The sequence below is a fragment of the Ipomoea nil genome, unplaced genomic scaffold (genome assembly GCF_001879475.1).
Source record: "Ipomoea nil cultivar Tokyo-kokei standard unplaced genomic scaffold, Asagao_1.1 scaffold0642, whole genome shotgun sequence".
In the NCBI taxonomy this organism is placed as follows: domain Eukaryota; kingdom Viridiplantae; phylum Streptophyta; class Magnoliopsida; order Solanales; family Convolvulaceae; genus Ipomoea; species Ipomoea nil.
The window spans coordinates 1,285,778-1,357,866 of record NW_017617070.1 but is presented as its reverse complement, the minus strand read 5'-3'; the positions used below and the strand labels follow the sequence as shown (position 1 = coordinate 1,357,866).

Sequence of the window (72,089 nt, the reverse complement as noted above, 5' to 3'; positions counted from 1 at the left end):
AAGACACGGTCTTCAGACTCATTGATGAGAGGTGAATCTTGTGACACCCCAAAAATCCACATTCAATCCATTGATTAATTGAGTAATTAATCCTATTTTATTTGAGGAATTAATTCCTAAAATCCTTATTTTTAATACTCAAGGACTAGTGTTTGACTAGTCAACCTTAAAGTTGTGTTGTACCTTGAGCTTTGAGGGGAGTTCCCTTGTTCCTTACACTTTCTAAAGGTTAGTAAGGGTATCCTTGACTTTTCATCGAGAGTTAGTATTGTAACCTAACCTAGAAGACTTCTTCATTTCATTCCTTACAATTCCTAGAAACTAGTTCTACCTTCTCTCTAGAAAAGAAGTGTAGCTTATTCTCCAAGCTAAGTTGAGACCCTTGTCAAGATTCCAAGATTTGCTACCAAGATTCAACCTTTCACCTATTTGGGCATCTAGGAGGGTAAGATCTAAGTCCATCTTGTGTTTTTGGTTTCATCTTAGTTGTCTTTTTCTTAAAGGTAGGATCTTTATGATCTTTTGGTTTAATCTTGAAGTGGGTTTGGAAAGTAAGCCTTGTGGGGAGCTTGTTGTGGTGTAAAGTGAAGTCTTTTGGTCTACAAGAGGTAACCCATGCTCTACAAAACCTATTTTGCTTACCTATATGTGATTTCTTGGATTGTACATGTGTTTTGCTATGAAATGTGAGGGTTTATGCATTTGTCTTGTGATATTGCATATCTTGAGCTTGTGTTTAGGGTTCCTTTGTGCCATTGCTTGGCATTTTCCATGGTTCAAGTCATTTTGTTGTGTTGGGTGAGATTTGGCATGTTTTGGACTTGAATTTGTATTTGGAGAAGAAAATCCCCGAAGGGATTTGTTGTGGTACAAGTGTGTACCCGCGGGCGAAACGGCGGGCGGGGCACCACCGGCCGGCCTACCCGCGGGTACATGGCCTTGTGGGATGATGTTCCCGTGGGCGGGACCACGGGTGGGGCACTACCCGTGGGTCCACCCGCGGGTACATGGTTGGTGTTGTGACGGGATTTGTTCCCCGTGATTTGTTTGACTCGGTATTTGGTCTTTTAACTTCCCGATGTTCTTTGTGGAACTATTTGAGCGTCTTCTTGATGTTTCGTATGTCTAGAACTATATGGTAGGTATCCATGTAGAACTTTGGTGTCTTGAATCGTGCTAAGTGTTCAACATTGTGTTTCGTTGGACCAAGAGGTGTCTTGTGTGTTCCTCGGAACTATCTTGAGTTTCTCCGTTGTTAAGCATGCTAGGTTATTGTCTTAATGCTAGCGTGTGTGTGGTTTGTACCTTCCGTTTGGTTGATGATAACTTGTGTTATCCATCGTTGATGTTGTTGGGCTGTGACCCGTTCCTTGATTGAGTATGTTTCATATCTTCGTTGTGATCCGATTATTGATTCCTGTTGTGGTGTGATGCGTGTGTGGCTTTACCTGGATTGCACGACTAGTGGTATGGGACACTAGTTACCAAGGTATTGCAGCGGTCCTCGTGGTGGCCGTGACGTGATTATGGAGTTGTGGCCTTTGTGTAAGGTTCACATTTTGGGGGATAACATGTGTTATCCGGGCATGTGTTGCCGTGTACGGTACCTTGTGTACTATGAATTGGTGGTCTCGTTGGTGGTCGTTGGTGGGAGACGACGGCCCCGGGGGAATAAGGTTGGACTTGGTTGTACAGGGGTCCTGGAGGTAATGGTTGGAAGAAGATATAAGGTTGGGGGTAGCCATAAGGTTGGAACAGGGCATAAGGAAGGCATATCAACTCGTGATGGGTGATGTCACGAGGGCTTGTGTAGCCGTTGTTGTGAGTTCTCTTTCTTGTGATGTGTGTAGTCACAAAGGCATGTGTTGCCATCGGTCTTGTCTTTATCCTTTGTGTTGTGGTTAACCTTTGTGGTTTGGGATGTGTTCCTGTGTTATCTTTGAGAGCGATGAGTCTTGTGTTGACTGTCGATCTTGGTTTTTGACTTATATACTTATGTATTCCGTTTTGAAAATGGCTTTACAACTTATATCTATCTATGCATGATATTTCACATGTATTGGTGGGTTACCAACATTATTCGCTGACCGGGCGTCGTCCCAATGTTTATCTTTGTATCTTTCAGGTGATGTCTAGACGAGCGCGATGTTAGTGGCCGGTAGTCTAGTATCTTTACCTTTGTTTTGTGACCTGTGTGCCGTTGTAGCGTTAGATTGTGACCTTTTGGGATAGACGTATACACTTGCAGATTGATCGCCGTAGCGTTTACCGTGTTTGGTAGACGTGGCGTAACACCCCATTTGGATTTCTTTTATCCAGTTCTCGTTTTATCTTCCGCTGTGCTAGTTTTGCTGTATGATCTGCATGTGTTAAGGCTTTTTATCTAGCTTGTTTGGGGGAGGGGGGGGGGGTGTTACAAATCTGCATCAATAATTTGTTTGAAAAGAGCACACTGTTCAGATTTTGTGGTGAAGATGGTAAAAGGATTTGTATTCGGGTTATAGTTGGAGCTTTGGAGAGATGACAATGGTGAGGGAGCAAGGTAGAAGATGATGGGGTCTGTTCTCGCGGGAAAATAATGAGATGGGAAGAGGTGGCGGATGGGATTGGTTAAGGGTGAGGTGATGGGATGGACATAATTAAAGGCTACATAATAGGCTTTTGAGTTTGAGTTTAGTTAGGAAAAAAATTCTGATAAGATTTAACTAGTTAGTCTCCTTTTCCTTTTGCAATTCACAAAAAAAATCAAGCACCCAAAAAAAACTTAAACGTAGTAAACTGACCTTAAGGTATTATATGTGTACTTATACGGAAGAAGCACACACGAAGCTTTTAAAAAAATATAAGCTTGTTAATGAATCCTCCAGATTTTATGTTTTTCAGTGGGAAAATAATCCAAGGCCGAAAAATGGACGCATAATCTGTAATTGTATTCTGCAAAAAAATTAACACAGTTATGAAAATAAGATAATAGTTTTATTTGTGATACCTGATCTTGGTCGAAGAGATTAGGTCATGGGATTGCAGACTCCAAGAGCTACTCTAAGTATTTCAAATCTTGACTTCTCCAACGGTTTTGTAAATAGGTCAGCTAGATTTTTGTCGGTGGAAATATATTCTAAAATTATTTCTTTTTCTTCGACTAGTTCATGAATAAAGTGATGACAAATATCAATGTGCTTTGTCCTGGAATGTTGAACCGGATTTTTGGAGATGTTGATTGCGCTGGTGTTATCACAGAAAAGTATCATATTTTTTTTTTTATCTATACCATAGTCGAATAACATTTCACGCATCCAAAGTAGCTGTGTATAACAGCTACCTGCAGCTATGTACTCAGCTTCGGCCGTGCTGAGTGAGATGAAATTCTGCTTTTTACTGAGCCAGGCTACTAGATTTTTTTCGTTAAAGAAACACCCGCCAGACGTACTTTTTCTGTCGTCGGCGTTTCCGGCCCAATCAGCATCGCTGAACCCTGCAAGACTTAAATTAGTGTCATTTGAATACCAAATACCGTAACTAATCGTACCTTTAACGTATTTTGTAATACGTTTTACTGCCTTCAAATCTGACTCTTTTGGGTTCGCTTGGTAATGTGCACACATCTCGACACTTACCATAATGTCCGGTCTACTAGCAGTCAAGTACAATACTGCCTATCATACTTCTGTACATGGTAGAGTCTTTTAGAGACTCCTTTTTCATCTTTGAACAACTTTGTTGTCGTTGAGATAGGTGTTCGAGCATCTTTGGCCGATTCAAGACCAAATTTCGATAGGAGATTTTTCGCATATTTTTCTTGTGATTTTGAAGATTCATTCTTTTGAATGATTTACTTGTAGTCCAAGAAAATAAGTCAGCTCACCAATCATACTCATTTCAAATTCTTGTTGCATGACTTTGACTAGTTGGTCCCTTTCACTTGTCTGTGTGGATCCAAAAACAATGTCATCAACATAAACCTGTGCAATTGTTATGTGTTTACCTGATCGTTTTATGAACAAGGTTTTGTCTGATCCTCCTTATTTGTAATTGTTCTAAAGAAGGTATTGAGCAAGTCTTTCATACCAGGCTCTCGGGGCCTGTTTTAGTCCATATAGAGCTTTTTGTAGCTTGTATACATAGTCCAGATGCTGTGGGTCTACAAAGCCTTTTGGTTGAGCAACATATGTATCTTCCACGAGATAGCCATTTAAAAAGGCCATTTTAACGTCCATTTGAAAGAGCTTAATTTTTAGAGCGCAGGCAATATCGAGAAGTATAGCCGGATTGATTCTAGACGAGCGACATGGGCAAATGTTTCGTCGTAGTCGATCCCCTCAATTTGTGAGTAACCTTGGGCTACAAGGCGAGCTTTATTTCTAGCTACGGTTGTGTCGGTTTTGTTACGAAAAATCCATTTGGTACCTACAACATTAACATTATCAGGTTTAGGAATTAGTGTCCATACCTCGTTTCTTTCGAATTGCCCCAGTTCTTCTTGCATGGCCTTAATCCAGTATTCATCTATCAGAGCTTCTTTGATATTCTTTGGTTCGATATGTGAAGTATAACATGCATAACTGGCCAGTTGAAGATATTCGAGTTAAGGTTTCCCTCTAGTTTTCACGCCTGAACTGGGATCTCCAATGATATTTTGTATTGGATGATTTTTCTAGATACGAGTTGGGATGTCAATGTCATCTTGGTCAGTATCTGAATCTGATTCTGGTTCTGGGTCATGTTGAGTAGGTGGGGGTGATGGCGTTAGTGACTCTGGATCTGGTTCAGAATGTAACACCCCGGGTTACGGCCTTCAATCCCGGATTAATTATTTAATTAATCCCGTTAATAATAATTAAATATGATTTAATTATGTTAGGTTTACCTTTAATTAATTAGTAAGGTCCACCATGAACCATGGACCCTTGCCCGAATAAGAATCTTAAGCCTGTTAGGAATAAAGGAAGTAGGCCTTTTACTATTCAGATTATGATTAGGATCCTCTTTAATTAATATGGTCCACTATGGACCATGGACCCTTATCTCTAAAACAAGCCCTAGCCCTATAAGGAATAGAATTAGTAAATCCATACCATTCAGGCCCTAACTAGGAGTCTTAAATATATAAATAGGGAACTTAGGAGGCACCTAGAATCCCCACCACAATAATCTCTCACCACCCAAAGAGTTCCAAGAATCCCCTTAGGAGAAATCAAGAAATCAAGAAAGCTTAAAGAAAGATCCTTCATAGCCAAGGAATTAATTAAGGCTAAGAAGTAACCCATGTCTCAACAAAACCTATTTTCATAGCTATGATTCCCCCTTAGGGTTTCCCCCATATTATTGTGTATTGTCAAGATATGATGATGATTATTGGTGTTTGACGTGATGATCTCATGAGGGATCTTGACAGTCTTGATATTGGGAGATTCTTGATGTTTATATGGAGTTCTTGATGATTATGTGTTGTTCTTGATAATTGTGTGATGCTCTTGATGTTTATATGTTATTCTTACCGAATCTTGCAATTAGAAGACGAACCGTATTCTTGTTGATATAAAAGTGATTAGAACCCTAGGTTGTATCATATGATCTTATTCTTGGATTATCGGGTGGGGAAATCGCATGTTTGGGTGTTGATTATATTTAGAAAAGCATGATAGGTTATGTGCCGTTCGTTTCTTGTATTTGATTCGTTAATTGTCTACGTGTTGTCGTTAATTGCATTGTAAAGTGTCTAAGCATGGTTTCGGGTTCCACAACGGTTCCCAGGGCGTAAAGTGTGTGAAAAGAGTCAGTGGGGGGTAGGGGACCCGCCACCTACCCACGGCCGTGAAACACCGCCTGGCAGCGGGTAGCCGGCGGGCGGGCAGCTGCCCGCCGGCGACCCGCTGCCCGGAACAGTAAATCCGGCGGGCAGCCGGCGGGTGGCCCCCCACCCACCGGCTACCCGCTGGAAACTTCTCCAATTCGGGATCCCGGCTTCTCCGTTTGATGTTCCCCCGATCCCCGTGGTGTCCCAACGGACTCCGTTCATCGTGCCTATGTCTAGTTTGATATTTCGGGTGCCGTTCGTAGGTTTACGAGTCTATTATATTGCATGCTAGTTGAATTGGTATCCCGTTGACCTAGGTGGTAGAAGTATGAACCCCTTAGGACTATTCCTAGTATGTGATGGGTCACGCATAGGTTTTGTTATACGTTTTCTCCCCCTTCCCAATGTGTAATGTGGGTTGCATGTGCTTGCTATGTGTTATGTGTGTGTGTTACCCCAATTCGGTTGTGATCGGATTGGTTATCCTGAGCTGCGGTTCAGAAGCTGGCTGCGGTCAGATTGATACTCTTGGGCTGCGGTCCACCGTTTGGTTGCGATCAAACGTTTCTATACGAGCTGCGGTTCGTCCTTTTTCCTGGCTGCGGTCAGATGACATTCTCTTGGGCTGCGGTCCACTGTTTGGTTTCGATCAAACACTATGATGAGCTGCGGTTCATCGGTCGGTTGCGATCGACCCCTCCGTGTTGCGATACGGGGCAGGGTGCTGCGGGGCCGTGTCAGAGCTATATGCGCTGACCCTCATGTATGGGCATGCGATTGGTCCTGTGGCGCCAACAAAGTGTGTTATGTGTTGTGACATGGACGAGTTTTGATTACGAGTGTCTTGGGGGATGTGACTATGGGATTTATATTGGGGATTGTTCATGTTGGGTTATGATCATTGTTTATGCTTTGCCTTATCTGCCTTATCTGTTGTGAACTGCATATGCTCGTTATAACTGTTGCTTGTGTCTGGCCTTATCTGTCGAGTCATTCCTGGTTTTAAAGCTAGAGTTCGTAGGATATATCTTCATGCTCAAAATGGTTTTCGTATATCTATATATATCTCTATATATATTGTATTTCAACGCGTTGGAGTGGGTTACCAGCATCTCTCGCTGAACAGACATATTTGGCTTTCAGGCACAGAAGATTAAGTCACTGGAGTGCGCTAGAACTTGGAAGTAGATAGTTTCCCTTTTGGCCTGCGTGCCACGTTTACGTATTTACGCTTTGAGGATATTAGTTAGTTAGCCTGTGCACTTGGGTTCTCTAGCCCAGGTGTGGCATAACACCCCGAACGCTTGTATTTATATCTTGGGATTTAATAAGATTCTACCTTTATTATAAGTTTTAAATTTCTTGAAAATCTAGGGTGTTACAGTTGGTATCAGAGCTTAAGTTTGACCCTAGGATAAGACTCTTAAGACCGGACTTTAGGACACTAGGCTTGAACTCTAGGTACTTAGGAACATAGGATCCAGGAATCTTAGGACGCGCAGTGAGATTGTGAAACCTACACATAACCTCCCCTCACTTCATCCCTCTCTAACTTAAAGGAACCTCCCCCTACGCTTACCACACCAGGTTAGGGTGCGAATAGATAAGTTTACTTCCACAACTGGGTAACGTACACTTACCCGATAAATCGCCTCGTCCTAACTCCCGTCAAAAGAAAAGGAAGATTTGGATGACTACTAAGAAGAGGCGTTACAGTCAGGACTGCTAAAAGGGACGGACTGCAATACGCACCAACCCAGGGTAACCACGATGACCCCTGAGTCAGACAAATGACATGCACCTTCCGACAAGTTGCCTTATCTCGGCAAACCCGGGTTGCGGCTACAACAAACAGGAAGGAGAACTAGGACACCTATTAAAGTAGCGAAGGAACGACACCATTAGTCGAATCCTTGGGTGCAAGGTAAATATATCGCGACACCTTGCGACCCCACCACCCCAATTTAAAATATCATCCGCCCTGAAACCCCAGCATCTTGGTACCCCTATTTTGTTGAAAACTCCCACCCGAATCCTTAATTACCTTAAGAGCAAATTCGCAACCGTCATGACCTTGCTCACCCTTTGTTGCGCTTAACCCAAACCCTCGGAAACCCTAAATTGTTATTGCCCTTACTCTAAGTTCATATCCCCACTCCGTTTGGAAACCCTGTTAAAAACCGTAGAGCAGCATAAGGCCCTTACCCTGCCCAGGGGCGTGAAGAACCGACATTCATTGATTCAATATTAAAATAAGTTGTTAGATAGGAATCGGCGAAGTAGGTGGAGGTTACGAATACGTATCACCCCACCCTTACACGAAAACCGTGAAGGCTTCACGAGAAACCATAGCCTGTACGTACGCCACCGAAGAACGCCATGCGTTGACAAGAGCGGGCAAACAAATACGTTCAATGTGTCAGGGGCCCTCGCTACAGAAAACATCGTCAAATAGGTGCAACAGGCCGAACCTCAAGGAGGACATAAAGCCTTGCTAAGAATTTCATCCACCAAGGAAGGGATGAAACCCAATAGGACAAGAAAGACTAACCCGAAACCCACTTACCCTTAAGAACCCTCGGCAAGGATTAGGAGTCAAGACCTAGGGGTTTGACCCACTAAACCGACTGGGTCCAGACTTCTGGACATCCGAGGGGAACGTGCACGGAAACCATCACGAGAATTCCCCTGGAAGCCATAGAGATGAAGGGGACTTCGACACGGGAAGAGAAGATCAAACGAAAATCTTAGAATCAAACAAAGCCAAGGAAAAGGGATCACCAGTTCGACTGCACGCCACAACCAAGCCCCAAACAGGCGTAATCACTCGAAGCCAAGAGTCCTTAGCCCCTTTCCCTCCCCTTGCCAATCAAGTACCATTTCGTTAAAGAATCTGTCCTATCACTCCAAACCTCGCTCTTGATCCCTCATTACAGACAAACCCGTACAAGGTGGCAACCTTCCTTCCTGTATTATGACCTTGAGACATCGACCCTATCCGCCCCTCGACTTTGAAACCTAGCCCTTGCACTTCTTACACCCCTTTAAACCCAGACCAAGAAAACATAGATATATATATGTATGTATATCTACCTCTAGAACTCGTGCTTAAGGATCAATGAACATTGTACGATGGGTCATCCTATGTATCCAAGTCCCTTTTATTGTGCACAAGGGCATGGGACTTGTCAGGACATGAATCTGTGCATTTTTGGGGTCTTTCCCGAAGGAATTGACTATTCCTAGTCACTTTCCCGCGGGTCCCCAACGGGTCCTTGACGGGACCTTGGCGGGTCCTTGACGGGACCTTGGCCGGTCCTTGGCAGGAGCTTGGCAGGCGGACGACCTCCCACCTCGCGCCCACTGGTACAATGTGCTGATTTCTTAACCCCTCATTTTATTGATTTGTGGCGCACTTGTGTGCCTCGATTGAGGAATGTGAGTCTTGGGTAAGGAACCATGGACCACCCAAACATAGTGTCCTACGTAAAAGACCTTGACGCACGAGACACCATCGGGAAATCACAATCAATTACATTGCACGAGTAATTGAAATCGGATCCTACGATACAACTGACTAGGGATGTTTGGCGTAAAGGATTGCGCAAACCAAGGAGGCGAGTTGGGAACTCGTACTAAGAACCCACGAAACCTTAAAAGTCAAAATGCTAAGGAGGGACCGGGACTCCTCCAAACCATGGACATCGTTCAAGCAAATCAGATGACTCCTTACAAGTTGTATGGAATCAAGAACTACGTAGCCCATGGTGCTAAGCAAAAGGGTGAAGAACACATTCGCGCCAAGACTTCAAGGGTCATTAAGGACCCACAAGGAAATGAGGTGACTCGTAAAGTCGCCGATTCATCCCACAACGAGATTTGGTAACCGACTGCGCTTTAAAAGAAAAAGGTCACGCAAGGACACCTTCATCATTAAAAATAACACAAACAAGGCACAACAATGCCGAACCTCGGGTAAGACATGAAGTCTTACTAAAAATTTCATCCACTAAAGAGGAGATGAAATTCAATAAGAAGAGAAATTCAACCCAAAGTCCATCGACTCCAAGAGACTTTGGGAAGAATTTGGGAAGTGCGCCCTAAGAGATTGGCTTGGTTGACCCAACTCGGTTAAGACCTTGGGCGCATTAAAGAAGTAAGTGTTGAATCACCACGGGAAATTCCCTCAAGAAAGAAGAGAAGGATGAAACCTTAGCCTGGGAAGCAAGGTCTAACAAGGATCTTAAAGTCAAGCAAGCACCAACACCAAGGAAGGAGGATCATCAACTCGTCGGCGCATCGTGATCAAAGCATCTAACCAGATTATTCACTTGGGATCGAGAAACCTTAACCCATCCTAGCCGAATTCCTTTCCCTCCCTCGAAAAATCGGCCCCTTCCTTATTTCAAAACCCTTTCTACCCTTCAGACCCCATTCTCAATCCCATGTTTTAACGATTCCATACAAGTGGCAACCTCACAACCTAAGTTGCAACCTCGAAAACTTGATCCTAATTCCTGATTTCACCGTGTACTCAAGTTTGAAACCCACTCTCTTAGCCCTGTAAACCTAATCGTTCCCAAAAACCCAACACACATAGGTGTGTAATTATACAATTTCCCCGTGGAATACCTTCTCTATAGGACCACGGTTCTTCTCTTGACTCGTTAACCCTGCAATGATTTCCAAGCTTCGGGGACGAAGCTTCTCGTAAGGGGGGGAGAGTGTAACACCCCGTGTTACGGCCTTCAATCCCGGATTAATTATTTAATTAATCCCATTAATAATAATTAAATATGATTTAATTATGTTAGGTTTACCTTTAATTAATTAGTAAGGTCCACCATGAACCATGGACCCTTGCCCGAATAAGAATCTTAAGCCTGTTAGGAATAAAGGAAGTAGGCCTTTTACTATTCAGATTATGATTAGGATCCTCTTTAATTAATATAGTCCACTATGGACCATGGACCCTTATCCCTAAAACAAGCCCTAGCCCTATAAGGAATAGAATTAGTAAACCCATACCATTCAGGCCCTAACTAGGAGTCTTAAATATATAAATAGGGAACTTAGGAGGCACCTATAATCCCCACCACAATAATCTCTCACCACCCAAAGAGTTCCAAGAATCCCCTTAGGAGAAATCAAGAAATCAAGAAAGCTTAAAGAAAGATCCTTCATAGCCAAGGAATTAATTAAGGCTAAGAAGTAACCCATGTCTCAACAAAACCTATTTTCATAGCTATGATTCCCCCATAGGGTTTCCCCCATATTATTGTGTATTGTCAAGATATGATGATGATTATTGGTGTTTGACGTGATGATCCCATGAGGGATCTTGATAGTCTTGATATTGGGAGATTCTTGATGTTTATATGGAGTTCTTGATGATTATGTGTTGTTCTTGATAATTGTGTGATGCTCTTGATGTTTATATGTTATTCTTACCGAATCTTGCAATTAGAAGACGAATCGTATTCTTGTTGATATAAAAGTGATTAGAACCCTAGGTTGTATCATATGATCTTATTCTTGGATTATAGGGTGGGGAAATCGCATGTTTGGGTGTTGATTATATTTAGAAAAGCAGGATAGGTTATGTGCCGTTCGTTTCTTGTATTTGATTCGTTAATTGTCTACGTGTTGTCGTTAATTGCGTTGTAAAGTGTCTAAGCATGGTTTCGGGTTCCACAACGGTTCCCGGGGCGTAAAGTGTGTGAAAAGAGTCAGTGGGGGGTAGGGGACCCGCCACCTACCCACGGCCGTGAAACACCGCCCGGCAGCGGGTAGCCGGCGGGCGGGCAGCTGCCCGCCGGCGACCCGCTGCCCGGAACAGTAAATCCGGCGTGCAGCCGGCGGGTGGCCCCCCACCCACCGGCTACCCGCTGGAAACTTCCCCAATTCGGGATCCCGGCTTCCCCGTTTGATGTTCCCCCGATCCCCGTGGTGTCCCAACGGACTCCGTTCATCGTGCCTATGTCTAGTTTGATATTTCGGGTGCCGTTCGTAGGTTTACGAGTCTATTATATTGCATGCTAGTTGAATTAGTATCCCGTTGACCTAGGTGGTAGAAGTATGAACCCCTTAGGACTATTCCTAGTATGTGATGGGTCACGCATAGGTTTTGTTATACGTTTTCTCCCCCTTCCCAATGTGTAATGTGGGTTGCATGTGCTTGCTATGTGTTATGTGTGTGTGTTACCCCAATTCGGTTGCGATCGGATTGGTTATCCTGAGCTGCGGTTCAGAAGCTGGCTGCGGTCAGATTGATACTCTTGGGCTGCGGTCCACCGTTTGGTTGCGATCAAACGTTTCTATACGAGCTGTGGTTCGTCCTTTTTCCTGGCTGCGGTCAGATGACAATCTCTTGGGCTGCGGTCCACTGTTTGGTTGCGATCAAACACTATGATGAGCTGTGGTTCATCGGTCGGTTGCGATCGACCCCTCCGTGTTGCGATACGGGGCAGGGTGCTGCGGGGCCGTGTCAGAGCTATATGCGCTGACCCTCATGTATGGGCATGCGATTGGTCCTGTGGCGCCAACAAAGTGTGTTATGTGTTGTGACATGGACGAGTTGTGATTACGAGTGTCTTGGGGGATGTGACTATGGGATTTATATTGGGGATTGTTCATGTTGGGTTATGATCATTGTTTATGCTTTGCCTTATCTGCCTTATCTGTTGTGAACTGCATATGCTCGTTATAACTGTTGCTTGTGTTTGGCCTTATCTGTCGAGTCATTCCCGGTTTTAAAGCTAGAGTTCGTAGGATATATCTTCATGCTCAAAATGGTTTTCGTATATCTATATATATCTCTATATGTATTGTATTTCAACGCGTTGGAGTGGGTTACCAGCATCTCTCGCTGAACAGATATATTTGGCTTTCAGGCACAGAAGATTAAGTCACTGGAGTGCGCTAGAACTTAGAAGTAGATAGTTTCCCTTTTGGCCTGCGTGCCACGTTTACGTATTTACGCTTTGAGGATATTAGTTAGTTAGCCTGTGCACTTGGGTTCTCTAGCCCAGGTGTGGCATAGCACCCCGAACGCTTGTATTTATATCTTGGGATTTAATAAGATTCTACCTTTATTATAAGTTTTAAATGTCTTGAAAATCTGGGGTGTTACACAGAAGTCTTAGGATCAGGAGTTTCAGGACGATTTGTATCAGGTTCTGTCACTGACTCAGGTTGTGAAATTGTAATGATAACACTCGGTTGATCATCAATTACAACATTTGTGGACTCTGTGATGGATTTGGTTACTTTATTGAATACTCGGTATGCCCGGCTGTTTGTTGAATATCCGAGGAAGATTCCTTCGTCGCTTTTCAGTTCGAATTTTGCAACTGGATTTCTATCCTTCAAAATAAAGCAACGTGAGCCAAAAATGTGAAAATATTTAGTGTTAGGTTTCTTACCTTTCCATAATTCATATGGAGTTTTGATTTGTGCCTGGTCGAAGGTAGACGTATTCGATTGATAATGTGACACGCAGTGTTCACTGCTTCTGTCCAGAATTTTTGAGGTAACCCTTTTGCGTTGAGCAGCAGCACCCTACCCATTTCTTGAATAGTGCAGTTTTTTCTTTCAACCACACTTTTTTGTTGATGTGTCTTTGGTGCTGAGTATTCATGGGAAATTCCTAATTGATTACGGAAGGTATCAAATAGGTTGTTGTCGAATTCTCTTCCGTGATCAGTTTGAATTCGGATAATATGTTCGTTTCTCCCCTTTTGTAGTTTCAGTCCCAGAGTTTTGAAAGCTTCAAACGCTTCAGATTTTTCCCTGAGAAAAATAACCCACGAAAAGCGTGAGTAATCATCTACACATACCAGAATGTACTTCTTACCTCCAACACTTTCTATTTGGGTTGGACCAATGAGATCCATGTGGATCAGTTCTAGACAGCGACTTATGTTTATAGTTTGTTATGTTGGATGGGATGATCTGGTTTGTTTTCCAGCTTGGCAAGCACCACAGATGGTTGACTTGATTTTTATTTTGGGTAAACCACGAATCCCTTCAATCTTTACCAGTTTCTCTAGATGTCTATAGTTTAGGTGTCCCAGTTTTTGTTGTCATAGCTCAGCTTCATCTATGCTAAACCTGCAGCAAAGAATATTGTTGGTCAGTATGTAACAATTGTCAATTGACCTTTTACCTTCCATAATGCATTGATTTGATTTATCCAGAACATTGCAGGTATTCTTTGTGAAGGACACGTTCCAATTTTGGCCACAGAGTTGACTTATACTTATGAGATTTGCACGATGACCATTTACGAGCAGTACTTTTTCTAACTTGGGGTAGGCCTGTCACATTTGGAGTGCCTATGCCCGTGACTTGACCTTTAATACCATCACCAAAGGTAACTTCACCTTTGCTTGTATTTACGTTACTTAGAAATTTGGCATTTCCTGTCATGTGACGGGAACACCCGCTGTCAAAATACCAGTTCTCTTCCTACACTTTTAGAGTGAAAAGACAAAAGAAATGTAGTCAGTCTTTTTAACCCAAATCTGTTTCGTAAATGGTCGGATGTTCTTGTGCCTGAACTTCTCAATTCTTTGATCCCTGTAGAAGTAGTAGCATTCGGGCTTGGTATGACCGCGCAACCGGCAATAATGACATACAAGGTTATAGAGTTTTAAAAATTGCTTATTTGATCGCACTATACCACTGTTTTGTCTCGCTGAGCTGGCATCAGGAACATCCACTGGATTAGGTCCTGATGCTTTGACGAAAACTGTTTTACCTTTTGAAGCACCCACTAGATCAGGTCCTGATGCATTGACAAACACTATTTTGTCCTTTGGTGGACCACTAGTGAAACCCAATCCAAATTTTGTAGAAATTGTTCTACCTGAATCCAGTATTCAGTTAAGTGTTGAAGTTGTGTCCATCATTTGGAATTGCCTTTTATAGGTGCTTAGTTCCTGCTTCAGGGTCTGTACCTCCTGTTTTAGTTTATCTTCTCAATCAGCTGCCTCTTTAAGATGGAGATCCCTGTCAGCTACTTGATTTTGATATACTTTACTCGCAGCGATTATAATTCCTATCTCACTAGTTAGTTTAGGATTTGCTTTTCGTAGGACTTCCCATTTGGGTTACAACTTATTAAACTCAATTTCATAAGATAAGGTATGTAACTCTAAATCTTCGGCGGAGACATATTCCACTCCCTTTGCGTCAGCAACATCTTCCATTTCAGAGCAAGCTAAAACACGAGTAGTGAATGCAACAAAGTTACCAGAAATTTCTTCTCCCTCAAATCCAGGTGCTTCAGCGTTAGGCTCATCGTCACTCCAGGTAATGACTGACATAGACTTTTTGCGTTTAAGATAGGTGGCACATTCCGCTTGTACATGTCCAAAGCCTTCACATTCATAGCATTTGATCCCTTTATTGTTAGGTTTTTCTTTGGACTGCCCTGGACGTGAGACAGACTGCTCTAAGTTTGACGAACCTGTCATAGGACCAGCTTTGGACGACGTTGCTCCTCTTTGTGGATTTCTATTGTGTAAATTTTTTGATACCTATTTCAAAATTTTAGAGAATTGTTTAGTCAAGAATGCAATTGTATCATCACCTGATTCGTCTGAATCAGATCCAACATTATTTTCTCCAGCGGCAAAAGCTACATTTTTTTATTTTTTCGTATGATCAGTAAAAATTTCCATTTCCTAGGTTCGAAGATTTTCCATTAATTGAGTAACCGTTTTGTTCTCCCAACCATCGTGTTCCTGAATGGCCGCGACTTTCATTCTGAACCTTGGTGGCATGGATCTTAGAATTTTTTAACCAGTTATGCTTGGGAAAAAGGTTCAGCAAGGACCATCGCACGATTCGCCAGTTCTTGCACGAGTGTGTGAAAATTCGTGATAGTCTCATCCTCATTCATCCGATGCTCTTCAAAGTCGGACTGGACCAGTTGCAGCTTTGATTGTTTCACTAACGTAGTGCCTTCGTAAGTTGACTCAAGAGCCTCCGACACACCTTTAGCTGAATCAATACTGTTGGTCCCGATAGGGTGGTAAAAAGTCTAGGGGGGGGGGGGGGTGAATAGACTTTTTAAACTTTTTCACAATTAATAACACTTTTGTCATTTCAATTCTAAATAACAAGATATGTAACTTAGATGTGCAGCGAAATAATATTAACAACAAAGTGTTACGTAAAATCAAAGAGATATATCACATGCAATATAATGGATATGCTTGTAAAGGCTCAAATAATAAGTATGCAAATTTATGCCAACATGCAAACGTGAAAGCTACTAGACCCAGATGAATAATTTCGCACAATATAAGATGGGTCAGTCAAATTGTTGGTCCCGATAGGGTAGTCAAAATTCTAGAGGTGGGGGGGGGGGGGGGGTGAATAGACTTTTTAAACTTTTTCACAATTAATAACACTTTGGTAATTTCAACTCTAAGTAACAAGATATTTAACTTAGATGCGCAGCGGAATAAATTAAACAACCAAGTGTTACTTAAAATCAAGGATATATATCACATGCAATATGATGGATATGCTTGGTATGACTCAAATAATAAGTATGCAAATTTATGCTCACATGCATACGTGAAATTCACATAACCCAAACAATAAGATAAATGAATAAGACGAATAGTGAATGGGTTAGTATGCATGCAATAATAAATAAAAGTTGTAAGTAAATGAGAGAGAGGCGATTTATAGTGGTTCAGAGGTGGTGTAATCTTCCTAGTCCACTCTTCTCCTTTCACTCCAATGAGGAAATTCACTATCTCGTTCACCCAGATACAAATAGTGAATCAAGTGCACACAGGCACTTCCCGAGTGTTTTGCACACAGCTACGCTCAATCCCGAGTATCTCGCACAAAGCTATACTCCCGAGTATTTTGCACAAAGCTATACTCCTACACCAACTAAGTATCTTGCACCCAGCTACACTTAGCACCACCGAGCGTCTTGCATACAGCTACACTCAGCAACCACGAGTGTCTCGCACACAGCTACACTCACGAGTGTCTCGTACAAAGCTACACTCAATAGGGAAGTGTCTTGCACAAAGCTACACTTAATCCTCTTTCTACACACAGTAGAGATAAGATTTAGAGAAAATAAATTTCTCTTCTAAGGACTTGAAGAATCTCTCGTGAAAGCTCAACTGGATATTTCAAATTTTTGCTCTTCTATTTTTGTTGTGTTGCCTCCCAGCTTCATGTCTTCAAGTCTTCTGGTATATATATAGCTGAAGAAGCTATATTACCGTTGTAGCATCAGTTGATCTTGATCGTTCATCTTGATCAGCTACACATTATTGCCAACTTGCATTGTGGTGATTTAATACAAGAGATGAGCTTCTTACAGTGAGTTTGAAAATCCTCACCTGACAATTCTTCAAAAGTCGTATATTTCGGCTCATCAGCTGAATCTTCTCCGAAAAATAATTTCCTTATCTTGACGGATTCAAAATGATGAAATCTTCCAAAAGATTTTGCTGCTGATTCTTGCTTGAGTGAAAAATATATCTTCGAACATTTCTTCTTCTGAAATGATTTGAGATGCATAGCAAGAGATTTAAATGAGAAAGAAGATGTGTAGAAGAATTCACGTGCATCTTCCTTATCATGTCCACAAGCTTCCAAACTTGTAGTCAACTTAGCATTCCATGTGTCCACATTGCAGCATGCACTTTAACAAGTGGCATCTTTTCAAAAATATGCTTCTAGTGAGATTTGAACATGAGCCAACGAAATATATCTCCCAAGCTTTTACCATTTGTTTGGAATAAAATGTAATAGTTTTGATGAGCCAAAAATGTATTTTTAGAACTCCCCAATTTTATTTTGAGTCTAGTTGTCTATTAGTCTAAGTCCCAAGCCAAGTCATAAAGTTTACGAAATTCTTAGCAAAATATACTTATGCATAATATTACTATTTGAGAATTATTTACTTTGGAAGACACCAAAGGATGAAGTAATGAAGTGGATAAGGAATAAGGTCTCTAAACTTAGAGATCCTGGGTTTGAAATTCAATTGCTATATTTTTTAATAAAGAAGGAGACGACCAAGGGGCTGATAGGGGATGACCAAGAGGCAGACTCGGATTAATTTGTGAATTAATCTAAAATGCTACTAAAGCCATTCTTGGAATAAAGATTAAATGCAGAAATATTAACAAATGAGTTAATATGGCATAGTGGTAAAAGCTTGGGAGACATATGTCGCTTGGGAGATATATGTCGTTGGGTTTGTGTTCAAAATAAAAGAAAGAAAAATAAAAGATTATTGTTTTTGACTGGCCAACTGACGAGTTTGACAATTTTTGGACCTAAAGACTTTTTACTTTTAGACACGTAAACATGTTGCAATTTATTGAGGATTAATTTTAATTTCTTTTGTCAACTTGTTTTCTTCCCTCAAATTGCATTTACAAAGGTAAACATGTGTCTAAAAATTAAAAGCATAAACCTAAATAAAATATGACTAGATAGATTAATTGCATCAAATTCAACAAGCCATATTACAAACTTAGCAAAATGTACTGAGATGTTAAACACATTCACGGTCCTATCATGCTATTTACTCTAGCTCTTAGCTAAATGAAATTACCTTTGCAATTAGCATGATAATATAACTACTTTACTTGGCCTTTTAGATAGCATGAAAAAGCTCCACGTACATCTCCCTTGCTTGTGGGAAAAACATTTCGAGTGTACCACTTGGCACAGTCGAATATGCTCCTTCCTTCTTTTAGTTCGGACACATCTGGTACTAGAGCTGCAAAGGATGCAATGACATCTTCATTTGGTGAACTTCCTCCCCCCTGAAGGTATGCACTGCTCGAACTGCTAGAGCCTTGTCCACCATGTCCAAGTCCACCAAAATGAGAGGGTTGTTCCTTTTCCCCCTTTTTGGTGTCATCAAAAATCATCTTGACCATGTCAGTGCCCTTCTTGGATAAAGTCACTATCTCCTTGACCACTGAGTCGGTACGCAAAGTCTTGCTAGCCATTCCTTGGAGAAAATCCTTAATTGTGGATAGCTCCTTCTTGATCATTCGAATATCTTTCCCATGAGTGTCAATCTTTTCAATTGTTTTTCGTAGATCTTCAACCTCCATGCACACTTTGAAAAGCAGCTTCTCATGCCGAATTTTGTGCATCATATTCTCGGCATGGTGAGACTTTTCAAGATTGGCTTGAGCACTTCTTTCCTCTTCAAGGGCTATAGTTAACCTGTCAACAAAAGAATTCAAAAACTCAACAATTGTTGGGTTAGAATTTTTAACACGTGCTTCAATGGCCTTCGTTAGTTCCTTCACGGCCTTGATCACCTCAACATTAGAACCTTTTTCTTTGTCAGTTTTGTTGATTTCCTCATTTTCATTCGACTGTTCATCCAAAATCTCAAAAACAGTATGCTCATCACCATCTTTTTGGACTTCATCTTCCTTTGCTTGGTTATCCATCTCAACATCTTCTTGTTGTTCTCCTTCCTTGGCCTCTGGATCAGCCCCTAAATCAGCTGGTAACACTGGTTCATCATCCACCATAAAATCAGTGTTCAATTTTGCCACAAGGTTAGAATCTAAATCAGCCATAATGTCATCCCCTGTGTTGTCTCTCTGGTTATCCCCTGTGTTATCCCCTTCTTCTTCTTGAACTGCTTCACCTTCTTCTGTCTGGATGGTGTTTGAAGCATCCAAGATCTCATTCTGTTCCTCAGCAGCAACTGTCTCATCTTCAGCAGCCACATCTTGATCTCTAATCTCAACTCTTGGTGTTCTCTTCTTTCTAAACACACGGCTCAAAGGAATGTCATCATCCATTTGTTCTTCTTCACTTTCATGTTCCTCAACACTTTCTCTTTTGACATTAACTCGAAATAGGTACTTGCTAGAAAGAATTGACTTTCTATCCTTCATTTGGATGCCTTTCCTCCTCAAGAGTTCACCAATCATGAGATCATAACTAGGCTTGTGTTCTTTATTCACCATTGTAACTAATCGGTTGAAAATTACCTTGCTCCTATCCAATTTATTTCCATGAACCACAGCATGCATCATACTTGATATTTGCAATGTAGACGTATCAAATCCACCTAACTTATACAAAACACACTTGGCAATAACTTCAACAAGTTTACTAAATTCCCATTTAAATAGTTCGGCCTTCCTCCCAGAAAATTTGGGTACTTCTAAACTGTCATTAATTCGATTCTTTGTCCAAAACTCAAACTGATCAAAATAATAATTATCTAGAGTAATATCATTCTTTGTGAAATCAAACAACTCCCTAATATCATTTTGACTAATAGAGACCCGTATGCCATTAACAGTAGATCTAATCACATTGTTCTTCATTTTAGCATGCTTGAAAAAATCAAAGGCTTCATCCTCAAAAATACCCATATAACGAAACATGCAAACCTTTTGTAGACCACATTTCTCCAATCCGTCCAGAATCTCTTGAGAAAGAACTAGATTTGTAGAAACATCCTTGAAGTCGGCTGGGTCGAGGAAATGTCCCGTGTTTACATTCTCTGTGGGTTGTGTGTTCTTGGATGATTTTATACTTGAGGATGCCATTTGTGAAGTTATTTTGGAGTGGGTATCAAAGTGAAGAGAGGATGAGTGAATTTGAGAGGTTTCGGCTATGGTGTTCTCGTAAAAGAGAGAGAAGAGAAGTTTTGAAATTGGGTTTATTTGGGAAGAGGAAGGGTCTTCTAAGACTGTTAGAGCTAGAGGTACGAAAATGTCCTTAATGATACGCTTAGTGGGGTTTGAAAATTGAGGTTAATTTGGTTAAATTATTGAGTATAGAAAGATGTTTAGCTCAAGGATATCTCAGATGAATTAGATACATGCATAAAAGATACATGCAAAAATATTTTTGTCAAAAAGAGATAATGATTAATTCAACCAATTTCAAAGGGGTAGATGCACATTAAATTTCATTATCTAACACAATATACATGTGTTATGCAAACAAGACTAACCTTTTTCCAAAGTAAATTTCTATGTGCCAGGTAAAAACTCTATGACTTACAGATGGCTATTCTAGTGAGTATGGTAAAAATTTTTATAAAAACTTTCACATAAGAGACGTATAAAATTTGGTTAACGACATGCACAAGATAGCATTAAGGTTTAAGGATTATAAGACACGAATTTTTTTTAATAATTTTTTTTTATTAAAGAAATTGCATTTTAATTAACACAAAATCACATAGCATGCGAAAATACAATTAACACAAATAATTATGCAATTAGCACATATAGGTACGTGACAAATAAAATAAACACAGTAACCAAAATTAAATTGAACAAATTGAGCTTAAGGATAGAGAATGTGATACTTAGCTCATTTCGATCATGCCCAACTCATGCCTTAGGGTGATAAATCGTGATTCGCACAAAGACTTTGTCAGAATATCTGCTAGTTGATTTTTTGTTGGTACGTGATCGATTTTGATGTCTTTCTTTTCAACATGATCTCGTATGAAATGGTGTCGGACATCAATGTGCTTTGTTCTTGAATGAAGTACTGGGTTTTGAGAATTGCTATGGCGCTAGTATTATCACAGAAAATACTAACTTCATTGTAATTGACTCCATAATCTTTTAATTGCTGCTTCATCCATAGAATTTGTGCGCAACAACTCTCTGCAGCGATATATTCGGCTTCGGCTATGCTTGTAGCAATGGAATTTTGCTTCTTGCTAAACCATGAAACTAACCTTCCCCCTAAGAACTGGCGCGTTCCTGAGGTACTTTTTCTATCAATTTTGCACCCTGCAAAGTCTGCATCTGAAAAACCGGTTAGTTCCAAATTTCCTTCTTTTGGATACCATAATCCAACATTAATGGTTCCTTTAAGATATCGTATAATCTTATTGACGGAAAGTAGATGACTTTCTTTTGGCTTAGATTGGAATCTTGCACATACACCCACTGAGTAAGATATATCGGGTCTACTCGCAGTGATATATAATAAAGATCCAATCATTCCTCGATATTGCGTCTCATCAGCATCTTTGCCTTCATCGTCTTTGTCTAATTTGACTAATGTGCTCATTGGAATTTTTACTGAACTCTTTCCTTCTAGACCGAATCTTTTAATAAGATCTTTGGTGTATTTGGCCTGATTTATGAGTATTCCTTCCTTCAGTTGTTTTACTTGCAGTCCAAGGAAGTACTTTAGCTCTCCCATCATGCTCATTTCAAACTTATTCTCCATGAGCTTAGAAAATTTCTCACGTAACAATTTATTAGTACTTCCAAAAATAATATCATCAACATAAATTTGTACTAATAATATGTGATCATTTTCTTGAATTTTAAATAAGGTTTTGTCAACAAGGCCTTTGGTAAACCCACAACTAATTAAGAACATTGATAGGGTGTCATACTAAGTTCTCGGTGCTTGTTTTAACCCACATAATGCCTTCTTTAATTTATAGACCTTATCAACATTACCTTTTACCTCGAAACCTGGGGGTTGCTCAACATATACTTCTTCTTCGAGTAGGCCATTTAAAATGCACATTTTACGTCCATTTGATAGACTGTAAAATTCTTGTAAGCTACAAAGGTTAGAAAAATTCTTACTGCTTCCAATCTTGCAACCGGGGTAAATGTCTCATCAAAATCTATTCATTCCTCTTGTGAGTAGCCCTTTGCGACTAGCCTTGCTTTATTCCTAACAACGATTCCATCTTCATTTGGTTTATTTCTAAAGACCCATTTGTTCCAATCACATTGTGATTAGATGGTCTTGAAACAAGCTCCCAAACATCGCTGCGTTCGAACTGATTGAGCTCTTCTTGCATTGCTTCAATCCAACTAGGATCTTTTAAAGCTTCATCTATGTCTTTCGGTTCAACCTGAGAAAGAAAACATGAAAATAGGGTTTCTTGTAATGCGGATCTAGTTCTCACGCCGTCATGAATATTTCCCATGATTTGATCTTGTGGATGATTTCTTAGCCACTTCAAATCCGGTTGAAAGTTGCTTTGAGAAGTAGAGGGCTCGTGTGAAGTGGAAGGATTTGGATTTGCGATTTGGTCCATTCGTTGTTCCTCACTATTAGTTCCAACTGCAACCCTAACATATTCCCTTACTTCTTCCCTTATTTCATCTTCCACATCAGTTTCTGTTCCGGAGCAGTTTAGATTGCTATTTCCCTGCAAAATATCTTCAGAAATTTCATTAGCATTATCTACGTGTTTAGGAACATTGATACCAAATGTTGGAGATTCCATGTTTTTCGAGAACTCATCAAATACGACATGAATAGATTCTTCAACCACCATTGTTGATTTATTTAATACTCTGAATGCTCTGCTGGTGGAAGAATATCCTAAGAATATTGCTTCATCTGCACGTTCATCAAATGTTCTTAGATAGATTTTTCCATTATTAAGAACAAAACATTTGCAACCAAATGAATGAAAATAACTAAGGTTAGGTTTTCTCCCTTTCCACAATTCATAAGGTGTCTTGTCGTGCAGCTTGTAGATTAGACTTCTATTTTGGGTATAGCAAGCAGTATTGACTGCTTGAGCCCAAAAGCGTTTAGGTAGCTCGACTGCAACTATCATTACTCGTGCGACGTCTTTTAACGTTCGATTTCTCCTTTCGAGAACTCCGTTTTGTTGTGGTGTTCTTGTGGCTGATAGTTGATGCATAATTCCTTGAGTATTGCAGTAATTTTGAATTACACTATTCACAAACTCTGTTTTTCTATTGGTACGAATTTTGACAATGTTGACTTCCTTTTCATTTTGAAGTCGTTTGAGAAGTTCTGGTAGCTCTCTACTTCATTTTTCTTGCCGAGAAATATCGTCCATGTGTACCTGTAAAAATCATCAACAAAAACAAGAGTATATTTCTTACCACTCATACGTACTGGCTCCACAGGACCAAACAGATCCATATGTAATAGACTAAGAGGTCTTTGACTTGATTCGTGTGTTTTTGTCTTGAAGGATGATTTGATTTGTTTTCCCTTCTGACATGCATCGCAAATCTGATCCTTTCTGTCTGTGATGTTGAGTAGTCCTTTGACTAGATTTCTCGTCACGAGCTTGTTAATGGTTTTGAAGTTGAGATGACACACAGAGTCTTTGGTTGTGTTCCAGTCTACAACATACATATTTTTCTTTCTTATTCCTTCGAGAACAATCTCGCCTGTGGATCCGTTCTTACTTGACACTTGTCTTTGAAAAACTCTACAAGATAGCCTTTATCGCAAAATTGACTTGTGCTCAGTAATTTGAATTTTAATCCTTCAACAAAGGATACGTGTTCTACTTTTAGACCATTGCGGGATATTGTTCCTATTCCTTTTGTTGTACCATATCGATCATTTCCTCCAAACACAACTTTTGGTCCTTCGATATATTTAAAACCACAAGACTATATTTATTTCCAGTCATGTGTCGAGAGCATCCACTATCGAAGTATCAAATTTCCTGCAAACAGTTTACGCATTTTTAGGTACCCAACTTAATTTGGGTCCTTGATTGTTAGTCCTTTTTGGTACCCAAATCCACCTAGTTCTTATTGATCCAAGATTAGGTGATTCGTAACCATTGAAAACATTATAATCATACCTAATTTTCGAAAGAGGTTTTGGTGCCGGGTTTTGAAAATTGACTCGATCTGTTTGAGCCGTAGACTTTGTCCATGGTTTAATTTCATAAAACCAATCTTGTTCAGAGGGATATAATCTCCCTGCCCCAATTCTCGGAGTTCTTCCCGTTCTTCTATGAGGACTTTGTGCACTCGACTCATTGGTATTTTTCCATTTAGGAATAAACTTTTGCCTATTATTTGACTGCATTGGCAAATTAGATTTTCTTTGAGGCTTCGGCCTTGCAGTAATATTTTTGGCATTAGCTTGATAACCATTCCTTGTCTCATTGTGCTATCTTGACCTTTTACAAATTTTACTACTTGAACTTTATTATTTAAAGCAGTAGTAGAATTGGTCAATTTTTCGGAGGCTTGAGAACACGATGGATCATAACCAAGTCCGATTTTATCTCCTGAGGATTTTTGCATATTTACCATTTTATCCATTATTTTGGATGAATGAGTAAATGTTGTTATAACTTCCTTTAGGTTGTGTTCTCTCACTTCCCTTGCTTTACACTTTTCTTGAAGTCAAATATTTTCGTCTTTCAAGTCTCGTATCTCAGATAGAGCATTTTGCAATTTTTCATTTAGTTGATCTTTTTCAAGAATCAGTAAATTATTGTGCTCCTTGATTTGCGAGTAAGTGTCCATCATGGTTTAACAATCCTTCATCATATGAAAGATAGACTCTTTAGAGAAAGATGAACTTACAGAATCAAAGGATTTAGAAGTTACCTCATCATCATCTGTTTCGTGTGCCATAAAACATAAATCTTGACTATTTGAATTGCTTGACATGCTCATTCCAAATAGTGCATTATCTTCTGTAGAGCTGTCACTTTCATTGCTAGAAGATTCCTCAGACTCACTTGTTTCTAGTGGGTCACTAATAAGAGCTTTTCTTTTGTCTTTCTTGTTGAATCTCCTATCCTTGACTTTGGTTTCCTCCTGCATGCTGTTAGATTGATTTTTGCTTACATTGGGATAAGGACATTCGGCCATAAAGTGTCCAGGCTTTCTACAGTTGTAGCATAAATTCGAATTGTCCTCCAACGTTTCCTTTTTATGCCTTCGTGATGTGCTTGGTTTAGGAAAACTTTTATGATTGTTTTTCCTCATGAACCTTTGAATTTCCTCACAAACAAAGCAAATTTTTCGTTATTTAATAATTCACTATTATCTACTGACCTTGATGTGGATGATTGTTCGGCAACTAGTGCATTGTTCTCTTCTCCGTGTTCTTCCTCCGTCCTTGACTTCATTTCAAACTTATAGGCTTTTAGATCACTAAAAAGCTTATCAGTTGATAGAGTCTTTAGATCTCTATGATCACGCATGACAGTGACTTTCATGTCCCAACTTGACGATAAACCACGTAGGATTTTGAGTGAGATTTCATTTTGATTAATGTCTTTTCCAAGATCATTAATTTCTCCCAAGATTTTGGCAAATCTTGTTTCCATGTCGGTAATATTCTCGTCACTGAGGATTTTGAAAATCCTCAAATTTCTTTAATGCTATGGTGAGTTTATTATCCTTTTCCTGTTCGTCTCCTTCACCAATTTGGATGAGTGTCTCCCAAACTTCTTTTGCTGATTGACATTTTCGAACCTTTGGAAATATCGTATCATCGATAGATTTGAACAAAATATCCTTGGCAATATTATCCAAGTTATTTCCTGTTCTATCTTCACGAGTCCATTCTACTTTAGGCTTTGAAACATACTGTGGAGTATCACTTGCTTGTACGGAAGCAGTGTTCACTTACAAGATTTCAATTGGTCCATTAGTATTACTTCCCACATTTCATCATGGAGTGCAGATAAATGTACCTGCATGCGGATTTTCCAATCATCAAATTTTTCTAGAGAAAACAATAGATTTTGGGCAAGAGCCATATCTCTTTTCAACATCTAGATTTTTCGAGATCTGTCTAGCAGTCAAAATTGACTCAAATAGACAACTGCTCTGATACCAATTGTTGGTCTCGATAGGGTGGTAAAAAGTCTAGAGGGGGGTGAATAGAATTTTTAAACTTTTTCACAATTAATAACACTTTGGTAATTTCAACTCTAAGTAACAAGATATTTAACTTAGATGCCCAACGAAATAATTCAAACAACCAAGTGTTACGTAAAATCAAGGATATATAACACATGCAATATGATGGATATGTTTGGTATGGCTCAAATAATAAGTATGCAAATTTATGCTCACATGCATACGAGAAAACTACTAGACCCAAATGAATACTTTTGCACAATATAAGATGGGTCAGTCAAATATTTAACATGCAAGACAACTAAATATTTAAAGAGATGGTTCACTCAATATATATGCAATATCACGTGTGAATCAATGAATGAATCCAAATGGAATTGTGCCTGCATGCACTTGTAAAGTCACATAACCCAAACAATAAGATAAATGAATAAGACGAATAGTAAATGGGTTAGTATGCATGCAATAATAAATAAAAGCAGTAAGTAAATGAGAGAGAGGCGATTTATAGTGGTTCAGAGGTGGTGTAATCCTCCTAGTCCACTCTTCTCCTTTCACTCCAAGGAGGAAATTCACTATCTCGTTCACCTAGATACAAATAGTGAATCAAGTGCACACAGGCACTTCCTGAGTGTTTTGCACACAGCTACACTCAATCCCGAGTATCTCGCACAAAGCTATACTCCCGAGTATTTTGCACAAAGCTATACTCCTACACCAACTAAGTGTCTTGCACCCAGCTACACTTAGCACCACCGAGCGTCTTGCACACAGCTACACTCAGCAACCACGAGTGTCTCGCACACAGCTACACTCACGAGTGTCTCGCACAAAGCTACACTCAATAGGGTAGTGTCTTGCACAAAGCTACACTCAACCCTCTTTCTACACACAGTAGAGATAAGATTTAGAGAAAACAAATTTCTCTTCTAAGGACTTGAAGAATCTCTTGTGAAAGCACAACTGGATATTTCAAATTTTTGCTCTTCTATTTTGTTGTGTTGCCTCCCTGCTTCATGTCTTCAAGTCTTTTGGTATATATATAGCTGAAGAAGATATATTACCGTTGTAGCATCAGTTGATCTTGATCGTTCATCTTGATCAGCTACACATTATTGCCAACTTGCATTGCGATGATTTAATGCAAGAGATGGGCTTCTTATAGTGAGTTTGAAAATCCTCACCTGACAATTCTTCAAAAGTCGTATATGTCAGCTCATCAGCTGAATCTTCTCCGAAAAATAATTTCCTTATCTTGACGGATTCAAAATGATGAAATCTTCCAAAAGATTTTGCTGCTGATTCTTGCTTGAGTAAAAAATATATCTTCGAACATTTCTTCTTTTGAAATGATTTGAGATGCATAGCAAGAGATTTAAATGAGAAAGAAGATGTGTTGAAGAATTCACGTGCATCTTCCTTATCACGTCCACAAGCTTCCAAACTTGTAATGATTTGAGATGCATAGCAAGGGATTTAAATGAGAAAGAAGATGTGTAGAAGAATTCACGTCCATCTTCCTTATCATGTCCTCAAGCTTCCAAACTTGTAGTCAACTTAGCATTCCATGTGTCCACATTGCAGCATGCACTTTAACAAGTGTCATCTTTTCAAAAATACGCTTCTAGTTAGATTTGAACATGAGCCAACAAAATATACCTCCCAAGCTTTTACCATTACACCATATTAACTCATTAGTTAATATTTCTGGATTTAATCTTTATTCCCAGAATGGCTTTAGTAGCATTTTAGATTAATTCACAAATTAATCCGAGTCTGCCTCTTGGGCGTCACCTATCAGCCCCTTGGTCGTCCCCTTCTTTATCTCTTACTCAAAAATGTAGAGATTAAGTCTCAAACCCATGATTTCCGACTTTAGCAACCTTGTTCCTTATCCACTTCACCACTTGATCCTTTGGTGTCTTCCAAGGTAAATAATTCTCCAATCGTAACATTCTGGATAAGTATATTTTGCTAAGAATTTCGTAGACTTTATGGCTTGACTTGGGACTTAGACTAATAGATAACTAGACACAAAAAAAATTGGGGAGTTCTAAAATTATAAATTTGGCTCATCAAAACTATCTAAGTTAAATATCTTGTTACTTAGAGTTGAAATTACCAAAGTGTTATTCATTGTGAAAAAGTTTAAAAAGTCTATTCACCCCCCCCCCCCCCCCCTCTAGACTTTTTACCACCTTATCGGGACCAACACAAATATTCAACATGCAAGATAACAAATGAATATTTAAAGAGATGGTTCACTCAATATGAATGCAATATCACGTGTGAATCAATGAATTAATCCAAATGGAATTGTGTTTGCACGCACTTGTAAAGTCACATAACCCAACCAATAAGATAAATAAATAAGATGAATAGTAAATGGGTTAGTATGCATGCAATAATAAATAAGAACATTAAGAAAATAAGAAAGACAATTTATAGTGGTTCAGAGGTGGTGTAATCCTCCTAGTCCAATCTTCTCCTTTCACTCCAAGGAGGAAATTCACTATCTCGTTCACCCAGATACAAATAAAGAATCAAGTGCTACACAAGCACTTCCCGAGTGTTTTGCACACAGCTACACTCAATCCCGAGTATCTCACACAAAGATATACCCCCGAGTATCTTGCACAAAGCTATACTCCTACACCAACTAAGTGCCTTGCACACAGCTATACTTAGCACCACCGAGTGCCTCGCACACAGCTACACTCAGCAACCACGAGTGTCTCGCACAAAGCTACACTCAACAGGGTAATGTCTTGCACACATCTACACTCAACCCTCTTTCTACACACAGTAGAGAAAAGAAATGGAGAAAACAAATTTCTCTTCTAAGGACTTGAAGAACATCTCGTGAAAGTTCAAACTTAGATATTTCAAATTTTTTGCTCTTTATGTATTGCCTCTACCTTTTCACATTCCACCTCTGCTTCATGTCTTCAAGTCTTCTGGTATATATAGCTGAAGAAGCTATATTACCGTTGTAGCATCAGTTGATCTTGGTCGTTCATCTTGATCAGCTACACATTATTGTCAACTTGCATTGTGGTGATTTAATGCAAGAGATGGGCTTCTTACAGTGAGTTTGAAAATCCTCACCTGATAAAACTTCAAAAGTCGTATATGTCGGCTCATCAGTTGAATCTTCTCCAAAAAATAATTTCCTTATCTTGACGGATTCAAAATAATGAAATCTTCTAAAAAGATTTGCTGCTGATTCTTGCTTGAGTGAAATAATGTATCTCCGAAAATTTCTTGGTGTATCTATCTTATCATGTCTACAAGCTTCCAAACTTGTAGTCAACTTAGCAAGACATGTGTCCACTTTGCAGCATGCACTTAACAAGTGTCATCTTTTCAAAAATATAGTAAGATTTAAACAAGAGCCCAACAAAACATGTCTCCGAAGCTTTTACCATTACGCCATATTAACGCATTAGTTAATATCTCCGGATATAATTGTTGGAGATAATGAACCACAATCGATTTAATATCCGTAAAATAATATTTATATATATACACACGAAATATATATAAAATATTATTGGATATATATCCGAAATATATATATACACACAAATATATATAAAACGGAACCAACGGTTATATATACATGTATATCTACGAAAAAGATATACCAATATATATCAACCAAAAAGAAAATATAATCCTTAGATTATAATTCCAAAACAACAAGAAAGAACGGATTTTTGCTTAGAGCATAATCCAAAACAAGAAAGAAGAAGAAAGAAGAAAGAAATGTACGAGTTAGGCAAAGTGCCTGTCTTTCCTTAAAACCTTATTTGCCACCTCCCAAAAGTGCTAGGAGCGTTGTGGCCTAGGTTTCCCAGGATAAAACGTACAACGGTTCGACGTTTGAGCACCCAAACGAACGAACCCGGCGAACTAGAGCATGGGACGAACACAGCTACAAGAAGGGAGTAGGAGCAGAGATTTTGGAGCTGGGAAAACAGAATTTTAGTGTTGTGTGTGTTGTTTTCAGTCTGTGTCGAAACACTGCTGCTACACCCCTTCTTATATAGGAGGTGAGGAATCAATAGCATTTAGTTTAGCATTTAATCCACGATTTGTAACACCTGAAACAGCCACCATTATTGAGGTTTAACTCAAAAATTCAAAAGGTGGAATTAATACAAGATTAATCCTGTAACAGTCCAGAACCAACGAATGGTCCGCGCTGTTTCAGCTCAGTTACTTTCGGGATGCACGAAAGTTCGTGCTTCAGTGCACACGAGACTGAACTCTCGTGTGTGCTCACAACACGAGAGTTCGAACTCTCGTGTGACCTCATGACAGCGCACGAGAGATTACTTGATCTGGGGTGATCTCTCGTGGTGTGGCCATATAGTGTTCTTGTGGTGTGGCCATATAGTGAACACTTGTGGTGTGGCCATATAGTGTTGGAAAACTGTACAGAAATTGGCATAACTTATCCCGCAAGGCCAGCCAATTTTCGGACGACATTCGTGCCCCCAAATGCCGACGCACACGAGCTCGGGCTTGAATCAAGCCTGTTCGATCTCGTTTCTAGTTGGAATTTGATTTGCACCCCCCCTCCCCCCCCGCAAGAGAGCCTCTATGCTATACAATTCTACAAGCTCTAAAAGAGCTCTTGTATAAAAGGGGGGTGAAATCCTCTTTCCAAATCAATGTGGGACAAAGCTCACTTTTCCCTTACATTTTTCCAACTCAATGGGTCTACTTTGAGAATCAATATCTCATTCACCCATTATTCGTTTTGAGCGTACAATATGTCAATCTCTTCGTCTCACTACGAAGAATCCGAATCCACTTTGACCCAATCCAAATCGGAAGTGGACCCCACTGATAATTGTACCACAAAATAGCCACTTAACATGTCATTATATGCCATTTTAATGCTATTTTTTCCAACAATCCCCCACATGAATGAAAAATTGATTTTCGGGGTATTTTGAAATCGGAAACAACTGTGTTCAAACGGTCGATCCCTGCATAGGATAGGTAGGGAGTCACTATACCCTTTGAACTTTCCCTTGTGAAGAAATATTTACTCTACTGGCTGTTCGGTAGAACGCGATGTCTTTGAACCGATTGCCGTTTGTGTAGACGATGACATATCTCACACAGGAACCTCCCAACCATGCTCTGTTCTCATGAGTGTGCCCATTTTGGTCGTGGGTCACCGTCCTGGTTCTGCAAGAGTTTGTGAAGAATTGCGCCCATCAATTCTCCTTTGAAGCGACCCTCACTTCTCTCTCACATAGGTGATTCTTTTCCGAGTATCCCGCATACTCACACATGTCAACCGACATTCGAATCATTAAAGCATCAACATGCTAACCTTACGCGGGAGTCACTGTTTCTAACAAGGAGTGGTAGGGAGTCCGAAACCCCACAGTGACACGCTCCGTTCCATAATTTAGTTGTCCCATTGAACCTAGGTGTCAGCTAGGTTGGGTATCCACTATAGAACTTTTAGTCCAAGGGCTTTAGACCCATTCCTCGTTCCAACTTCTCCACAACCATTTGCTTACCCTCGGGTTAGCGAGTTAGCGGCCGCTACGTTATCTTTTGACATCACGTAGTCAATAGAGATAACTCCCGTTGTGAGAAATTGTTTAATGATATTATATCTACGACTTATAAGTCTAGACTTACCATTCCACATTTAACTCTGTACTTAACCAATTTTGGCTTGACTATCGCAATGCACACAAATTGGAGGTACGAGTTCACCACTAGGAACATTCTCGAAATAATGGCATAGTCATTCGGCCTACTCACTCGCGACACGAGTGTAAGGCTCTCAGCTTTGATCCCGTCGGATCTTAGCTATCACAAATTCATTTCGAGAATTTCCATTTAATCGACTGCACTGGCCTACGTAAAGACGTAGCCTTTGATGGACTTAGCGTCCTTTGATATCCGTGCTATACTTTCCAAGTACGGCTAGATATCCCACGTTGTGCAGTCCAAAGTCACGAGCATACCTTGAGTATCTCATAACTTTCACTATTGCCTTCTAGTGCATAACACTAGGGTTACTCGTATGTCACCGAGTTCGTTAACCACTAAGGCAATATCCGGCCTAGTACAACCATTTTGATACAATTAAACTACCGATAATCTGAATGTATTCTCCGGGAGAAGTACAATCTCCAAGATTATTGGCTAGTTGTATGTTAGTATCTAACTGTGTCCAAGCCACTTGATTAACATCCTTTGCAAGGATTTAATCAACACAGCGAGATTGGCTCAACAAGAGACCATACAGTCTTCTCACAATTTTAATCCCGAGGATTAAATCTGCCAACCCCACATCCTTCATTTCATGTCAAATCTCAAATTTAACATTTTCTTGGTAGAATTGATCATGTGATCGTTACTACCCACGTTGAGTTTACTGTGTATAAACAAACAGTGATATCACCGTCTATCGTACGCAATACGTAGACCCACTAGTCACTTTTATTTATACTAAACTCGTTGGTCATCATTGCATGATTAAAACCTCACATGCCAAACACTAAGGCAATTGTTCCGAATCATACCATGACCTTACCAATTACACACTTTCTTTTCACATCGTGGAACCACAGACTCTCAGGTCGTTCCATGTCTACTAAGAAAGCGACACATCCATTTTGATGAACTTCCAAGTCTCGCTAAACGACTTTGGCAAGTATTATTCTAATGGATTCCATTCTCATCACAAGAGAATATATATCGAAGTAACCGTGGCATTCGCGTTGCATGTAATCTACAATTACAAGCCTGGCCATTTTACTTCAATATAACCAACCGGTTTTATCTTCCGACTAGTGATCCACTTTACAACCCGGAGGAAGAACAACTAGTTCCAAGTGTGATTCTTTAAGATAGAATCTACTTCACTCTCGATAGCCTCTCTCGGGTTGGTCCATTCGTAAAAGTCACCACTTCTACATATGTTCGAGGCTCGTTTTCTAACAACCTTGTCAGAAAATCCAAATTATTTTCTAGTATGCAAGTTAGAATATGCGCACCACATTCTAACACGTACGTCAGAAAACATGGACCAAAGGATTTTTCAATCCTAGCTCTCTTGCTACGTTTAGCTTTGAGCTCGGGTTATCTTTCATACCCTTCAACCAAAGCTAAGCCGAAAGTTCCTTTCAACGTGTTAGGTCCTTTATTGAACCTTCACAGAAATGCATCTTCTAAAGAACGATGAATTTCTTGATTCATTTTATTGTGTTCTTATGTACATCTAGAGCGTAGGACTCGTGTACTAAGAACCAAAACGCCTTTGGCAAGACACCCCCACATTTCAGGCATTAGTAGGAAAATTTCCTACGTACCCACAATTCGTAAGAATTTCATGCGGGTAACCTTATTTAAAAGGTACTTACTTGTCCAAAGTATTGTCTCACCTCACATACTTTGAGGTAGACCCGAACTTATCAACGTCTTGATATTTTATGTTCGGCAACAACATTTGATTGTGGTGAATACCGTACCGTACGCTCGAGTACGACACTAACGCTTGCGCTGAAATCACCAATAGGTGTTTCTTTTTTTTTTTTTTTTCAGCACATCGATTGTTCGTAACCGCATTAATCCACGATTAATTTGGTTTTTTCTCTTTTTATTCTTTAAAGAATAAACATGTGTTACACGCTAACACATCTCGTAGGTGCTAACAGATTAGCCCTCACGAATCCCTTCGGTTTTGACCGAAAGGCCACAAACCCGAATCAGTGCTTCCGAAATTGAAGCACGAATCAGTGCTTAGTAGTGAAGCACGAAACATGCTATACCAAGCACGAATCATTGCTTCTAAACTAATGCATCGATTCCAAAGCAATCTTTATTGCTTTAAATTATAAACTCACAACAACCTTTCGTTGCTTAATTTATAATTACAGTGCTACCTGGCACTAGGATTATTAGTTAATTACACAATTAACCAAATTTCCTTTCGTGCTAATCACATAACACTTTTACAACGCTAAATTTAATTAACCACATACTATACGAAAGGTTTAAGCTAAATTAGCATTAGGACCGATCATAATCTAGCACCTTTATTACTATTACTAAAGCACCAAATGCTTAAGTTTTCAACATCTAAAGGTGCAGCCACCAAGTGGCCGAAAGTGCCTAATTAAGCACTCTACCTAGTGATTGATAGCACTGTTACAGTGTTTTAATTTGCACTTCCAAGTGCCAAATTAAATTGCACTTTCCATTAGTGCTACAAAAGCACTATTCACCAAAACACAATTTGTCTCAAATTAAATATACTAGTATAATTTGGAATTTTTGATCAAGTTAATTATAACACAATTAACGAGAACAAATCAACTAAATTTTCCAACTAGTTGAATCAAACTCATATAATCGTTCTTAGAATATTATTTAAAATATTCAACACTTGAGCTGTGACGCTCTCGATTATATAGTTATTCCAATTTTTGACAAATTGATCCTTGAAATCCGTATCGTTCTACATGAACCTGAACCGAAGTTCGTTACAGGATTTCAACATGTAACACGCTTGTTACATTTCATTTTGGTCGTTAAGTCATTTTAGCATTTTCCACATAATGCCCCGTGATGCACTACGCACCCATATTGAATCATTTCATACATTTGACATTATTCTAGTTAATAATTCGTATGTACCAAGATTCAACTCAATGGAACAATTATATTTTTTATTCAAATAAAAATATTCCAAGGATACTACAACATTTATTCAAAATAAATAAATAGGAAAGTACATTGGAAACATATTTCCTTATTCCTATCTCGTAGTGATCCTTCAAACCCGTGTGCCTTGTTCCATTCTCAACCCTCCACTCCACAAAGGGTGGTCCATAGGGCACATCGGGGGTACCTATGGTTGTGACCTCACTCGTCCAACCATCCACATGTTTTAAACATAGCGAAGTTGTCCTCAACCTTCTCACCAGGATGACGGTTCGCTTCATAGTGGCATTTTTCCTTCTTCTCTTAATCTTCTTGAAAGCTAAGCTTCCGCTTAAGTTTCCTTTGATTACGGTTGAAGTCATTGGTCACACTACAATAGTCCTCAGACCATGTAGTTATTAGACCATCATAGGATCCTTCGTGGCTTTTAGCCGATCCACTAGACAACACAATAGGTACCAATTGTGTGCCATTAGCCACAGGTCTATCGGATCATGAACCAAAGTTCTTCGGAGCACCATCGTGTGTTTTAGCAACTCCTATGGAAATAACATTTCCAATGTTGCTGCCATCAACTGACATCACGGAATGTGCAACATCGTTGCCTTTCCGATCATTTGAATGTGCACCTCCGGCAACATTCACGGATCCAACACTTTTGGAATCCACCGACTTGTTCATTATCAAATAAGTAAGGTTTTAAGATTGTTGGAGATAATGAACCACAATCGATTTAATATCCGTAAAATAATATTTATATATATACACACGAAATATATATAAAATATTATTGGATATATATCCGAAATATATATATACACACAAATATATATAAAACGGACCCAACGGTTATATATACATGTATATCTATGAAAAAGATATACCAATATATATCAACCAAAAAGAAAATATAATCCTTAGATTATAATTCCAAAACAACAAGAAAGAACGGATTTTTGCTTAGAGCATAATCCAAAACAAGAAAGAAGAAGAAAGAAGAAAGAAATGTACGAGTTAGGCAAAGTGTCTGTCTTTCCTTAAAACCTTATTTGCCACCTCCCAAAAGTGCTAGGAGCGTTGTGGCCTAGGTTTCCCAGGATAAAACGTACAACGGTTCGACGTTTGAGCACCCAAACGAACGAACCCGACGAACTAGAGCATGGGACGAACACAGCTACAAGAAGGGAGTAGGAGCAGAGATTTTGGAGCTGGGAAAACAGAATTTCAGTGTTGTGTGTGTTGTTTTCAGTCTGTGTCGAAACACTGCTGCTACACCCCTTCTTATATAGGAGGTGAGGAATCAATAGCATTTAGTTTAGCATTTAATCCACGATTTGTAACACCTGAAACAGCCACCATTATTGAGATTTAACTCAAAAATTCAAAAGGTGGAATTAATACAAGATTAATCCTGTAACAGTCCAGAACCAACGAATGGTCCGCGCTGTTTCAGCTCAGTTACTTTCGAGATGCACGAAAGTTCGTGCTTCAGTGCACACGAGACTGAACTCTCGTGTGTGCTCACAACACGAGAGTTTGTCAAACTCTCGTGTGACTTACACGAGACAGCGCACGAGAGATCACTTGATCTCGGGTGATCACACGAGAGTTCGAACTCTCGTGTGACTTACACGAGACAGCGCACGAGAGATCACTTGATCTCGGGTGATCTCTCGTGGTGTGGCCATATAGTGTTGGAAAACTGTACAGAAATTGGCATAACTTATCCCGCAAGGCTAGCCAATTTCCGGACGACATTCGTGCCGGCGCACACGAGCTCGGGCTTGAATCAAGCCTGTTCGATCTCATTTCTAGTTGGAATTTGATTTGCACCCCCCCCCCCCCCCCCCGCGCGAGAAAGCCTCTATGCTATACAATTCTACAAGCTCCAAAAGAGCTCTTGTATAAAAGGGGGGTGAAATCCTCTTTCCAAATCAATGTGGGACAAAGCTCACTTTTCCCTTACATTTTTCCAACTCAATGGGTCTACTTTGAGAATCAATATCTCATTCACCCATTATCCGTTTTGAGCGTACAATATATCAATCTCTTCGTCTCACTACGAAGAATCCGAATCCACTTTGACCCGATCCAAATCGGAAGTGGACCCCACTGATAATTGTACCACAAAATAGCCACTTAACATGTCATTATATGCCATTTTAATGCTATTTTTTCCAACAATAATCTTTATTTCCAGAATGGCTTTAGTAACATTTTGGATTGATTAATAAATAAGTCCGAGTCTGCTTCTTGGTCTTCCTCTATCGGCCTCTTCATCGTCCCCTTGCATTGAGTCTCAAGCCCATAACCTTTGACTTTAGCAACCTTGTTCCTTATCCACTTCACCACTTGATCCTTTGGTATTTTCCAAGGTAAATAATTCTCAAATAATAATATTCTGGATAAGTATATTTTGCTAAGAAATTCGTAGGCTTTATGGCTCGACTTGGGACTTAGACTAATACACAACTAGACTCAAAATAAAATAGGGGAGTTCTAAAAATATAATTTTGGCTCATCAAAATTATTACACTTTATTCCTAACGAATTCTCACTTTTTGATGATGCCAAAACCTATACCTGAACATTTTGGCTTAGTCCAGTCAAAAACAATAATCTTTTATTTTTCTTTCTTTTATTTTATTTTGACTAGCCAAATTGACAAGTTTAACAAAATTTAGACCTAAGGACTTTTTACTTTTAGACACGTAAAAAAAATGTTGCAATTTATTGATGATTAATTTTAATTTCTTTTGTCAATTTTGTTTTCTTCCCTCAAATTGCATTTACAGAGCTAATCATGTGTCTAAAAATTAAAAAGAAGAAAGATAAACAAAATATGACTAGATAGATTAATTTTAGTACTGCATCAAAGTTAACAAGCCATATTTACATACTTAGCAAAATATATTGAAGTACTAAACATCTTCATGGTCCAATCATGATATTAACTCTAGCTCTTAGCTTGATAAAATTACCTTTGCAATTTGCATGATAATAAATCTGCTTGACTTGGCCTTTGAGATAGCATGATAATGCACCACGTATGCCTCCTTTGCTTGTGGGAAAAACATTTCGAGTGTACCACTTAGCACATTCGAAGATGTTCCTTCCTTCCTTCAAATCGTACACGTCTGGTACGAGAGCTGCAAAGGATGCAATTATATCTTCACTTGGTGAACCTCCTTCCCCTTGAAGGTATGCAATGCTCGATCTGCTTGATCCTTGTCCGCCAAAATTTCCAAGTCCACCAAAATGAGAGGGTTGTGCCTTTTTCCCCTTTTTGGTGTCATCAAAAATAGATTTGACCATGTCAGTGCCTTTCTTTGATAGAGAAACTATCTCCTTGACCACTGAATCAATAGGCAAAGTAGTACTAGCCATCACTTGGAGAAAATCTTTGATTGTAGATAGCTCCTTTTTTATCTTTCGAATTTCTCCTTCATATGCTTCAATTCTTTCATTTGATTTTCGTAGCTTCTCCACCTCCATGCACATTCTAAAAATCAACTTCTCTTGTCGTATTTTGTGCACAAAATTTTCGGCGTCGTGTGATTCTTCAAGATTTGCTTGAGCTTTTCTTTCTTCTTCAAGATCTACGGTCAACCTGTCAACAAAAGTGTTCAAAAATTCATGAATTATTGGGTTAGAGCCTTCAACACGCAAGGCCAGTCTGGAAAAAAGATCGCAAAGTGTTTGGCAATCATTTTTAATGGACTTATCAGTAGCTTGGATAGCCTCCTTGAGATCCGTCAATGCTTTGACAACTTCAACGTTTGAATCTTTTTCTTCATTGCCTTTGTTGGTTTCCTCATCATCATTTGAGTTTTCTCTCAAGAACTCAACATTAAAGTTTTCATCAACTTCATTTTGGACTTCATTTTCCTTTGGTTGATCATCTAACTCAACATTTTCTTGTTGTTGTTGTTGCTCTTCTTCCTCAGCTTCTGGATCAGCCCCTAGAACAGTAGGTAAAACTGGTTCATCATTCACCATAAAATCAGTATTCAAATCTGCCATAAAGTCATCCCCTTGGTCATCTCCTGGGTTGTCCCCTGCAGTTTCTTCTTGTATTTCTTCATTGTTTTCTGCCCGGATTGTGTTGGAATTGTCCAAGGTCACATTCTGCTCATCAACAGCCTCTGTCTCATCTTCAACAATCACATCTTGATCTATAATCTCAACTCTTGGGGTTCTTTTCTTCCTAAAGACACGGCTTAATGGAATGTCATCCTCTTGTTCATGAACATCTTCTTCTACCCTTTCTCTTTTAATTATCATTAATTCGAAACAAATACTTGTTAGAGAGAATTGGTTTTCTATGCCTTTCTTCCTTCATCTTGATGCCTTTCTTCCTCAAAATCTCACCAATCATTAGACCAAAGCTTGGCTTTTTTAATTCCAGTCACCATGGTAATCAAACGGTCAAAAATCACTTTGCTCCAATCTAATTTCTTCCCATGAACAATGACGTGCATCATACTAGCAATTTGTAAGGTAGATTTATCATATCCTCCTAATTTACACAGAACACATTTTGCAATAATTTCAACAAGCTTACGATATTTCCACTTATACAACAGATCTTTCCTCCAAGAAAATTTAGGCACTTGTAAATTGTCACTTATTCGAACTTCGTGCCAAAACTCAAGTTGATCAAAGTAGTAGTTATCGAGAGTTAAATCATCCTTAGAGAAATCAAAAAATTTTCTAACATCATTTTGACCAACAGACACTCTCACGCCATTCACAGAAGATTTAATCACATTATTTTTCAGTTTTGCATGCTTGAAGAAATCGAAAGCTTCATCATAAAAAGTACCCATATATTGAAACATGTAAACCTTTTGAAGCCCGCATTTCTCCAATCCAACCAAAATACTTTGAGCAAGTTTCAGATTTGTTGCAATCTTCTTGAAATCGGCTGGGTCGAGGAGATGCCTGGTGTTGATTTTCTCGATTGAAGCAGTGTGTGGTGTGTTCTTAGATGCTTTTCTACTTGAGGAAGTCCTTTTTGGAGTTCATTTGGAGTGGGTATCAAAGATGAAGTGAGGATGAGAGAATTTGAGAGGTTCGACTATGGAGTCTCGTAAAAGAGAGAGGAGAGAGTTTTTGAATCTGGGTTTGTTTGGAAGAGGAAGAGTCTTTTAAGGCTTTTAGGGCTAGAGGGACGAAAATGCCCTTAATGAAAGGCTTAGTGGGTTTTAAAAATTTAGGGCAGTTTGGTCAAATTAAAGGGTATGGAGTATTTTTTGTGATAATACTAGCACCATAGCAATTACTCAAAACCCAGTACTTCATTCAAGAACAAAGCACATTGATGTCCGACACCATTTCATACGAGATCACATTGAAAAGAAAGAGATCAAAATACATAATGTACCGACAAAAAATCAACCGGCAGATATTCTGACAAAGCCTTTGTGCGAATCATGATTTATCATTCTAAGTGTAATACCCACTATCTTGGAAATAAAAAAATATACCTATGTTATTAAAATAGGTCAACAAGTCAAAGGTTATTAAAATTGATATTGGATGAATTTACTAAATTACCCCTCTTTACCCTTAAAGGTTAAGGAACCACTTTGGTCTTGGATAAACATTTCATTTGAAAGAAGATAAGGGGAGCTAACTAGAGAGAGATAGGGGAAGGAAAAACCTTGGAGCTTTGATCTCCATCTTCTTCAAGCTTAGATCTCGAAGCTATTGGAGTATTCTAGGTAAGTTTAACCTCTATATTTCACTCTTTGAGTTGGGTTTATCACTTGAGCCCTAAGATTAATGTTTGAAAATATTAGGGATTTTGACACGGAGTATTTGGGCGAGCTTAATAGCTAAGATTTGGATGTTTTTAGGTAAGTGATTAACTTTTCTCTCCTTATTTTGGAAAACCCCTAAATATTATGAAATAATCTCCACTACTTTGAATCCCCATTTTAAGGTTAGTATGAGTTAAAAATATTTTAGACTATGATTATGTTTTGGGTCTGAAATGCTAAGTTGAATTCTGGATTGAAATTGTATTTGGGTTCGTTGGAATTGTGATTTCGGAATGTATTTTAAGCTAAATTAATTCTGACTGATACAATCACCATGTGTAGAGCCGGTAGAGTGGTTTTGTGGCTATTGTGTAGGTAGTAGGGCATGGGTTCAACTCTAACAACTAGCATATTGTGTGTGTTTGTTTTATATCATATGCCTTATAAAAATGGTTTGTTTGTTTAAAGTGAGACTTGAATTCTTAACCTCTTGTTTATTAACTTTAAGTTCTTTCCACCTAAGCCATTTCAATCCTTTTGAAATTACTTTGGTTTAATAAACCATTCTATGATGTCTAAAGAGTTATGTACTAAGAAAATTATTATTTTGAGAATGGTTTATACCTTGCATATTTCTTAGTTTGATAAACTTATTACCTATTTTGGAAATATGAACTTTGTTATGTGATTTTAAGAAAATGATTTTTGCTACATCGGGCTATTTGATTATAAGAACTATTTTGATTATTTGATCAAACTCATGAGGCAACCTACATTTTGTTGTTTGTTTTGTTTGGCTTGGAACGTTCCTAATTGCTCATTCCGAATCGTCGAGCTTGACTCATTCCGAATCGTCGAGTCTTTCGAATTATTTGTTGGAACGTTCCATCCGGCTCATTCTGAATCGTCGAGCCTGACTCATTCCGAATCGTCGAGTCTTTTTGGACCATTATACCGATAATGGCATGTGCCACATAATATAATGGTGGTTGTAGGTTGCCAATGAGTTATATGTAAAGGAATGATTGGTGCTTTTGAAAGTATTGTATTATGAAATAATATTGATGCCCATGTAGCTAAAGTTTTTCGTTTTGGGAATTTGTGTATAGTATGATGGAAGTATGTTATGATTTTGATATGATTTAAGGATTGAGTTTTGCATCTAGTTGTTACTCTAAAGCTTTTTGTATTACATTGGGGCTACTTGATCCGGGGTTGAGAGGAGTATCACTTACTGGGCATTAGCTCATTATTTGTATTTTTCTCCTGTTTCAGAGTAGTTAAGGACATGTGAATAGCACGAGAACAAGTGGTGGGGTCTCGAAGGTGACTTTTGAAACTTGGAGACTTAGTCCTAGTTTTGGAGCTTATCATGGATTTTTGTTTATTTAGACTTTCCCTTTGACCCTTTGTATTTTTGGTAGACCATTGTGCTTGGTTTTGGTGCTTGTGATGCATTTTGGACATACTACTCTTAATTATAAATATCTAATAGTGGATTTGATGAGTTTTTGGGAAGAACAAGTCGATTATATTTTATAATTTTGGGTTGTGGAATTATTGTATATTCAAGAGTTATTATAAAGATTCTGAGAGGTATGTATGGTTAGGCTTCGTATTGTTACAGGTCTTCACGTAACGATATGGTCGTGTCATGTCCTAAAAGTGGGGCGTGACAGAGTGGTATCAGAGCCTAGGTTTAAATCCTTAGTTGGTCAAGAAGTTAAGTTTAAATTTTGTAAGATTATGCTTTAACCTAGCGGATGATAAGTTTAGGCTTTGGCCAACTTTTGGATGTGGTTTCCTAAACATTTTCGCTAATGTGGTCATACTTTCTCTGTTTTGAATTTAAGGAGTATTGCTTTACAAGGATCAGAGGGGGTGTTCCTAAATGTGGTTGAACTCATCGAGTTAGGCTGTTGTTAAATGTGTCGCCTATTCGGAATGTAGTTGTAGATGTTTTTGTGTTGTGTGATTCAAGTTCTTCGCATTATTTTATTTATGAGAAGTTGCAAAGGATTTATATTTGCAAGCTAAGAAGTTGAGTGATCATTTGTATGTTAATAACCGTATGGGGAAGATGGTGGTGACAGATACTTGGTTTCAAGATTGTCATCTACAAATTAATGGGAGTGATGTGTCAATTGATTTAATTCAGCTCGATATGTAGGATTTAGATGTGATATTAGGAATGGATTGGCTATCCAGAAACTATGCCACATTGATTGTGCTCGTTGGAATGTGGTGTTTTAAATTCCTGGACAATCTATCTTTATGATTGGGACACTTTCCTAGGAGTGGAGTGTTGGTTTCGGAAGTGCCATTGAAAGTAATTTCTGCATTGAAAGCTAAGAAAGAATTGACAAAAGGGTGTAGCGGTTTCTTGACTTATGTAATGGATACCCACCAGAAAGAAGTTAAGTTAGATGATATCCTAGTTGTTAAGGAATTTACATACGTTTTCCTAGAGCGTTTACATAGGTTACCTCTAGATAGAGAAATTGAGTTTGAAATTGAGGTTGTTCCGGAACTATTCCAATCTCAAAGGCCCCTTACCGCATGGCACCATCTGAGCTACGTGAGTTAAAGGTGCTAAATACCTTTAAAAAAAATTGATTTGAGATTAGGGTACCATCAATTGAAGGTTAAAACTATTGATGTACCCAAGACTACTTTTAGGACCTGGTATGGCCATTATGAATTTGGTGATGCCGTTCGGACTAACTAATGCTCCTACTTTCTTTATGGATTTAATGAATAGGGTCCTCAAGTCTTTTCTAGACAAATTTGTTGTGGTATTTATTGATGACATTTTGCAATATTCAAAGAGTGAGGAAGAACATGCTCAACATCTAAGGACCATCTTGCACACCTTGAAGTGAAATGAATTGTATGCCAAGCTAAGTAAATGTGAATTTTGGCGTAAAGAGGTATTTTTTCTTGGTCATGTAATTTCTAGAGACGGGATTTCTGTAGACACAACTAAGGTTGAAGCAATAACACAATGGCCGAGACCCACTAATATTACAGAATTAAAGAGTTTTCTGGGTTTAACAAGTTATTACAAGAGATTTGTGAAAGACTTCTCATTAATAACTATGTCATTGATTCGGTTAACTCGGAAGGGTATAAAGTTTAATTGGGATGAGGAGTGTGAGAAGAACTTTCAAGAATTAAAGGAATTATTGGTTGGTGCACCTATCTTAGCCCTATTATCTGGGGAAGAAAGATTTGTTATTTATAGTGATGCTTCAAGAAGCGGATTAGGATATGTGTTGATGCAAAATGATAAGGTGGTAGCCTATGCCTCTTGACAATTGAAGTCTCATGAAGTTAACAACTCCACTCATGACTTAGAACTAGCAGCTATGGTTTTTGCTTTAAAAATTTGAAGGCACTACCTGTATGGAGAATCTTGTCAAATATTTTCAGACCATAAGAGTTTGGAGTGCCTCTTTACCCAAAAGGAAATGAACATGAGACAACTATGATGGTTGGAGCTAATAAAAGAATATAACCTCACTATTAATTATCATCCATGTAAAGCTAACATGGTAGCTGGTGCTTTAAGTCGTAAGTTTTCCACGGTTAATGTGATAGTGGTAACTACTCAAACCCAATTGTTGAAAGATTTTCAAGATTTAAAAGTTGAGGTTATTTTGCAAAATAAGCAAGGAAGGATATTAGAAACTATGATTACAAAATCGGTATTATTAGATCGCATTAAAGTTGCCTAAGTTGATTAAGATTCGTGGGAAAAATACAATTTGGGTTATTGTGGATCGACTCACTAAGCTTGCACATTTTTATACCCATTAAGAAGACCTAGCTAAGTTGTATGTGAAAGAAGTTGTAAGGTTTCATGGTGTACCTGTTAGTATAGTATCTGACTGAAACTCTTGATTTGTGTCAAAATTTTGGAGAAGCTTATAATGAGCCATGGGGACTGAATTAAAATTAAGCACTACATTTCATCCACAAACCGATGGGAAAACCGAGAGGACTATTCTGACCTTGGAGGATATGCTTCGAGCTTGTGGCTTGGATGTCAAGGGTAGTTGGAGTAAATACTTAACTTAAATTGAGTTTGCATATAACAATAGCTACCAATTGAGTATAGGAATGTCACCTTTTGAAGCTTTATTTGGAAAGAAATGTAGATCTCCTTTATATTACGATGAAGTTGGAGAAAGAAAGATCTTAGAGCCAAAACCTGTACAAATCACATTTGAGAAGATTCAATTAATTAGGAAAAGAATTAAAGCTTCCCAAGACAGACAAAAGAGTTGGGCTAACTTGAAAAGAAGAAAATTGAAATTCAAAGTTGGAGATTTTGTGTATTTAAAAGTTTCACCATCTCGAGGAGTAATGAGGTTTGGAGAAAAAGGAAAACTATGTGCACATTACAGTGGACCATTTGAGATTTTGAGTAGAGTTGGTAGTTTGGCTTATGAGCTAGCCATACCACCACAACTAGCTGGAGTACACAATGTATTCCATGTATCAATGCTACGAAGATACATTGCAGATCCGGGTCATGTTGTGGAGTATCAACCTTTGCAAGTTAGGATGACTTAACTTATGAAGAAATACATCTTCGCATCATTGACCAAAAGGAACAAGTATTGAGGTCCCGAGTAATCCCATTTGTTAAAGTGCAATGTTCACATCATAGTCCAAGAGAAGCAACATGGGAAAAGGAAGATGATATGAAGGATAGCTATCCTAAACTCTTCAAGTTTGATGGTATGTAAGTTTTGAGGACGAAACTTATTTTAAGGTGGGGTGATTGTAATACCCACTATCTTGGAAATAAAAAAATATACCTATGTTATTAAAATAGGTCAACAAGTCAAAGGTTATTAAAATTGATATTGGATGAATTTACTAAATTACCCCTCTTTACCCTTAAAGGAAGAAGATAATGGGAGCTAACTAGAGAGAGATAGGGGAAGGAAAAACCTTGGAGCTTTGATCTCCATCTTCTTCAAGCTTAGATCTCAAAGCTATTGGAGTATTCTAGGTAAGTTTGACCTCTATATTTCACTCTTTGAGTAGTTAAGGACATGTGAATAGCACGAGCACAAGTGGTGGGGTCTCGAAGGTGACTTTTGAAACTTGGAGACTTAGTCCTAGTTTTGGAGCTTATCATGGACTTTTGTTTATTTAGACTTTCCCTTTGACCCTTTGTATTTTTGGTAGACCATTGTGCTTGGTTTTGGTGCTTGTGATGCATTTTGGACATACTACTCTTAATTATAAATATCTAATAGTGGATTTGATGAGTTTTTGGGAAGAACAAGTCGATTATATTTTATAATTTTGGGTTGTGGAATTATTGTATATTCAAGAGTTATTATGAAGATTCTGAGAGGTATGTATGGTTAGGCTTCGTATTGTTACAGGTCTTCACGTAACGATACGGTCGTGTCATGTCCTAAAAGTGGGGCGTGACACTAAGGCATGATCGAAATGAGCTAAGTATTATATTTATTTTTTTAAGCTCAATTTGTTTAATTTAATTTTGGTTACCGTGTTTATCTTATTTTTGGTCACGTACCTATATGTGCTAATTGCATAATGTCTGTTAATTGTATTTTGAATGTTATGTAATTTCGTGTTAATTAAAATGCAATTTTTTTATAAAACAAAAAACGTGTCTTATAATCCTTAAAGCTTAAAGCTATCTTTTGCATGATTTTAACCAAATCTGTATGTGTCTTATGTGAAGATTTTGTAAAATTTTTACCCTACTTACTAGAGCAGCCAACTGTAAGCATAGAGTTTTATCTGGGACATGAAAATTTACTTTGAAAAAGTTGCTCTTGTTTGCATAACACATGTATCATGTGTCAGAGGATAAAATTTAATGTGCATCTACCTCTTTGAAAATTGGTTGAATTAATTCTTTATTATTATTTCTTGTTGTAGAAAATATTTTTGCATGTATCTTTTGTGCATGAATCTGATTCATCTGAGATATCATTGAGCTAAAAACCACTCCATACCCTTTAATTTGATCAAATTGCCCTCAATTTTTAAAACTCACTAAGCCTTTCATTAAGGGCATTTTCATCCCTCTAGCCCTAAAAGCCTTAAAAGACTCTTCCTCTTCCAAACAAACCCAAATTCAAAAACTCTCTCCTCTCTCTTTTACGAGACTCCATAGCCAAACCTCTCATATTCTCTCATCCTCACTTCATCTTTGATACCCACTCCAAATTAACTCCAAAAATGGCTTCCTCAAGTAGGAAAGCATCTAACAACACAGAACCCACTACTTCAATCGATAAAATCAACATCGGGCACCTCCTAGACCCAGCTGATTTCAAGAAGATTGCAACAAATCTGGAACTTGCTCAAAATATTTTTGATGGATTGGAGAAATGCGGGCATCAAAAGGTTTGCATGTTTCAATATATGGGTATTTTTATGATTAAGCTTTCGATTTCTTCAATCATGCAAAAATGAAAAATAATATGATTAAATCTCATGTGAATGGAGTGAGAGTGTCTATTGATCAAAATGATGTTAGGAATTTATTTGATTTCTCTAAGGATGATTTAACTCTCGATAACTACTACTTTGATCAACTTGAGTTTTGGCATGAGGTCCGAATAAGTGACAGTTTACAAGTGCCTAAATATTTTGGGAAGAAAGGTTTGTTGTCTAAGCGGGAATATAGTAAGCTTGGTGAAATTATTGCAAAATGTATTCTGTGCAAATTAGGAGGATATGATAAGTTTACCTTACAAATTGCTAGTATGTTAGATTGGAGCAAAGTGATTTTTGACCGTTTAATTACCATGGTGAAGGAAATGAAAAGCCAAGCTTTGGTCTAATGATTGGTGAAATTTTGAGGAAGAAAGGCATCAAGATGAATGATAGAAAACCAATTCTCTCTAGCAAGTATTTGTTTCGAATTAATGATAAAAGAGAAAGGGTAGAAGAAGATGTTAATGAAGAAGATGACGATATTCCCATAAGCCGTGTCTTTAGGAAGAAAAGAACCCCAAGAGTGGAGATTATAGATTAAGATGTGATTGTTGAAGATGAGAAAGTGGTTGTTGATGAGCAGAATGTGACCTTGGACAATTCCAACACATTCCAGGCTGAAAACAATGAAGAAACTACAGGGGATGACCAAAGGGGTGAAGGGGATGGCTTTATGACAGATTTGAGTACTGATTTTGTGGTAAATGATGAACCAGTTTTACCTACTGTTCAAGTGGTTGATCCAGAAGCTGAGGAAGAAGGGCACCACCAAAGAGAAAATGTTGAGTTGGATGACCAACCAAAGGAGAATGAAGTCCAAAATGAAGTTGATGAAAACTTTAATGTTGAGTTCTTGGCATAAAATTCGAATGATGTTGAGGAAACCCACAAAGGCAATGAAGAAAAAGATTCCAATGTTGAAGTTGTCAAAGCATTAACGAAACTCAAGGAGGCTATCCAAGCTACTGACAAGTCCATTAAAAATGATTACCAAACACTCTGTGATCATTTTTTTCGGACTGGCCGAGCGTGTTGAAGGCTCTAACACAACAATTCATGAATTTTTGAACACTTTTGTTGACAGGTTGACCGTAGCTCTTGAAGAAGAAAGAAAAGCTCAAGCAAATCTTGAAGAATCACACCATGACGAGAATTTGGTGCACAAAATATAGCATGAGAAGTTGATTTTTAGAATGTGCATGGAGGTGGAGAAGCTACGAAAATCAAATGAAAGAATTGACACATATGAAGGAGAAATTCGAATGATAAAAAAGGAGCTATCTATAATCAAAGATTTTCTCCAATGGATGGCTAGTACTACTTTCCGTACCGATTCGGTAGTCAAGGAGATAGTTACTCTATCACCAGAAAGGTACAGACATGGTCAAATCTATTTTTGATTACACCAAAAAGGGGGGAAAAGGGACAACCCTCTCATTTTGGTGGACTTGGAAATTTTGGTGGACATGGTGGCCAAGGATCAAGCAGTTCGAGCATTGCATACCTTTAGGGGGAAGGAGGTTCACCAAGTGAAGATATAATTGCATCATTTGTAGCTCTCATACCAGACGTGTCCGATTTGAAGGAAGGTAGGAAGGATCATCTTCAAATGTGCTAAGTGGTACACACGAAATATTTTTCCCACAAGCAAAAAAGACATACGTGGTGCATTCTCATGCTATCTCAAAGGCCAAGTTAAGCAGATTTATTATCATGCAAATTGCAAAGGTAATTTTGTTAAGCAAAGAGTTAGAGTTAATAGCATGATTGGACCATGAAGATGTTTAGTACATCAATATATTTTGCTAAGTATGTAAATATGACTTGTTAACTTTGATGCAGTACTAAAATTAATCTATCTAGTCATATCATATTTATCCTTATTCTTTTTAATTTTTAGACAAATGATTAGCTTTGTAAATGCAATTTCAGGAAGAGAATAAAGTTGATAAAAATTAAAATTAATCCTCAAAAATTGCAACATTCTTTACGTGTCTAAAAGTAAAAAGTCTTTAGGTTCAAATTTTGTTAAACTCGACAAATTTACTAGTCAAAATAAAATAAAAAGAAAGAAAAGTAAAAGATTATTGTTTTTGACTGGACTAAGCCAAAATGATCAGGTATAGGTTTTGGCATCATCAAAAAGGGGAAATTTGTAATGAATAAGGTGCAATAGTTTTGATGAGCCAAAATTGTATTTTTAGAAATTCCCTATTTTATTTTGAGTCTAGTTGTCTATTTGTCTAAGTCCCAAGTCGAGCGACAAATTCTACGAATTTCTTAGCAAAATATACTTATCCAGAATATTACTATTTGAGAAGTATTTACCATGGAAAACACTAAAGGATTAAGTGGTGAAGTGGATATATAACAAGGTTGCCAAAGTTAGAGGTCACAGGTTTGAGACTCAATCTTTACATTTTTGAGATGGAGATAAAAAAGCATACTCGAATTTATTTATTAATTTATCCAAAATGCGCTACTAAAGTCATTCTTGGAATAAAGATTATATCCAGAGATATTAACCAATGTGTTAATATAGCATAGTGGTAAAAGCTTAGGAGACATACTTTGTTGGGCTTGTGTTCAAATCTTATTAGAAGCATATTTTCGAAAAGATGACACTAACATCCAGAGATATTAATCAATGTGTTAATATAGCATAGTGGTAAAAGCTTAGGAGACATACTTTGTTGGGTTTGTGTTCAAATCTTATTAAAAGCATATTTTTGAAAAGATGACACTGGTTAGTGCATGCTGTAATGTGGACACATGTCTTGCTAAGTTGACTACAAGTTTGGAAGCTTGTGGACATGATAAGAAAGATGTGTGAATTCTTCCACACATCTTCTTTCTCATTTAAATCTCTTGCTATGTATCTCAAATTATTTCAGCAGAAGAAATGTTCGAAAATATATTTTTCACTCAGGCAAGAATCAGCAAATCTTTTAGAAGATTTCATCATTTTGAATCCGTCAAGATAAGAAAATTATATTTTGGTGAAAATTCAGCCGATGAGCCGACATATACGACTTTTGAAGTTTTGTCATGTGAGAATTTTCAAACTCAATGTAAAAAGCTCATCTCTTGCATTAAATCACCGCAATGCAAGTTAGCAATAATGTGTAGCTGATCAAGATGAACGTCCAAGATCAAAGAAAGTGGAGTAAGGGAACTACACCATCTCCGAACCACTACAAATCTCCCTCTCTACTTTACTTACTGCTCACGTTATTATCTGCATGCTTTTATTAACTGCGAACTAACCCCGTTATTATTGATAGCCTATCTTTATCTGTCTGGGTTTGATAGTTTCCACGTTTGCATGCGAACCAAATTTTGCGTACATCATCTTTGAACCTTATCAAGTCATTCTAATGTGTTACATGTTTAGAATCTCTCTTTGAGCACCGCACAATCAAGCATAACACTTTATCGTTATTTATTTCGCTGTGCACTCTAAGTTATTTAACTTGTTTATACTTGTTACTTGTAGTTGAATTTACCAAAGTTTTGTGTGTGCAAGAAAGTTTGAAAAGTTAGAGAAGTCTATTCACCCCTCCCCCGCCCTCTCTAAACTACTCGCCTGGTATCAAACTTTCAAACTTCCGTCACCCGAAACTATGTGATCGATCGGGCAAGTGACAGTACCTATTCAACACAAAGATTTTGAGAATGACTTCAAGAAATTAAGAGCTTACATCAATGCCAAGTTTAATGGGAGGTAAAATGTTTTGACACATTTTCACTTTTGGTGTATATATTTTTAGCTAGCACATTATATTTTTGGTACACTTAACATATGCTAGCTTATGGATTGATCATGCATGCTTAATTAGTATCATGTCTACTTAGTATTGTCTTAGCATATCTAATTATTGGTTGTCTCAAGATTTTAATTGAACTTAGCATTATATGTATCACGTATAATTGAGAAGATAAAATTAAGGGGGGGAGAAAATTAAAGATAAAATGAAAGGTGTGAACCGCACGCTTAGTCTCAAATATACGGTTATGTTCGTCCAATTTTAAAATCTCTAAGTCATATATCTTGTTAAATCCATCAAATGGCTAGTCGTAATAAAATAGGATTAAAAGATTATTTTTCAAAAATTGACATAGCCAAATGACTTGGGTATAAGTTTCGACATCATCAAAAAAGGAAAAATTGTTAGGAATAAAGTATAATGTTTTGATGAGCGAAATGTAATTTTGAAAATTTAGAATTTCTAAATTTTATTTTATTAAAAAAACATTTGCCTCATCAAAACATTACACTTTATTCCTAAAGTGCAGGATCATCCAAAAGAACAATTGGAGATTGGTTTGAATGTTCCAAAGGATCCTCCATTCCACAGAAAATTTGGACCAAAGAAAATGTATCAGGATTTTTAAAGAAATGGCTATTATAGAATAAGGAAGAAGATGCAAAGAGAAAAAAAATCGAGATGTGGTTCAAACTGAGAGATCACACAGGAAACCTGGGCGTAAACCTAGGCTACGAAAGAAGTTTTGATGAATGCGTTGATTGGTGGGAAGTAGGAGTTCTTCCTAGAACGTAACCAATATAAAAAAAGCCTTTTGGATATTATATGGCTGGACAAGTAACCAAGAGCTTGGCATGTGAAAAGTCAAAGATGATGTTTACAAGATGAGGAAACACATCAAAGACATCTTGAAGAAAGATGTGGGAGTACTAAAACCAAGAAGGTAATCTGATCATGAATTTCAAAAAACTCATCTGATTATTGTAATATGCTCGAATTCCTCTGTATTTTAAATCTCTCAAAATATCTATAATAATTTCCTTATGGTCTAAGTTTAATTTTGCTATAAAATTTCTTTGCCAGATTTAGATTGTGAATTAAAAAGACAAAAGTGTTAAATGCATAACAAAATTTAGAATTGATCAAAGTTTATATTAAAATTCGTATAGGACTTGTCTAAAATTAATTCACATGCCAAATTAATTTCCTTGAATATTTTGTCAAACTGATCATGGCTTTGTCAAATAAAATTGAACAAAATTTTAATTTATTGTTAGACTTAAAGCCAATGACTGAGTATAAGTTTTGACATTATCAAAATGGAAAAAATTGTTAGGAATAAATTGTAATAACTTTTGATATGTCAAATTGTAATTCGTAGAACCTCCAATTTTATTTGTTTAAATCTAATTATGTCATAGACCATGAAAGAGAAATTATTAAATATATTAAAAAGAGAAAAGTAAAGGAAGATGTATGCATATAAAAATAAAAGAAGATGTATACATACGATATGTATTCTCGAAGTCTCATCCACTCGCCAATTCGAAGAAAAAGAAGACGTGAAATTGAAGATTGCATGAAGCTATCTTGAAGATAAAGCATTTGTGAAAAGGAAGGAGTACATCAAGAAGAATGACATATTAACCAAAAGGCCGTATGGATGGAGTGGTTAGAAACCTGATATATTAGCTCTAAGGTCTCTGGGAATCGCTGAAGTTTGCCTTGGATAGTGGGATAAAATTGCAATGAGAAAAAGTTTACTTGGATTGAAGTATGAGAAAAAATTGCAATGGGCGAAGATTTCAAGTATTTGGTCGACGATTTCAAGTCTTTGGGGTGAGAGGTCAAGATGCTTGGGATGAAATTTGCTTGAAGAATTAATTCGCATGTCTCAATTGGGAATCAATTAGAGATGAAGTTCAGATTAAATCAAAGATCCCATTGGCTAAGTCTGTAGTCGTAAATTGAGAAAAAGTATGAGCTCAAGTTATAAAACAAAAGTGTCTAAAATAGAAAGGGAGTAGATTGGAGCACATATTTGAAGATTAAATTTTCAAAAGGCGTGATCTACATCAAATAAATTTTTTGGAGCCTATTTGCGTGGTCTTGGAGCTCAATAAGATTGTTGAATATTTTCTAACATAGCACTAAAAGATAAGATAAGAGAAAAGGATCTCTAAAAAGGCTACAAGACTAGTTGACAGATTTTAAATTTGAGATTTTCTTTTTTCAACGGACAAATTCTCAAAACTGCTATTTAAGGATGAATATTTGAAGACTGAAGCAAGGGGTTGGAGAGCATACAAATCCAATCAAACAAACTGCTAGAGAAAGCTTACAGAGAAAAATACTCAAGTGATACAGAGCTTACAAAGAAATATCTAAAAGTGCTAAAATTTTCATCATAGAGAGACTTGCTGCATATTGAAGAATCCGTCAACAAAGTCTCAAAGTTTCAAGCAAGAGAAACTTGTTTTGTTACAAACAAGTGGTTTCCCTACGGGAGAATAGGAAGAAGATTGTCACACGGAGTTGTGAGATCTTAGTTGTAATTCTACCGAAGCGTAGAAAGGGAAAAGTAACACGGAGTTGTGAAATCCTGTTTAGGCATTCTATAGGAGTGTAGAAGGGAGGATAGTAGCACGGAATTGTGAAATCTTGTTACAGTGTTAAAGGCACTGGTTGAGCTTGATTAGTGTAGGCTTGGTGATCAAAGCACTAGATCACGGAATTCATTGTATCTTGGAACTAAGAGGTGGTGGATATAGTGAATTGTCCCTAGAAATAGGAAAAAATTGAGTAGGAGGATTAAATCACCTCCGAACCACTATAAATTTTTGTGCTCTTTTACTGCTTTATTTATTTACTCTTACTTACTTGTTTCTCACGTGATATCTACTTGACACAATCACAACATGCTATTTAATTTTTCATTGTGTATAGGACTCTAACAATTAGTTAAGAGTTTTTGTTTCTTTATTGCCTAAGCTAATCTTGCAATATAATTGGCGAAATTGATATAAAATCCTATTCAGCCCCTCTAGACTTCTACCTTACCTCTTTGGGACCAACAATTGCCTTAGCTAGACTCTTTGCAAAGGACTACTCTCAAGAAGAAGGAAAAGATTTTGATATAACTTTTGCACCCGTGGCAAGAGTTGAAGCGATAAGAATTTTCCTAGCCTACGTTGGACACACAGACTTCACTGTTTACCAAATAGACGTCAAGAGCGCATTCTTGAATGAATTTCTTGAAGAAAAATTCTATGTTGAACAACCCCCAAGTTTCGAGGTAAAAGGCGAATGTTATAAAGTCTACAAACTTAAAAAAACATTGTATGGATTGAAACAAGCACATAGAGCTTGGTATGATACCTTGTCAATATTCTTGATAACCCGTGGATTCACCGAAGGCCTAGTTGATAAAACCTTTTTTCAAATTCAAAATGGTGAACATATTTTATTAGTGCATATTTATGTTGATGAAATTATATTTGGCAGAACAGGTTTGAGATGAGTATGATGGGTGAATTAAATTACTTCTTGGGCTTGCAAGTCAAACAAATGAACGAAGAAATTTTCTTTGGCCTTGATGGAAAATCGTCAATCAAAATTCCAATGAGCACATCATTAAGGCTATACAAGGATGAAGATGGAAATAATGTCAATTAAACAAAATATAGAGGAATGATTGGTTCACTTCTATATCTAACTGCAAGCTGACAAAACATATCTTATGATGTGGGAATGTGTGCAAAATTTCAAGCAAATCTAAAAAAAAAGCCACCGCATCGCCATTAAGACGATTATAAGATACCTGAAGGGCACAATCAATATAGGACTATGGTATTTTAAGGTACTGATTTTACTCTAACGGATTTTTCAAATGCAAATTTTACAGTTTACAAAATAGATAGAAAAAGCACTTCCGAGACATGCCAATTCTAGAGAGGTTAGAGAATATAACCTCATGCAAATAATTGCGACATATTACACATTCGTTCAAAATAATGGACAAAATGGTAAGTATGCAAAAATCATCAAGAGATAAAGCCAGACAAGATTATGATCCAACATGTTCTAAAATCCCCGAGAAACTGACCAATTCTACTACTACTTTAATTAATAATGCTTAAGTAGTAAAATTTGTTAAGAGTCAAGAAAGCAGTGTGAGACAAGGATTTGGAAATAAAATTAATACTGAAAAATCACTTGCAAGGCCGAAATATCACAATATTATCATAGCTAAAAAGCAAGATTTTAAAAAGTAAAAATTTGTTTCTCAAAGGAGAACCAATGAGTCTAGTGCAAAAAGACCTCATTAGGACTATAAGGAGAATTTCAAGAATTGGGGCTGGGAGATTATACCCCACTAATGATAATTGGCTATTTGAAACCAAACTATGGACCAAGTCCAAATTTGCTACTTTTATATAATTAAGCAACTATCAACTTCCCAGGTGCAAATAATTTTAAAAAACCTGCATCAAAATATTTTTCACAATTTCATTATGATTATAAATTCTCAAATGGTTACAAATCACCTAATCTTAAATTAGTGGGATCTAGGTGAATTTGATTGCCTACAATCCCTAATAAAAAAGGACCCAAGCAAATTTAGGTACCTAAAAACAATTAACATTATTACAGGAAATTTGGTACTTTGATAGTGGATGTTCTCGACATATGACCGACAATAAAGCTAGTCTAATAGAGTTCAAAAATATCAAAGGACCAAAAGTTATTTTCGGTGAAAACGAGCGATGCGGTGAAACAAAACGAACCGGAACACTCATCAAGAAGGGACTAAAATTTGAAGATGTATCCTACATAGAAGAATTAAACTTAGCTTCAATCTGTTGAACACAAGTCAACTTTGTGACAAAAGATATCAAGTAGAATTTTTCAAAGACAAACGTCAAACTAAGGAGAATCTATCTCACAACCGCATGAAGAACAGACAAACGTCGAACTAAGGAGAATCTATCTCACAACCACATGAAGAACAACCTCCACCTATTGATTATGTTGAACTAGCCAAGAAGCTACGGGCCGAAAGAATTTTTGACAGAAAAGAGTTCAAAGAGCACTGCACAAACAAGAGTCTCGCTAAGGAAATCATACAATCCTTACAAGATTGTGGTCTTTTAAGGTTCTTTCATTGGGTATTTTGATGAAGATGTATCTGAATTTTATGCCAATGCCAATATTGATGGCCAGACCATTGTGTCCGAAGTTGGAGATTACCTCATTACTGTAGATGGTGAGACTTAAGCTGCATATTCGAGTTGCCCTTGTCATATTTGGACTTAGACAGATACGAGTACAGTTGCTCGGAGTTCTGGACCATAACTCGTTGTGAAACTGAACCCGAAATCTCTCAACTTTCTGGTAAAAAGTTCAATCTTAAATTGGAATATGAGATGCTCATTAATGTGCTATACAAGTGTATTCTATGAAAATTGAATAGCATGGAAGATTTCTCTCCGAAAAGAGTATGATATATGCATGCTATATTGTATAAAATCTGAGGTATTGGAGCAAACTGGTCTTTGATAGACTATGTCATTCTGTGAAGTCCGGGAAGTTAGAGAATGGAAGGTTTTCTCACATTAAACTAGTTGGGAAAATGTTGAGGGTGAAAGGTGTTGTTTTAAGAAAAAGTAAGGCAATAGGTAATAACCGTATACTGTACAAACTTGATCAAACGGAAAATATACCCAGAATTTCTAGTCAAACCCAGTCTATAGAGATAAGATCGAGTAGTTCAAATACATCTAAGAGGCATGGGAGGTCTCGGGTAATTCACGAAAGAGAAAATGAACCCCTTGCTAGGAGAAGACGGGTAGAAGATGAAGTGATAAGCCAACCCATGCAACTTCATGTTATTCCCCTACCTACCCAGCAACTCACTAATGTATCATATCATCCTTTGCCCAATAGAAGGTGATGCCTTTGGAGGATTGGGAAGTCAAAATCAAGGTATAAACATAGGTGGAACGAGTGTGCATTTGGAGAGAAGCTCTCAAGTAGACGAGGAAGAGGAGTGTGCATTTGGAGAGAAGCTCTCAAGTAGACGAGGAAGAGGAAGTGTCGAGTATGGAGATTTGTCACTTTGATGATTTGGATGGTACAATTGTTGAGGAGTACCAGAGGAAGAGGAGTGTGCATTTGGAGAGAAGCTCTCAAGTAGACGAGGAAGAGGAAGTGTCGAGTATGGAGATTTGTCACTTTGATGATTTGGATGGTACAATTGTTGAGGAGTACCAAAGAGTGTTAAGATGGGGAAATTGGAGACTCGACTCTTATCATGCTATGGTATCTCGGGTAGGACCCGAAATGGAACATGAGGAAGCCTTTGCTTTGGAATGGATTGAAAGTTATGTTTTTGCTCAAGCTACACGATTGTCATATATAAATGTCACTTTTCTAGCCAAGTTGAAACAGAAATTGACCGGGAAGGGCAAGGAGCTAGTTCCCGCCGCACAAAGAGATGTCCAACCTTTGAATAATGAGTATTTGGAAGAAGAGGACGAGGCCAACTTAGCCCGTGTACTTGAAATGTCAAGATTTGATACTCATATGGCTCTCGGGGATACATCAAGACATTCGGTGCACTTTGAAAATCAATTTGACTCACACTTAGTTGAAGATTGTTATGGTTTAGTTACCAATTTTGGTAGCTTAAACGTTCTTGATATATTTGAAGTCAATGTGCATCAATTCGACCAAGTTGATGTTGGGATGACCTATGTTGACTGTAATCAGTTTTGAGGAAATGAGAATGGATGGCCAAAATGAAATTCAAAATGTAGAAGCTCATGCTCAAGAATGAGTAAGGGAAGGGCATTGTGAGCAATTGGGAGAAGGCGTTTAGTGCACCTAGCAGTGGTGGTTTAATCGTTCCTCAAGGTAGTGGCAGTTTATCAGGTTGCAAATTCTATGGTGACATTGTCCGTGCATCAGGTGACCAAGAGGCTATGGAATGGTTTAAAAAGATGGGTTTTTACCTAAAAACCTCAAGAAATAGCAAGATTCAACCACCAAAGCTTGTTACATTAGAGAATTTACCCAAAAGGATTGAAGAAAGCCAAGAAATGTGATCAGAATCAATGGGTAACCGATTAGAATTTGAAGATCATGAAGGCACAACTTCAAGGATATATTGAGAATCATGGAACAGACTTGGATGATGGAAGAACTCTAGAAGAATGCATCATTTGGTTCGAAGATGGCGTACTACCCGGCGTGAATATCATAGAAGCATACAATTTCTATTTGGTTGGGCAGGTACGTGAAAGAGTTCAATGATACTAGGTTTGAAAATAACTTTGTTGCTCTTAGAAATCACATTAACCATGTTTTGGAAGAAAAGAGGAATAGAAGGATGAAATTCCACCATCATCAACCCTGCCATCCACCCACAATCACACCGCCGGAGAAAAATCAGTCGTAGGAAAAGGAGTCTAAGATCGTTGGTCACTGCCATCTAGGAAAAGTTTAAAACTGAAGAGCTTATTTTAAACGCTATTTTGGATAACGTTTCAAGATAAAATATTATTTTAAGTTCAGATTTTACCAAACAAAGCTTATAATTTAAAACAAGTTATAACCGAGCTGTACTCAAAAAAAAAGAAGTTAGAAGCTACCAAAGAGCCCATGATATATCCACAATTGTACTTAGAATTTCATAGATGAGACGTGCATTATTATTACCTTGTAATGTTGCCAAGCCCACGACTGCCCACAACAACAAGATCAATGCGCATTTCCTCAGCAGCTTGACAAATTTTGTCCTTGGGATCCCCTTCCAAAACCAAAGTTTCTGCTTTAACCTAAAAACAAAAAAACAAACATCTTATGACTAATTGACTATATACCTAATCGTTCTTTATTATAACATTTGAAACTTTGGCCTCTTTGAAAAGGGGAAGAAATTAATGCAGGTAGCATAAATACCATCTTTTGCATGCACATTTGCAACGCTTTAGAAAGGACTTCTTTGGCCATCTGCTGTTGTGTTCTTCTTCTTCTTCCTCATGGGAATGATGGGATTGGCCATTTTTGAAGACATTGTCTAGAGCCCAGTTGAGAGTGTAGAAGCTCTCCTCGCTATCGTCGATGGCTACCATCACCCGCCTGTTTTGCTCCGGAACTCTGCTCTCTTCCATCTCTGTATTCACGTGTAGATCGATGCAAATTAAAGTGAAAACATTATTAAGAATTAGGAAGTGATCGATGGAGTCAGATCAATATCTCATCACCGAAAATATTTTCCAATACAAATTTGCCAAATGGGGGCACCAATTGAAATCTCATATCTCATTCTTTTCCCCAGGCGAGCGAGCTGGCAGATGATTAGCGTCAAGAAGGACAAGTGGCGGCCATGCATGCACAAACTTCACCAAATCATACTCTCATTAATTATTAAAGCTTATTTTGACGTTTTCATGCCTAAACTTTCTGTTTTTTATATGTTAGCTAACATATAGTGCACTGCTTCGCATTTTCCACCTAAATTTGCTTCCTTTTTTTGAAACAAACAAGAACTTCATTACTGATTGAAAAAACGCGCGATACAAGCTGGTGGGACACTCGTCCACACCCTGAGGCAGCTAAGGAATCGGTTGCCCGAGCAACCTCATGAGCCACAGAATTCGCTGATCTCCTAACATGGGAAACACTAACATTCCCTATGTCTCTTGCAATCGACAAACATTGCTTAACGACTAAACCAACATACGATAAATCAAAAGAACAGGAATTAAAAGCATTACAAAAATTCAAACAATCGGATTCAACAATTATACTACTATATTGCTGCTCTTTAAGCCAAGTCAAAGCTTCCTTAATGCCAAGAGCTTCAGCCATGTAGGAATCCACCACACCCTCAATACGATCGCTTTTTGCCGCCATAAAAGCGCCGGAGTGATCACGCACCACAACGCCAACACTAGCCCCCTCGTTAGAAAATGCCGCATCAACGTTGCATTTCACTGTGTGTCGCGGAGGTGGGTACCATGTAGCAGCCTGGCGTGTCGGACGTTCTGGGACAGCATAGGCCTCTTCCCAGCTTCTCTGCAATCGTGTCTTCTGCTCCTGGGCACGCATCGTATCCGGAACTTCTCTGCAGTTGTTGTGCCAGATGACATCGTTCCGCCACGTCCAGACAGCCCAAAAGACAGCCGCTAGCGTTACCGCCTCCTCCATATTTGTATTGCCAATCTTAAAGTTCAGGAAGTTTGTAAGCTCACGCCCTTGCAATACGTTCGTACATCCCCAAATTGCTTCCGCAAACGCACAGCCGCAAAATAGATGTTCCACCGTTTCCGATTCATGTCCACACATCGGACATCCCCCACCAATCCATACCCTCTTGGAGCGCAAATTATCACGGACACGCAACACATTACGGGCACACCGCCATAGCAAATTTTTTACCTTTGGCGGAATCGGCATAGGCCACAATGCTTTCCATACCACAAACCCGTTATCCACAGCGTGCCGAGATCCCCCATTAATAATCGGTAGCCATGCTTTACCGTGTAACATCCACGGATATCTCCCACCCATCTCCAAGTGTCACGGAACTGAACATTCACTGGTGTTGCCAATATCCTACCTTCGTCTTCCTCGTTAAAAATATCACGAATTAACTCAACATCCCACTTGCCAGTTTCATTAAGCAGATTGTGAACATTAGCCTCACGCAACTCCTCCATGCAAGGCGTGCTTATAGTCCCATTGACGACGGGCCAGCTAGCCAGTTCCAGCCCCAGACTCTCGTATCCCGACCATCTCCCACTCGCCGGGCCACTCCCATCTGTAAAACACGCTGCCCCGCCATGATACTACGCCATATGAAACTAGGATTGCCACCCAGTTGCGCGTCCATAAACTCTGTCTCCGGATAGTATCGTGCCTTGAGAAGACGGCTGACCAGTGAATCGGGATAGATTAGTAGACGCCATCCCTGTTTGGCCAGTAAAGCGATGTTAAAAACATGTAACTTGCGAAAACCCAGGCCACCTCTCGATTTAGGAGCACACATCCTGTCCCAGCTTAACCAGTGTATACCCCGGCTGCCTGTACCACCACCGCCCCACCAAAAACGGTTAAACATCTTTTCTAGGGCATCACAAGTGCGCATTGGAAGTAAAAAAGTAGACATTGTAAAGATCGGTAGCGATTGTGCGATGCTCTTGAGGAGCACTTCTTTACCTGCTCGGGATAGTAGTTTATTCTGCCAGGTGCCAAGTCTATTTCGAATACTCTCTTCAATGTATCGGAACACCGCTGTCTTGTTACGACCGAGAACCGACGGTAGACCCAGATACCGCCCCAAATCAGCCGCTTCGGGAACTCCTATGATTTCAGACACCAAGGTCCGGACCGGCGGGCTCGTATTGCGGCTATAAACTGCACTAGATTTCTCGAAATTTATCAATTGTCCTGAGGCCAAACTATAATTTTCGACGCATTCCTTTATTTTCCTAGCTTCCCGTTCACACGCCCTGAAAAATAATAGGCTATCGTCAGCGAAAAAGAGGTGTGAGATGGCCGGAGCTCCCCGAGCCACCCTAACACCATGAATGTCCCCCCTAGCCTCGGCCTGCTGTAAAAGGATAGAAAATCCTTCTGCGCATATGATAAACAGGTACGGGGACAACGGGTCACCCTGCCAGATTCCCCGCGTAGGATTAACCTGCCCTGCTACCTCCCCGTTAACCAAAATGGAGTATCTGACAGACGTGACACAAACCATAAGCAACTCCACCCAGCTACTCTCGAAACCCAACGCCCCCAACATCCCCTCCAAGAATGACCATTCCATTCTATCATAAGCCTTAGCCATGTCTAGCTTCAGCGCCGCCCAACCCTTTAACCCCTTGGTCGTCCTCCTGAGAAAATGACCAATCTCCCTGGCCACTATAATATTATCCGTGAGCAGCCGTTCAGGTACGAACGCGCTCTGAGATTGGGAAACTACTTGAGCAAGGCATCCCTTTAGTCTGTTGGCTAGCATCTTAGCTAGCACATTGTAAATAACATTACAGAGCGCTATCGGACGAAGATCCGATACTCTTTCGGGGACCGGTTTCTTGGGAAGTAAAACAATATTGGCATTGTTTAGACCTGGTGGAAACTGCTTCTGTTCCACACAATTAATGACAAAAATCGACAGATCATGACCCAAAAGTGGCCAGAAATGTTGGAAAAAAGCCGGGGACATTCCGTCCGGCCCCGGCGCCTTTTCCGGCTTCATATCAAATAACGCAGCTTTCACATCCGACATCGTGAACGGTTGTGTCAACGAGATGTTCATCTTTGTGGACACTCGTGTCCGAACCCGGTCAAAAATGTTAAAACCACTGCTCTCAGATCCAAAAATATGATTAAAATACCTGATGATTTCTGCTTTCATTGCTAGGCCCTCGGTCCACTCGCCATTCTGATTTCTGACACGGGTAAGAAGATTTTGTTTTCAACGAGCCGTAGCGGTCCTGTGAAAATATTTTGTATTTGCATTCCCGTGTTTGAGCCAAAGATGTTTTGAACGTTGCTTCCAGAATATCTCCTCAGCTTTTTGGACTTTTCTCAATTCCTTTTCTGCTGCCAAGAATCTGTTCACGGCATTCGCAGCTCTGTTTTCTTTCAAGTTCGCCAGTGTTTGCCTAAGAGTCTTGCTCCGTGCGCCAAAAGTGCGATAGTACTCGCCTCCCCAATTTCATAAACGCTGGCCACAAACAGCCACCAACTTCACCAAATCATACTCTCATTAATTATTAAAGCTTATTTTGACGTTTTCATGCCTAAACTTTCTGTTTTTTATATGTTAGCTAACATATAGTGCACTGCTTCGCATTTTCCACCTAAATTTGCTTCCTAATCCTTCTTCTTTTTCTTCTTTTCTTTTCTTTTTTTTAATCTATTGTTACTTGACTGATTTTTTTTTCTATTTAATTATTAGGTAGATTCATTTAAATTATAGGTAGAATTTTCCTTTGCATGTATATTATTCCCAGATAATTCAGACCAATTCTCTATTTGATAAAAGTTATATATTTTGGTAAAAATTTAATTTGTGTGAGGTCATCACGATACTTGTTCGTGAGACGGTTAAGTGAAATGAAAATATATATTATACTTATATTGAAAAATGTAATACTAATCAGAAATAAAGTGTTTATTACTTATAAAAATTAGTGTATGGTAATTAATACTTTTGAAGGAAAAATATAATATTTTAACATTATAATTTAAAAGTTTATATTTTTTTTTAAAAAAATATTATATTTAATTCCCTTAAATAACAAACACTTATCAGATCAGCATTACTTATAAAAATGTAATATTTTTGAAGCAAAAATATAATATTTTTATATTTGATTTAAAAAGTATTACATTTTTTTTTTTTTTGCTTTCAAAAAAAAAAAGTATTACATTTTTAATCAAAAGTATTATATTTTTTTCTTATAAGTAACAATAATTTTATTCCTTATTAGTAATACGAGTTTTTTTACGCGATTTGCATGAATGGAATAATGCCCAATGATTATTTTTAAATAAGTATTTCAAAGTATATCAATGTAATATTATATAGGAGATATTTATGCATAGGTGAATAAATATTGGATTCCAAGGACCTTATAGTCCAGTGGTATCCGGTTGCTCCCCTAAGTGAGAGGTGATAGGTTTGAGCCTCAGTTAAGGCGATCAGTAGTTTGAGTGTCCCCTTTCTCTAGTAATAAATAAATGTTGAATATGTTTATTTAAAGTATATAAATTTAAGATAATATATGAGCCCTTTCTCTTGTAATAAATAAATGTTGAATTTGTTTATTTAAAGTATATATAAATTTAAGATTAGTATTTCGAGTGTCCCCTTTATCTAGTAATAAATAAAAATGTTGAATTTGTTTATTTAAAGTATATAAATTTAAGATAATATATGAGCCCTTTCTCTTGTAATAAATAAATGTTGAATTTGTTTATTTAAAGTATATATAAATTTAAGATAATATATGAGAGATTGATTATAATTGTCAATCAAATAAATGCTTGCAACTTAGTAATAACGCTAGTCTAAATACTTAGTTTTAAAGCGATAGTCTAAATAAATAATATATGAGAGATTGATTATAATTGTCAATGCTTGCAACTTAGTAATAACGCTAGTCTAAATACTTAGTTTTAAAGCGATAGTCTAAATAAATACTAATTTTAGTTTAAATTTCTATAATTATTCTTAATTCTCTTTTGGGTAGCATTGTCATTGTTTTTATCTTCAGTACATGTCCTCTTTTTGAATTTTTTTAATGGTAGTGTGTCATGTGCAATTAGGTTACTGGTTGCGATGAGTGTGGAAAGGATTAATTCATTCAGTAACTGAATTCAGATTACACATATACACTCAAGAGAGAGAACTATCTAAAAGGCATAAGACTAGATCTCTAACAGAAATACACAACTATACATTATAAGCTACATAACAAATAATATATTAAAACCATAGTCTAACACTCCCCCTCAAGCACAAGGTGGATGTGACGACACATTGAGCTTGCTTCGTAGAACCCCAAAGCGGGCCGCTGGTAGTGGCTTGGTGAATATGTCCGCAAGCTGATCCTTAGTAGACACAAAATGAACCTGCAAATCTCCTGAAGATACCTTATCCCGAACAAAATGATAGTCTACCTCAACGTGTTTAGTGCGGGCATGAAACACGGGATTTGCGCAGAGATAGGTGGCCCCAAGGTTATTATACCATAACGTCGGCGGAGCCGTCGGACCCAAGCGAAGCTCACGTAGTAGAGACACAACCCAGGTGACCTCAGCGCAGAGGTCAGCCAGACCCTTATACTCGGCTTCTGTAGAAGAACGCGCCACGGTGCGTTGCTTGCGAGAGACCCAGGAGACCAGATTCGTCCCTAAGAACACGGCATACCCACTGGTGGACTTCCGGTCAACCGGACAACCAGCCCAATCGGAGTCGGAATAAGCCTGAATATCAGATGAAACTGAGGCGGAAATACGAAGACCATAGTCCAGGGTACCTCGTATGTAGCGGAGAACTCGCTTCAGCAGTCCCCAATGTTCATCTGTAGGCGAATGCATGAATTGACAAAGGCGATTAACAGAATATGATAAATCTGGACGAGTAATAGTAAGATACTGCAGGGCCCCGGCTAAGCGTCTGTATTGCGTCGGATTATCAAACAGAGTAGATGACTGACTGGCTGGGAGACTGAGGCCGGAGTTGCAAGAGACTTACAATCAGCCATGCCTGCTCGCTGTAAGATATCATGCATATAATGACGCTGAGTGAGCAGCATGCCCTCGGGAACCCGTAACGTCTCTATACCCAAAAAGAATGTTGGCGTACCAAGATCTCTAATTTTGAAGGCTGTAGCCAGTTTGCTCAGCAAACGATCAATAAGGATAGCATCATCCCCTAGCATGATGATGTCATCGACATAGGCGAGAAGAAAAACCCTTGAGTCTCCTTCCAAGTAGTGAAATAAGGAGACATTGGTCTTCGAAGCTACAAAACCTGTGTGAAGCAAAAAATCGTGTAAACGTTTGAACCAAGCCCGTGGCGCCTGCTTCAACCCATACAGAGAACGCTGTAAGTGACAGACATGAGTGGGGCGATCAGGGTCCTCATACCCTGGAGGTTGCCGCATATATATAGTCTCGGACAGACGGCCGTTAAGAAAGGCGTTGTGGACATCTAATTGCCATAGAGTCCACCCGCGTGACACGGCTAGAGATAATAAAATCCGGACTGTGGTGGGTTTGACCACCGGACTGAAAGTCTCAAAAAAGTCCTCCCCTGCTACTTGATTGAAACCTTTGGCTACTAAGCGAGCCTTATAGCGCTCGATAGTACCATCTGCATTCCGCTTGGTGCGGAAAACCCACTTGCACCCTACTATGTTCATGTCTGATGTGGCGGGAACCAGCTGCCATGTACAGTTATGTAGCAACGCATTAAACTCTTGATCCATTGCATCTCGCCAGTGGGAATGGCCAACTGCTTGCGAGTAGCAAGTAGGATCAGGAATTGACGCAGTGAGAGCATGAAACTCCTCTGCGGTTCCCCGAGTCTGGTGGCGTAGACGCATTACATGAGCCCGTTCTTGTGGCCTATCCCTTGCTCGACGCCGAGTCCGTGCACGAGGTTGGGGCTCAGGCTGAGATTCACCCATAGGATTAGGCGGTGGAAGAGCCGGGGCAGTCTCGCCACCGTGATGGGCAACGAGACTAGAGGCCCATGGTGCACTGGGCTCGGACGGAACGCCATTTGCCTGAAAAGAACCAACTGTTGCAAAGGGAAAATTAGTTTCATCAAAGCGGACGTGGCGGCAGATATAGGTTTTCCCGGTGTGTAGACTCATGCAGCGGTAACCCCTAAAGGATGGAGGGTAACCTAAGAAGACACACGGGCTTGACCGGTACTCGACTTTATGTCGATTATATGGGCGTAGATAAGGAAAGCATAGACAGCCAAACACACGAAGCCACGTGTAATTAGGTGGTTCATGATAAAGGCGGTAGTGGGGTGTATCGAACTGGAGTGAGGCTGACGGTAGACGATTGATAAGAAATGTGACAGTATCAAACGCATGATCTCAATAACGGAACGGGATAGACGCTTGTGCCATCAAAGCTAAGCCGGTCTCGACAATATGCCGATGCCGGCGTTCTACACGCCCGTTTTGTTCGTGCGTATAGGCACATGATTGCCTGTGCACAATTCCTAAGGATGAGAAGACTTTGTGTAATTTTTGATATTCCCGCCCCCCCCCCCCCCCCCCCCCCCCCCCCCAAGTCAGGCTGGATGGACTTGATAGAACATGAAAACGTCCGTTCTACCATCGCCCGAAAAAGCTCAAAAATTTTATAAATGTCGGTTTTGAGTCGCAGAGGATAATACCAACAAAAGCAAGTATTATCGTCTACAAACAATACAAAATAACGAGAGCCATCTGCCGAAAGAACCGGCGAAGGACCCCAAATATCAGTGTAAATGAGATCGAGTACATTATTGCTTGATTTAATAACCCTATCTAAAGGAAAGCGGGACGATTTTCCTAATTGACAAGGATTACATAATTTGGGCATTATACTTTTATTTGATTCAACGAGACAACTTTTCAAGACACGCTGCAAGGCTTGACCATGTGGGTGACCGAGACGCTGGTGCCAGACCAGGGAAGAGGCACGAGCCGAGACGAACGCGTAATGTGACTTCGGAATTGATAGCGAGTATAAGCCCCCGAAACTTAGTCCCTTAAGAAGTACTGCCTGTGTGGTGAAATCCTTCACAACAAAAAAATTAGGATGAAATTCAAAATAGCAATTGTTATCTTTTGTGAAACGATTGACCGATAATAATGAAACAGAGAGTTCAGGGACATGTAAAATATTAAACAGTTTTAAGGATTTGGAAACGGAAGGAATAACTGCATGACCAACACGCGAGATCGCCAAACCTGAGCCATTTCCCACTCTTAAAACCTCGCCTCCGTGATACTCTGTGGACTGCCCGAGAGCGCCGGAGTCAGGAGTGGCATGGGCAGACGCTCCCGTGTCCGGCAGCCAGGATGTCACCGCCGGGACGCCTGCATCACCGGCGACTGCTACGTGGGCCTGGGAGGGTGGTGGCTCGGAATAACGCTTATAGCAGAAAGCTGCGGAGTGACCTTGAGATCGACAGATCTGACATCGGACTCCACCTCCGCGCTGATTTCCACTGCCACGACCGCCGCGCCGGTTTCCGCCACCACGGGATTGGCCACCTCCTCCACGTGACTGGCCACCGCGCTGTGAACCATCGCCATTCTGCCATCTGCCGCGTCCAGCGTACAAGGCCGACGGCTGTCCATTCGCCATTCCCGATTGTTGAATCGGAAAGTCATCCTCATGGATGAACTGCTGCGCCTGTAGATAGTCGGCCAATTGCGGGATCGTCACCGGTGTACCGGAGACCGCCAGGGAGGCTGCCATGGACCGGAATTCCGTTCGCAACCCCCGGAAGACATATAAGTTCTGCTCTGATAATGTCATTGCCCGTCCAGCAAGCGCAAGATCTTCTACCAAATGTTGTGCCCGGCCGAGGTACTCTTGCGTGGACGCATCACCTTGCCGCAAAGACTGAAACTGCCCCATCAGGTTGAGGCATCTGACCTGCGATGATGACCCCAGGGCTGTTTCCGCCGCAAGCCACACCTCACGCGACGTGGTCTGTCCAAGCGTGAGGTACATGACCTCTTCTGAAATGGAGGAGATCAGTAAAGACAAGATGGAGGCATCTTGTTCTATCCAAGCTTCATGAGCCGGATTAATGGTGGTGGTAGGAGTGCCGTCCGAAGAGTCGCCGGTGGAAATCTCAAGCACGAGCGACGGGCACGGGCGAGATCCATCGATGAATCCCAATAATCTTTGGCCACGTAAAAACGGGATAATCTGGGTTCTCCAATAAATATAATTTCGGTGCGTAAGTTTGAGTGACACAAAATGATGTGCACTTGGGAGGGAATTGGGGTTGGTGTTTGGGGAAGATACGGTGGTGGTGGTGAGTGTACGCTCCGAACTCTGTGACATTGTCGAAAAAGAGAAGAGAGAGAAAACAAAACAGGTTTGAATCACATGATCCTATTGGCTAACTGATACCAGATGAGTGTGGAAAGGATTAATTCATTCAGTAACTGAATTCAGATTACACATATACACTCAGGAGAGAGAACTATCTAAAAGGCATAAGACTAGATCTCTAACAGAAATACACAACTATACATTATAAGCTACATAACAAATAATATATTAAAACCATAGTCTAACAGTTGCAGCATAGAGGGATTCATCATTCAATGAGATTATGGTGTAGGAAGCTTTAGATTTGCCTTGTTGTGTATATGACTGCGATTTTAGTTGTAATATGAACACTTTATCTTACAAAGACCTATTGATATTTAGTAGTTGTAGTTTTTCCCCTACATGTGTTCATGTGTTTTGAAATGTGTGTTGTAGGTTATCATGTGAAAGTATTTAATAAAATATTAATATTTATTATATTTGTATAAAATACTTGATAAATAAATATAGATATAACATGTTTCGTATTATAATTTTGATATTTAATTACAAGATAATGTAAAAAGAAGACAATGGATAATGTAGGAATATAATAAATTAATAAATTTGAAGGTAAGGAATCATTGAATTGTAGAAAATAAAGATAAGATAATTAATGAAATTATATTTTTTTTAAATTTTTTTTATAATGAATATTTTTTTTTAAATAAAGCATTATAGACATCTAATTCTAAATTAATTAAATGCATATGTATTATTTTTTGTTGTAGCTACTAATTTATTTAATTTAATAAGAGTAATAAAGTGTCGTACATAATTTTAATCAACAATAATAAAATCAATGATTGTTTTTTAATTTCCATTCATTCTTGAGACAAATTGTTTTGAGAGTTTGTCAATGACAATTGCTACAATTGCTGTCAATAGAGGATGATAATAAATAATTAAAAATATATGGTTATAATAGATATTGTTATAATGATATAGTAAAAATTAACATAAAATTTCTTTACAAGTTTTCACGCATTGATAAAATTCTGATGTGTAAACTTGTTCAATTGGAGCTAGTGAGATGTTAACATTGTCAATTATTTGGAAAATGGCCCTACCGTTTTAGGGCAATTTATATCGTGCACCACGGTGCACATAGCAATGTGCGCCAGGCACAAAACGCGCGCGTTTCATGCTGATGTCATACTGACGTCACTCCGTCCATCCGAACAGACCAAATCCCATTATGTGTATTCAATTAAAAATTTATGTGTATTGTGTTATGAGTTTATATGTATTCAGTTAAGAGTTTCTGTGTATTATGTTAACCAAACCCCATTATGTGTATTCAGTCAAAAGTTTATGTGTATTGTGTAATGAGTTTATGTGTATTCAATAAGAGTTTATGTGTATTATGTTAGAAATATACAAATGAAATATACATGTTTCATATAATCAACCTCAATAGCGAAAGCATAGGATCAAGCATACCTCCAGCCATAGTTGATACCTTCATTGCATTGCTTGAAGAATAGTAAAGAACTTTTTTTTGTCTACCACTTGGTCTCCTATTCAACTAGATGGTGTAGTCACAAAATCACAGGAGCAGTGGGAGGACCATACATATATATAACTTACGTGCCATCATTATAGGTTAAGTAACGGAAACTGTTACTTCCGTTTCAAACCATGGCCATAAATGACCTATTAACTTGCACCACTTAATGGTGACATTTATGAAAAATGTTACATTCTTCCCCTTGGTGCAAGTAGTAACTCAAAGAAGCAAAAAAAAAAAAAAACATGAACCATAGAGATAGTTCATCTTAATCAGAGTAGCATCCACTTATGATTACAATGTAACTTCTTCTCTAAGTACCTTATGTGGTATAAAACTTAATGAATAAACCTCATGTTCATTCTTGATTTGTAATTAGTTATAAAAAAACTAATTACTACCATGATGCGTAGTATATTTGCAAACAAATAATACTCAGAGTACGAGTTATCGATCCACAAGGATGTGGTTGTATCAAGCACTAGTTACTAATTTATTCATTAGAGCTAATCCTAACAATTGTTTTGATGATTGATTTTCATAAAATAAATAAAATAAAGCAGAGATTCAGGATTTTGAAAACAAATAGAGACAATATGAGATTTCTGGAATTCAAGTATTTGATCACCTAGTGCCAAAATTTAAGGACAATATTAAAATCTGGGTTTAACAAGTGTGAGGATGCAAGGTGGTATAGAGCTACTCTCGTAGTCACTAACACTAATGAATTTCCACTCTCGTGGCTTAAACACCCAATAAAACAGGATCATGCATCATAAAATCCTAACTATTTCCATCTCTCGATGCGCAATAATCAAGAATTAAACTGCCTAACAAAATTACCCTTTCTCAAGGTGCAATAGTTAAGTGCAATTGTGTGTGCCCTAAATTATGCTCAACTCTCGTTGTGACACAAAGATAGCAAACGAAACAAGTAACTATGGCCACTAATTACAAGCATCAAACAATAAAATCACAATTGCAACACAAGCATTAAACCCAAATAATAATATATTAAAGAATCTAAGAGCTCAGACACATAGGTTGATAAACACTTTTACCCAAGAATCTCTAAAGAATTTAACCAAGCATGGCTAAATTAAACATATCAAATATTAATGAAGAAAATTCAAATTATCAAAAGAGTACAAGAATGAACCATGCGATTCTCTCGAATCTCCCTAGTCTTCTTCTTGATCCCCAAGACAACTTATGACTCTTAGCTTGATTTCTCTCTTTCATGTCTCCAAAGATCTCTGTATTCTCTTGAGGAATGTAAGATTTTATAGAGCGGAATTGCAATTCCTTTATTTAAATTAGGAAATTTCCGTCAATAAACTTTCTTTTAGAACTTAATGCTGCCATTTTATTTGCAATACAGCATCTCTTGATTTGGAATATATGCATACACTATGGAATTTGTAATTAATGCAGCGCCTTTCTCCTTGTGGATTTCCACGCCGCTCCTTTTTATTTGGGAAATTAGTTGCCGCTTTTCTTCATTCCATGCTGCGCCCTTTTAATTCTTGGCCGCGACTTTCTCGACGCGTCGAGCGCTGCTGTGCTCGCACAAATTACTTTCGAAAAATTTTCGATGCGTCGAGTTTTTTGGACTCCAACTTGTTCATTTTGGTTCTAAATTCACTCTAGAACTTTCCTTCCTCATAAAATTGACTTACAATGGTTCCAAAACACTAACAAACACCGTAAAACATTCCAAATAAGTGTGAACCATAACTAAATAATAAAATAAAGGATTATGCAATT

The 72,089-nt window shown here is 38.6% G+C and overlaps 1 protein-coding gene across 1 annotated transcript; it reads right to left on the bottom strand.

The window, feature by feature from the left end:
• Positions 1-44,643: 44,643 nt before the first annotated feature.
• LOC109174374 lies at positions 44,644-59,350 on the bottom strand. The gene is made up of 3 exons (XM_019323612.1): positions 59,132-59,350; positions 58,889-59,007; positions 44,644-45,120 (listed from the first exon to the last, which is right to left on the bottom strand). Exons 1-3 carry the CDS (start codon positions 59,341-59,343, stop codon positions 45,080-45,082), a joined length of 372 nt encoding a protein of 123 aa, XP_019179157.1. The 5' UTR covers positions 59,344-59,350; the 3' UTR covers positions 44,644-45,079.
• Positions 59,351-72,089: the final 12,739 nt, after the last annotated feature.

Coding starts and splice junctions, on each gene's coding strand:
- LOC109174374 (XM_019323612.1), bottom strand. CDS start 59,343: ATGGAAGAGAGCAGAGTTCCGGAGCAAAACAGGCGGGTGATGGTAGCC. Junction 59,008..59,131: donor AAATGTGCATGCAAAAGATG/GTATTTATGCTA, acceptor TTTTGTTTTTAG/GTTAAAGCAGAAACTTTGGT. Junction 45,121..58,888: donor GGGCTTGGCAACATTACAAG/GTAATAATAATG, acceptor TGATTTGTACAG/GTTTTGGCTCTAAGATCTTT.